We start from the raw sequence: 72,089 nt of genomic DNA, 5'->3' as shown, positions 1-72,089 counted from the left end.
CAGTCCAACGAGATCGAAGCTTACCTGGAAAGAGATGTAATCGAGAATTATACAAAAGGACTTTCTGACCAGGTGTGAATGATTTCTGTAGAATACGTTAGTCATGAAACGCCTTCATTCTGTCTTTGTAAATTCTTGAGTTCTCGTATGCATCGTTCTGGATTTCTTTAAGTTCATTTAATTGAAGTTTACGTAGCGAGCCAGCGTTGTCCAGATTGAAATTCAGATTTTTGATCACCCAGTACGCTTTATGTTCCAACTCCACAGGCAAGTGACAAGCTTTCTCATAGACAAGTCTAAAGGTAGATGTTCCAATAGGGGTTTTAAAAGCAGTACGGTATGCCCATAAGGCATCGGTCAATCGAATTGACCAATTCTTACGATCACGGTTAACCATTTTCTCTAAGATATGTTTAATTTCCCTATTAGAAATCTCAGCTTATCCACTTGTCTGTGGATGGTATGGGGTGCTTACCTTATGAGAGATATCATATTTCTTCATTAAGCTCTCGAATGATCTATTACAAAAGTGTGAGCCCCCATCACTAATGATGGCTCGAGGCGTCCCGAACCGCGAAAGGATGTTCTCTTTTAAGAATTTAATGACCGTGCGATGGTCATTATTTCGGCACGGAATTGCTTCGACCCATTTAGTGACATAATCTACGATGAGCAAAATATACAAATTTCCAAATGATTGGGGGAATGGTCCCATGAAATCGATGCCCCAGCAGTCAAATGCTTCTATGATAAGGATGGGATTCAAAGACATCATATTTCGATGGGACAATGCTCCCAATTTTTGACAACACTCACAAGCCTTGCAAAACTCATAAGTGTCCCTGAACATAGTGGGCCAATAAAAGCCACACTGCAAAATCTTGGTCGTGGTCTTTTTAGCAGAAAAGTGACCACCACAGGCCTATGAGTGACAGAAGGAGATGACACTCTGATGCTCATCGTCTGGCACACATCTCCTCAAGATTTGGTCTGGGCAATATTTAAATAAATATAGATCATCCTAGAAAAAGTTGCGTACCTTAGTAAAGAATTTCTTCTTATCTTGTGCAGTCTAATGTGTCGGTATGGAACCTGTGGCAAGATAATTGGCAATATCAGTGAACTAAGGTGAATGGGAGACTCTGAACAGTTGTTCATCAGGGAACATATCATTGATATGGGTCACCTCAGGGGAATCAGAGGTATTAAGGCGAGACAGATGATCGGCCACTACGTTCTCTACTCCCTTTTTATCTTTAATTTGCAAATCAAATTCTTGGAATAGAAGGATCCATCATATCAGGCGGGGCTTAGAATCATTCTTAGAAAGAAGGTACTTAAGTGCCGCATGATCTGTGTAGATAATGATCTTGGATCCGATCAAGTAGGACCTAAATTTATCCAGAGCGAACATTACAGCTAAGAGTTCCTTTTCCGTAGTCGAGTAGTTCACTTGGGCAAAATTTAAAATTCTTCTTGCGTAATAAATGACGTAGGGCCTCTTATCTTTTCTCTGGCCTAGAACCGCTCCAAGAGCATAATCAGAAGCGTCGCACATAAGCTCAAAAGGAAGGCTCCAATCGGGTGGTTGCATGATAGGTGTAGTAGTTAACATGCCCTTAAGCTTGATGAAAGCTTCCTGGCATTGCTCAGTCCACTCGTATGGTGCGTCCTTTTGCATAAGATTACATAAAGGACGAGAGAGGAGACTAAAGTCCTTTATGAATCGTCAATAAAACCCTGCGTGTCCTAAGAAGGATCGCACATCTATGATGTTCTTGGGTGGAGGTAGGTTAGAGATACGATCGATTTTTGCCTTATCCACATCGATTCCTTTAGACGAGATAATATGTCCAAGGACAATTCCCTTATGAACCATGAAATGACACTTCTCCCAATTAAGTACCAAGTTCTTCTCTTCACATCTTTTCAGCACACATTTAAGACTCTCTAAGCACTCGCTGAAAGATGAATCGAAAACAGAGAAATCGTCCATGAAGACCTCTAGATATTTTCCCACCATGTCAGAAAAGATACTCATCATACATCGCTCAAAGGTGGTAGGGGCATTACATAATCCGAATGACATCCTTCTGTAGGCAAAGGTGCCGTAGGGACATGTAAATGTAGTCTTTTCCTGGTCCTCAGGGGCGATTTCAATCTAATTGTAGCCCGAATACCCATCAATGAAACAATAATATGAATGACCAGCTAGCCTTTCTAAGATTTAATCAATGAAGGGCAAAGGAAAGTGGTCCTTCCTCGTGACGGTATTCAGCTTCTTGTAGTCAATGCACATTCTCCAACCAGTAGTAACTCTAGTTGGCACGAGTTCATTATTGGCATTGGCTACGATGGTGATCCCGGACTTCTTAGGAACCACCTGAGTTGGACTCACCCATTGACTATCAGATATGGGGTAAATGATACCCACATCTAATAGTTTAAGAACCTCGGCCTTAACCACTTCCCTCATGTTTAGATTTAGTCTACGTTGTGATTGCCGAGTGATCTTAGCATTATCCTTAAGATAAATGCGGTGAGTACAAATTGAGGGGTTGATTCCCTTGAGGTCCGCTATCGTCCATCCAAGGGCTCCCTTATGCTCAATAAGAGTAGATATGAGCATACTCTCCTGTTCTTTCTCTAGGTGGGCAGAGATCACCACCGGGTATGTCTCATCTTGACCTAAATAGACATATTTCAAATCAGAGGGCAAAGGTTTTAGGTCAAGCTTTGGTGGCTTGAGGTTAGACGGTAGAGGCACTACATCAGTTTGGGGCAACTCTTCAAATTGTGGCCTCCACCGGTTAACTTCAAGTACCGGTGCAGTATCAAGCAAGGCACACGTCTCCCTAATCATGTCATCATCAAAATCATGGGAGTGGGCCAGACACGTCTCTAGAGGGTCAGAGGATAAGGTCAGAGGTGTCGTATCTTCCACTAAAGAGTCAATCATGTTAATGTCGTGAAAATCGTCATCATCCTCTAAGTTTCTGGCGTTATTGAAAAAGATGTTTGACTCCAATGTCATATTCCCAAAAGATAGTCATGACACCATTCCTGCAATTGATAATTGCATTTGAAGTGGCAAGGAATGGGCGACCAAAAATGATGAGGGATCTGAGTGCTCATGTTATTGATGGGTTCGGTGTCCAGGATGATAAAATCTATAGGGTAGTAAAATCTATCAACTTGGACCAACACATACTCAATTATCCCGCTGGGTACACGAACAGAGTGATCGGCAAGTTGTAGTGTGGTTAGGGTGGGTTTTAATTCACCTAAATCTAACTATTTGTATACCGAGTAGGGAATCAGATTGACGCTCGCTCCTAAGTCAAGAAGTGCATGATCAATTCGGTGGTCCCCAATTACACATGATATGGTTGGGCTACCGGGATCTTTGAATTTCTGTAGCACGTCTTGCTTTAAGATGGCACTCACTTTCTCTGTCAAGAAAATCTTCTTTTGAATACTCTGCCGTCGTTTGGTCGTGCATATGTCTTTCAGGAATTTGGTATATGAATGTATCTGTTTTACGACATCAAGTAGAGGAATGTTGACTTTCACTTGTTTCAACACCTCTAGGATATCCTGAGAGTTAGAGAGAGGTTTTGGTGCGACTAACCGTTGGGGAAATGGAGCAACTAGCTTTTCTAAAAGTTCTGGTTCTAATTTTTGTGGGGCTTCACTAGATCCATCATTGTTGTCCTCTTCTGGTTCTTGAGGCTTTTCGGGCATAACCGGAAGGGTTTTATCAATGATCTTCCCACTCCTAAGAGTGGTAATGGATTTAGCGTGCCCCATTTGATTTGAGGAGCTGGGATCACTTATCTCATATTGCGGTTTAGGATTGGGGAGCGGTTGTGCAGGAAGCATCCCATTTTCTATAACCGTCATACGTGAATCCATTTTTTGTATAAAGTCTCGCATTGCATGGGTCAGCTCTTGCATGGAATTTTGAACCGGTTCTTTTTGAATTTTCCCCTAATTTGGATTTTGATTGAAGAAACTTTGGGGGGTAGCAGTTTGTCCATTTCTCCAACTAAAGTTTGGATAATTTTTCCAACCAGGATTGTATGTATTAGAGGTTGGTCCATTTAAAGGTCTTTGATAATTATTTACGGCATTGGATTGTTTATTCAACACTTCTCGAAAGGCGAGTATTGTAGGACAATTTTCAGTTGTATGAATGTTGCAATCACAGATGCCGCAAACACTTTCATTAACCTTATCCTTCTTTCCTCCCATGGCCTCAACTTTCCTTATGAGCATAGTCACTTTACACTTGAGATCATCCTCTTCTTTTAAGAGATACAATCCACCTTTCTCCTTTAATTGAGTCGGCCTAGAAGTGGTGTTCGATTTTGGGTAATAATCTCATGATCGTGTTTTTTCAGCAAGACTATTGAGGTAATCCCATATCTCATCGACATTTTTATTAATGAATTCTCCATTACACATTGTCTCGACCATTTGGCGCATGGAAGATGTCAGTCCATCGTAAAAAAAAAAAAAATTATAATGTGTCACGTTTCAAAGCTGTGTTGTAGGCATGAACTGACCAAATCCTTAAACCTTTCCCAACATTGGTAAAATGTTTCATCCTCCTTTTGGGTGAAGTTTATGATTGCTTTTCTAAGGCTAATCATTTTATGATGTGGAAAAAATTTCTTTATAAATTCCCTTTGCATATCATTCCATAACCACGTCTTAGCCTTCTCTTTTAAGGAAAAAGGAAAGAGTCTCAGCCTAACTGTGTCCTCAAACACATTTTAAAAATATAAAGTGGCTCTGATCTCATCAAACTCTTTCAAATGTAGATATGGTTCTTTAGATTCAAGCCCATGGAACTTATGAAGGAGTTGGATAACCTCTGGCTTGATATCCATATGTCCTGTATTTTCAGAAAAAATCATGCATGAGGGTGTACTCACCCTCGCTAGTTGTAAATAATCTTGTAAAGTACGTGGCGGGGGTGCTTGATATACCTCATTCTCATCCTGAATGTCCCCCACCCTAGGTTGGGGTAGAAGAGGTTGGTTTTCAGCCATCACTTCAATTAACTCAGGGGATTTCGAGTGGTGTCTAGTCCTGCGATGAATAGTCAACCCCTCAATCAATCCTCCTTCAGTCAAGAGATATCGAGTGTTGTCACGGGCCCACTTGGGCATGAAACACTCGCAGCCCTCAATCAAATTCGAAACCTAATCCTAAGAAAGGAAAAAAAAAATCTAGAAAGAAAGAGAGAGTTGGAAAGAAGTTACCAAATTGGAGTCCCTAAGTTAAGAACATGCAAAAGAAAACAAACAAGTCAGTTTCTGAAGAGAATGTCTAAAATTTTAAAAAAAAAAAAAAATCTTTAAAAAGAAAGATAGAAATAAACTAGTTTCTAAAAGAAGAAATTCCTAAAGGAAAGTAGAAATTTCTAAAATAAATTAGGAAAGTCCTAAACTAGAAAGTAAATTACTAAAAGAGAACTGAAAAATAAAAAGTAGAGAGAAAGCTAACCGAATTAGAAATTTCTATCTTAAAAGCCTACACAATAAGAAAGTTAGTTTCTAAACAGAAATTCTACAAGTAGAAAATTAGGAAACATAATTAGATTCTAAAAGAGTTAAAATTAGAAAGTTACTAGAAAACAAAAATAGAAGGTTAATTTCTAAAAAGGGAAATAACTAACCTAGTTTCTAAAAACAAAAGAGGAAAGTTTCTAAAAATAAACTATTTCCTACAAATAGGAAAATACTAGAGTTAGAAAATTTCTAAGATTTAAACCCTAATTTTAAAAGTAGAAAAAGTAGAGAAATTAGGAAGGAATTATCAATTTAGAAACTTATGTCAAGATCCTACAAAACAGGAAAACAAGTTAGTTCTAGAAATCAAATAAAAATTTGAGACTAAAGTTAGTCAAATTCTAATCTTAAACTAATTCTAAACCTAATTAATTTCAAAGAATCGCAACCGTCAGTCCCCGGCAACGGCGCCAAAAACTTGTTCACTCCCTAAGTATAGGGTTGTGATGTAGTAATAAACTCGGTGAGACCGAGGTCGAATCCCAAGGGACTGATACCTGTACGTTATCTGAAACTAGGTAGAAATAGAACTAGCCTAAGATGAAATCTAAATCAAATATAAATTGATGAATAATAGTGAGAGATTAATGCAAAACTTATGAGAAATCAGAGATAAGAAACTAGGGATTCAGAGGATCCACTTGTAGAGATTAGGGAGATCTTATGCCTGCTTCAAAAATCATGGAAATCAACTGGACTTCCTTTGATATAGTTTTCAAGAGATGAAAGGTATATGAATTAGAATAGATTCCATCACCAAACCATGCCCAGGAGACAAAGTAAACAACAGAATTAAACTAATTACCAACCAACCAACAATGTATAAAGGTTAGGAAGGGTACCGTCATCCGACCATGCCCATGAGACGATGGTGAACAACAGGGCTTCCTGGAGTCATAAACATCAAAAGAGAAAAGGAAATATTCAAAGCCATTGCAGACTCATTGTAATTTCAGTCACAACAGACCATTAAAGACTAAAAAACATTCCTTTAATAATCAACTAAAATCAAATTCAGTTCATAAATTTAAATTAAAAGCATAAAATAGAGTCTCCCATCTCGCTACAGGCTTCACCTCTTAGCCCTATATAAGAGGTTTTAGCCTGACATAATCAAACTAAAATCCCTTAACATAAAAAGTAATAAAAGAAAGGAGGAAAGAAAAAAACTCTGCCAGACGTAGCCAGCCCACGTTCTCTCTCTCCCTCTGCTCACGTCCAGCCCAAGCCGTCAATCCCTGTCCTTTCACTTTCCTCCCGCTATCCCTTCTATTCTCTTGCTTATATCGGCAGAGGGAGTCGGCTGGAGAGGTCGGTTGCAAGGAACCGACCTTGCTTACGCACGCCAATTCGCAGAAAAACAAACCACGCACCTCCGTTTTGCGTAACTTGCTGAGTTTAATCTGATTTTGAAGAACTGATCAACTCATTCAAGCACTTTGACTTCTTGGACAGGGTTAACACCCTCTTATCATATGTCTGGATGGTCTGGATCACTGATCCAATGTTGATCAGAAACACAAAGGGACCCACAACGGCCGAATTTCCCGGACGTCCGCGAAACAGGGACCGTGTAAGAGTTACGCTGGATCTTAATGGGGTCCTCGATCAAGCTCTGATGAGAAATCCACTCCGTCCATTTGATTCCCAGCGAAAAACAGGTCAGGAAAGGTAGGTTTTAGATTAGATTCCATGCGGCCCACTGGATTTCTCATTTCACCGTTCATCCTGCGTTTGAACGGTTGATATCTGATCTATGCTGCCTCTTGAAATTTATTCACCTAGGCGATAGTAGCATGGGCTGTGGGATTCTAATAAACGGTTCAGATTCATGATATGGACCATAATGGTGGTCCACAGAGCCCCAACCGCAAGTCCCTGTGTGGATGCTGTTGCCATGAAAACGGAAAATCCGTTTTAAAGAAGGAGAGCTCGGTCAATGGCCTACTGACCGAGCTCCTTGGTACGGTGCATGGTGGGTGCTCATGTGTTGTGCACATGCACTCACATCAATGGGCCCCAACTTGATGTTTATGAGAGATCCATTCCATTCATCTGCTTTGCCACCCCCTTTAAGTGGTTAAGGCCAAACTTGAAACATACCAGGTATCAAGTGTGCCCCAAATCGGAGATTTGGTGGGCTGATCTAACCATTGGACCACTTCCACAGGGATCTGAGGCTTGAAATTTGACGTGTACGGTTAATTTATGATCTTCAGGCCCTGTATGACGTTTCGAGTCGAACGGATGGTGAGAACCTTATGATCTTGCATTCTGGATGTCTTTCAGGCTGCTTGAGCTTCAATTTCACGATTTTCTTGGATCTCTGGCATGTAAATCTATCAATTTTGGTCCCCTGGGGTCCGTCCCTTACCTTGGTGAATTCTGATCGTTAAATCCACGCTTTTGATACTATTTTTCAATCCACGCTCTTGATTACATCCTGCAATAAAAACACAATTAAAATATGACATTACGCATTATCATGTACGTAAAATCAGGCAATAACTGGGGTCTAATATGTAATATTTGACCTTCAACATATGACATTTTAATGGCACTGTTAAAAACACATAAGTTATAATGGCAATGTCTAGCCACGTACCATTATAATGATGGTCAAATGTAGGGGTTAATAGGACCAAATGGCACATTGATGCATGTGACATTGTAATGGCATTGTCCAAATCACATTGGTCAAATCATATCGGGTCATGTGAGACTGTCGAAAGAAGATGATGTCATATTTGGATTTAACTCATAAAATTTATTTTCTTTCCATTGTAGGAAAATACATTTTTTAAAGGTAGAGGCAATAAAAAAATAAGTAAGTAATTATGTATCTCATAAGTTTTCCCAAAAAAAAAAAACACTTTAGAAGTAAAGAAAAATTAATGTAATGAGAAACAGTTTTTTCGTAACATCCCTGATTTCTGTGAACCACTTGACACCTTGACTAAAACAAATTAATATTTAGTTTTCTTTTATTAATAAAAACCAAGCACTTAACTCAGTTAGTAAAAGCACTCTTGATAGAGGGATAGGTCAGCGAATCAATCCCCAATGTCTCCAAATGTTTAATAAATGCTAAACATGTATGCAAATCATTGACATCTTTGAACCGTACATAGATGACGATAGAGGACGACCTAGTCAAGTAACAGAAAATGAGGCCATAATTGTAACTCTTAATAGTTATACAATGGATGAATTTTATGTACATTTAGAGATCCGATAGTGCACACTTTGTACCCGAAGCAATGGGCATGATATTTTTATTTCCTTCCCTATTTTATGAATCCAATGGGCCATATTTGGCATATATTTCCTAACCATGTAATTTTACGCCCTCATTGAAGGAGGCGTAGCTTTGGTGGATCCATGATTGTGGAGCCCACTATCATGTATGTGCCTTACATCAATGTTGTCTATCTGTTTTGACAGCTCCTTTTAGAACCTGATCCCAAAATTGAAGCAGATCTAGATCTTAGGTCCCAAAATTGAAGCAGATCTAGATCTTAGGTAGAGCACACCACAGAACACAGTGGTGATTTAATACCCATCACTAAAAACTTTTAAGGGCCACTGGAACGTTTAATGAAGGGACCACACAAATATCAGCTTGATCCGAAACTTCAGTGGCCCACAGGAAGTTTTTAATTGTCAGTCAATTACGAAGGTTTCCTGTGGTGTGGTCCACCTGAGATTTGGATCTGCTTCATTTTTTTTTATCTTACACTAAAATGGGCTCTCAAAATGGATGGACGGAATGGATGTAAGGCATATCCAGCACGATGGGTCTCACAGTCAGGATCCACCGAAGCCCGCTCCATTGAACGGTTGTAATCTCCCAGCCGGGAGATATCGGTACTGAGCACTATCCAAGATGGGTCCCATCAGATCAATGGTACGATGGTTTGGATGACGTAAACATGAGCCCGTGACCACGGTACACGTGGATGTACGGCTGATGAGTTTGGACTGTTCATCTGATGGGACTGGTATGGCTGGCGGACTGTAAAAACCCAATAAATTTAATGATGCTGGCCATCTGAGCAGTAACCTTCAATCAGTGCTCATGATCAAACTAGGATCCCAGCCATCCAGACCTCCAGGGTAGGATCGATCATGTGAACGGCCTCGATTAATAATAACCGTACAAAGATTTTGAAAATTGTCCATGGTGTATCATGTTGATAGTGGAGACGCACGTCTATGGTCTAACCGTTTAAGTGGTGTGCGTGCATATCACACTAGGCCCAGCTAGAATGTGGAGCCCACTATAGTTGGGAGAAAGTGAAAAGCCCATACCAATTGGATGATCCTAGCCATCTAACTAATGGACTTTTGGCCTTTTAATGGTGGACCATTGCATGTTTTTATTTTAGCCACCCATGTGATGAACGCTAGCAGGAGAATCTTTTGGGCAATAGCCCAACATTGATGAGGCCCACTTGGACGGTTGGGAACATTGCAAACGTGACCATGTCTACGCCAATGTGCCCGTCCATGGTACTGTGACAGCATGATACCCTCAAGTCTACCCATTCTCTTTTTGCGGCCCACTGACCAGGCCGTATGGTAGGTTAATACAGGACTTGTTACTCTAGCAGAGTGTGATAGATGATACACAGGCACTTGCACATGTGACAAAAAGTAATTCAAATTAAACTTTTCAGACTATGAGTCCCAGGTTAGTTTAGATGCATCAGGATGCAAAAACAGCACCTTGTTTGATTATCGGACCATGAGATTGTGGACATTTATTGGACGGTTAAAATGAAAACACCCAATGGTCCTATTTCAACAAACAAGTTTCCACCAAACAATGGTTAGGATTGGTCAACAAATCTAATTTTGGTACCGTGAGTTCGCTACAATGGTTTACATAATTACATCAAAACATAATTAAGTCAGTACAATTTGAGTAGTTTTAATGAACCTTTCCTGATTTCTATGAAGCCCATCAAATCGGTGGCTAGGATTGCCTGATGTATGGTTGTGGCACCCTGGACCGTACAACGTGAGCCCCAGCAGATGGACAGTTTAAATCCACTGACAGCATGCCACAACGATCAAGAAGTTTCATTTCATTTTATTAATCATACCTTGGCATCCGGTAGGAAGGTAAGGATTTCCCTCGAAACCGTCATAGCATTTGCAAGTATATCCAACGCCACTCGGTGAATCGTAACAGCGGCTATTATCGCCGCATACAATCGATGACTTGCTTTGAGCTTCTTCACATGTCTCTTCCCCAATTGCCCAATCCAACGCTACTGGGACGTGCCTATTTCTTTTCATGAAGTTGTGGCCTAAAAAATCCGACACGCTGAAATTGAACCGTTCATGATCAACCAAAAACGCATGAATACATGTAACAGAAACCCAGGTGCTTGCATTGAGGTTAGATGCCGCGATCATGAAACTCTTGTGACCCTTTGGAATAATCGTCTGGCAGCAGCCGATGCCGGAGCATGACCCATTCGTCATGTTCATGTTGGAACCGCAAAACGACATACACCCGCTAGTGTAGGTCTCGCCCTGTGAACCCGTTATGTAAGCAGTCGCACCGCAACCTATTGCTGTGAGTCTGTTATGATTGCTGGAGAAGGTGTATGGACCGTCTTCATCTAACTCGATCAGAGTGGTGGAATTAGTGAGCCGAATGCCTGATTCGACTGGGTCGGAAGAGTAACAAACTGAAGCAATAGGACTATTGATGTGCACTAAACCTGACAGTGATATCTCTAGCACTTCAGCATCATCATCGATTGCAGATAGGAATGGTTTCGGACGTCTAAAAAAGTCCTTACAGATCACTTCGAATTCATCATCTTTGTAACAGTCGGAACTTCCGATACTGAACGGATACGTGATACCAACATTCCCGCACCGGTCTCGATCGGCAGCAACACATGCAATATCATCTCTCTCTCTCTCTCTCTCTCTCTCTCTCTCTCTCTCTATATATATATATATATATATATATATATATATATAAGAGTTGGTTGAACGGTTGTCTGGATGAATGCTTTGTTTTTAGAGTGCGGATCCTCTGCCTCCCGGAGGCAGGAACTCCCTGCCTCCAGCGTTTTCATTGGTCAACGTCACTGTAAGTGCCATGTCATTAATTTTTTTAAATATATTAAAAATAGTACATTTAATAAGAACTATAACGGAGACGTTAAACGGAAGCAGTTTGCGCACTGGGTACCTCAATACGGTAAACGTAATGAGTAAAGTCTGTGACCCCACCGTTATTGTCATCCGTGCATTGTATCAACTCCATCCATCTCTTTTATCATATAATTTTAGGGTTTTAAAATAAAAATTAATCATATCCCACGATCAAGTGGACCACACCACCTGAAACAGTACGAATTGAATTCTACTGTTGAAAAGTTTTTGGGGCCCATAGAAGTTTTATATCAAGATGATATTTGTTTTTTCCATTCATCCATGTCTTTGTGATCTTATGAACAATTTGGATGAAAAATAAAAATAATTAGGGGCTTAGAAACACTTCAATGGTGAAAATCAATACTTTCACTATTCCTTTGGTATGATCTACTTGGGCTTTTGATATACTTCAGTTTTGGGCTCAATTCCTAAAATGATCTGAAAATATGGATGGACAGCGTGGATAAACCACATGAATTCACAATGGGTCAAATAGAGTTTACTCAATACAATAAGACTCGGTACACAAACCGATTTCATGTCTTAGAGCGGATTTCCTGCCAAAGCCTTTTGCAGTAAGATCCTGCACAAGGATTCCAGATGGGACCACTACGACGTTTGTGATAAATTCAACCTGTTCTTCCATTTTTAGATATCATTTTAGGACATCATACCAAAACTAATGAATATACAAAACTCAAATGGGCCACATGAGAGGAAACAGTGGAGATTTAGTGTCCACCGTCGAAATATTTATATGGCCACAAAAGTTTTGCATCGGTCTAATATTTTGGTGTTTTCGCTTCATCCTAGTCAAAATGATCTTATAAACAGTTTGGATGGCATATAAACATCAAGAGGCCCATGAAGGTTTCAACGGTAGGAATTTCTTTCTCTATTGTTTCATCTTGTATGGCCCAATTGAGCTTTTTATCATCCTAATTTTTTGTTACATGTCTTAAAATGAGCTCTAAAAATGGATGAATGGATTGAGATTTTTATAAACATCACGGTGGACCTCACCATACATCCAGCGCTGGAACTTCATGCAAAAGGCTTTCCCCAGTGAATCCGCGTCCATGGATTCCATTGGAAATGTATTGGCTACTCCCATGCCACTTGGTGCTATGTGGGCCCACCATGATGTATGTGTTTCATCCATGCTGTCCATCTATTTTTCTAGATCATTTTATGGTCTGAGACTAAAAATGAGGTATAACCCAAACTCAAGTGGACCACATTACATGAAACAGTGTTGAATGAACGTTGACCATTAAAAACTTTTTGGGGACCATAAAAGTTTTGGATCAAGCTAATCTTTGATTTTTCCTTTCACCTGGGTCCTTATGACCAAACCATCAGATTGGATGTCAAATACACAGTACGGTGGGCCTTAGGAGGACTTTAATGATGGATATCCAATCACCATTGTTTGCCTGTGGTATGGTCCATATGTAAAAATAGATTAACGGAATGGATGAAACACATACATCATGGTGGGGAAGTGATGTCACCCATTTATATGGGTCCCACTATGATGTATGTTTTGTATCCACACTGTCCATCCATTTGGAAGGATCATTTTAAGGCATGAGCCAAAGAATAAATCAAATCCAACACTCGAGTGGACCCCACCACAGAAAATAGTGGAGAGAGTCACGCCCACAATTTATTACGACTGAATCCAATCCAAACCTCGTCACTTTGTCTATTGAATCTCGTCACTTTGAACTGTAACCCCGTCACTTTGTCTACTGAACCCCGTCACTTTGTACTGCAACTTCGTCACTTTGTCTAGTGAACCCATCACTTTGTACTGCAGCCCCGTCACTTTGTCTACCGAACTCCGTCACTTTGTACTGCAATATCGTCACTTTGTATATTGTACCCCGTCACTTTATGCTACAATATCGTCACTTTGTCTACTGTACCTCGTCACTTTGTGCTGCAATCTTGTCACTTTGTCTAGTGAACCCCGTCATTTTGTACTGCAACCTCATCACTTTGTCTACTGAACCCCGTTACTTTATACTGCAACCTCGTCACTTTGTTTACTATACCCCGTCACTTTGTACTACAATTCTGTCACTTTGTCTATTGAACCACGTCACTTTGTTTAGTGAACCCTGTCACTTTGTACTGCAACCCCATCACTGTCTAGTGAACCTTGTCACTATCTAATGAACCCCATCACTTTGTACTGCAACCCCGTCACTTTATCTACTGAACCCCATCACTTTGTACTGCAACATCGTCACTTTGTCAACTGTACCCAGTCACTTTGTGCTGCAACCTCGTCACTTTGTGTACTGTACCCCGTCACTTTATCCAGTAACCATACTTAACCTCATTACTTTGTCCAGTAACCCTACTTAACCCCATCACTTTGTCTAGTAAAACCTCATCACAAAGTGACGGGGTACTTCACAAAGTGACAAGGTAAAGTAGACAAAGTGATGAAGTTGCAGCACAAAGTGACTGGGTACAGTAGACAAAGTGAAAATGTTGTAGTATAACGTGATGGGGTTTGGTAAACAAAGTGACAAGTACAATAGACAAAGTGATAATGTTGTAGTACAAAGTGATGGGGTTTAGTAGACAAGGTGACGGGGTTGCAGTATAAAGTGACGGAGTTCACTAGACAAAGTGACGAGGTTTGAATTCACTAGATAAAGTGACGAGATTATAGTACAAAGTGACGGGGTTCACTAGACAAAGTGACGAGGTTGTAGTACAAAGTGACGGGGTTCAGTAGACAAAGTGACGGGGTTGCAGTACAAAGTGACGGGGTACAGTAGACAAAGTGACGTGGTTGCAGTACAAAGTGACGAGGTTCAGTAGACAAAGTGACGGGGTTGCAGTACAAAGTGACGGGGTACAGTAGACAAAGTGACGAGGTTGCAGTACAAAGTAACGAGGTTCAGTAGACCAAGTGATGAGGTTGCAATATAAAGTGACGGGGTTCACTAGACAAAGTAACGAGATTACAGCACACAGTGACAGGGTACAGTAGACAAAGTGACGAGGTTGTAGCATAAAGTGACGGGGTACATTAGACAAAGTGACGATGTTGCAATACAAAGTGACGGAGTTCAGTAGATAAAGTGACGGGGTTGCAGTACAAAGTGACAGCGCTCAGTAGACAAAGTGAGAGGGTTGCAGTACAAAGTGACGAAGTTCACCAGACAAAGTGATGAGGTTGCAGTACAAAGTGACGGGGTTCATTAGACAAAGTGATGGGGTTGCAGTACAAAATGATGGGGTTTAATAGACAAAGTGACGAAGTTTGGATTGGATTCAGTTGTAATAAATGGTGGGCGTGACTCTCTCCACTGTTTTCTGTGGTGTGGTCCACTCGAGTTTTAGATCCGATTCATTCTTTGGCTCATGCCCTAAAATGATCTCTCCAAATCTATTTTTACTTGTAATTTTAGCGGTTGATCCCAAAAATGAGAGGGATATAAATCTCATATGGACCACACCACAGGAAAATAATGGTGATTGGATATCCATCGTTAAAGTCCTCCTAAGGCCCACCATACTGTTTATGTGACATCCAATCTGTTGGTTTGGTTATAAAGACCCAGGTGAAGGGAAAAATCAAAGATCAGCTTGATCCAAAACTTTTATGGTCCCCAAAAAGTTTTTAATGGTCAACGTTCAATCAACACTATTTCATGTAATGTGGTCCACTTGAGATTGGGTTATACCTTATTTTTTGTCTCAGGCCATAAAATGATCTAGAAAAATAGATGGATGGCATGGATGAAACACACACATCATGGTGGGTCTACATAACACCAAGTGGCAGGGGAGTGGCCAATACGTTTCCAATAGAAACTGTGGACGCAGATTCACTGGGGAAAGCCTTTTGCATGAAGTTCCAGCGCTGGGATGTATGGTGGGGTCCACTGTGATGTTTATAAGAATTTCAAAGATGAAAGAGTGGAGAAAGAAATTCCTACCGTTGAAACCTTCCTAGGCCTCTTGATGTTTATATGCCATCCAAACTATTTATAGGGTCATTTTTACTAAGATGAAGTGAAAACACCAAAATATTAGACTGATGCAAAACTTTTGTGGTCATATAAATATTTCAATGGTGGACACTAAATCCCCACTGTTTCCTCTCGTGTGGACCATTTGAGTTTTGTATATTCATTAGTTTTGGTATGATGTTCTAAAATGATATCTAAAAATGGATAAACGGGTTGGTTTATCACAAACGTTGCAGTGTGCCCATTCGGAATCCTTGCGCGGGATCTTACTACAAAAGGCTTTGGCAGGAAATCCCTATCTAACATGAAATTGGATTGCGCACCGAGTCTTATTGTACTGAGTAAACTCTATTGGGCCCACTGTGAATTCATGTGGTTTATCCATGCCGTCCATCCGTATTTTCAAATCATTTTAGGAGTTGAGCCCAAAACTGAAGTATATCAAAAGCTCAAGTAGACCATACCAAAGGAAATAGTGGAAGTATTGATTTTCACCATTGAAGTGTTTCTAAGCCCCCAATGATTTTTATTTTTCATCCAAACTGTTCATACCATCACAAAGACATGGATGAATGGAAAAAAACAAATATCATCTTGATATAAAACTTCCATGGGCCCCAAAAACTTTTCAACGGTAGAATTCAATCCACACTATTTCAGGTGGTGTGGTCCACTTGATCTTTGGATATGATTAATTTTTGTCGTAAAACCCTAAAATTAGATGATAAAAGAGATGGATGGAGTTGATACAATGCACGAATGACAGTGACGGTGGACTCCACAGACTTTACTCATCACGCTTACCGTACTGAGTTACTCAGCACGCAAACCGCTTCCGTTTAACGGAAGTGGATTGCGTGCTGAGTAACTCAGTACGGTAAGCGTACTGAGTAAACTCTGTGGGCCCCTATGTCATTCATGAATTCTATCCACTCCGTCCATCTCTTTTAACACATGATTTTAGGGATTTATCCCAAAAATGGAGTATATATAATCCTCAAATAGACCACACCACCAGAAACTGTGTTAATTGAACATCTACCGTTGAAAAATTCTTAGGGATAGCAGAGGTTTTAAATCAAGATGATATTTGTGTTTTCCCTTCAATCATGTCCTTCTGATCTTATGAACAGGTTGAATGACAAATAAACATCACTGTGGGGGCCTTAGAAAATTTTCAACGGTTGAAATCAATACTTCCACTTTTTCCAGTGGTATGGCCCACTTGAGTTTCGTGTATATATATATATATATATATATATATATATATATATATATATATATATATATCAATTTTGGGTTGAACCCATAAAATGATCTGGAAAAACGAATGGACGGTGTGGATAAACTACATGCATTTGTAGTAGGCCCAACTGAGTTTACTCAGTATGATAAGGGCGTACTGAGTAACTCAGTACCAATCCGATTTCCCGTTTAACGTCTCCATTATAGTTTTTATTAAATGTACTTTTTCTGATATATTTAAAAAACTGATGAGGTGGCACTTATAATGACGTTGACCAATGAAAACGCTGGAGGCAGGGAGTTCCTGCCTCCCGGAGGCAGAGGATCCGCACTCTTTTTTTTTAAGAGTAATATAGGAAGGTTCCAAAGGAGTGTCATTTGGGCTGGGCCTGTTGGGCCCATAGACCGAAATGTCCTACTCACAAAATTATATAGCTAGTCTGCGGGATTAGTAAAGTGAATTCGTAATCTGCTAGTTGAGTCATGTTTATGGATGATCTGAACGGTTTAAGGAGGGCGTAGTGCGAATATGATATGGGAAAAGCATGAGTTGATGCAGATGATCCTGAACATTCAATCCACTGATTGATAAAATCATAATGATCCAAGCGGTTGATCTGATACTCTCTACTATGTGTGGAGCATGCCCGAAATCCACATTAGAGCAACATGACTCTTGGTTCTTAAACCTACTGTCAGTTGTTTGTGAACCATTTTTTTTAAAATCTTTTCTGACTGTCTATTTCTAGGCCGTTGATTGAAAAATGGTTAGCTTTTTCTACGCCAATAGATCAATGGTCTGGATCACGAAACCAGGGAACCCATCTATGCTTCTGAAACTCATACTTTTTACCACTCACATAATCAGATGCGCAGGCTGAATGACATAGGTCTTCACCTGACTATCAATTATCGACGGTCAAGATCAACTATAGCAGAAAATTCCAATCATCAATCTGGACCGTCCATCTGTCCCCATATACGTGAGAATGTGACATGATCGTTCAAAGACTAAAAATTACGAGAGAATGGGCTGAGCCTTAAAAGCCTATATGTAACACTCATCAGTGGACCCCACAATGCCAAAGATCTTGGTTTGCCGTTGAAATTGGGGTGATTCTGTTGTCCAAAGGTCTAGCATGAATTAATATCAAAGTCCAAAGTCAACGTGAAAATGAGAATTTTGCGCCAAAAGTCCCCACACGGCTGTCACCGGCACTGGAAACCTAGGTATGGCCCACCATGATGTTTGTGAGAAATCCATTCCGTCCATCTGTCTTTTGAGATCATTTTAGGAAATGGGGTCAGAATTTAGCCAGATCCAATAATCAAGTGGATCGAAAACGTGAGGATTGGATGTTCACAGTTGAAATATTCACGAGGCTATAGAAGTTTTGAATCAGGCTAATATTTGTGTTATAAGTTCATCTCAATAAGAATTATGTTACGAGTGGTACGGATGTCATGTAAATATCACTGTCGACCCTAGGAAGGTTTCAACGGTAGGATTTTCCACTGTCGGAGCCCACTGTGATGTGTTTGCCTTACATCTACACCGTCCATCCATTTTAACAGCTCATTTCAGGGATGATCCCATAATTGAAACAGATGCAAATCTTAGCTGGACCATACCATTGGAAACAGTGGTGATTGAGCATTCAAAACTTTTGATGGGCCGCAAAGTTTTGGATCAAGCTGATATTTGTGTTGTCCTTTTTGTCTAGGTCTTTGTGACCTTATAAACAAGTTATCATTCCACTAAGGTTTTAATTGTGAGTATTCAACCACTACCAATTCTTTAGGGCCTGTTTGGACAGTGGTATTAAGTAGTATTAAATGGGATTGCATTGCTAAGCCCAAGGAGTAAGCTTGGCCAGCACCATGGGCCTTGCACAAAAAACCGAAGCCTGAGCAAGGAATTTTATTCTTTTTGTTATTATTATTATTATTATTTTTTGGCGTCTACTTAGACAACCTGGGCTACATTTGATCAAACTGTTATTTCCCGGCATGAATGTTCTAATCTATCCGTCGATCAATGGCTCGTGCATGTGCAATAAGTAAAAGTGCACAAATGAAACTACATGCAAGATCTTGCATGTGTTGCTTAACCAGGGATTGGAACGGCATATATTAAGGATAAACACAGATGCATATGAAGTTGGCCAGGTAGGGCTAAAATGCCGTAAGCTGAGGCCTGCCCAAATTGAAGCTCAAAGCCCAGTCAAAATTTGGGCCGAATTTACCTACCCGGCCCATTGCTACCCCTAATCGCTCCTATACCTTGAACTTCGACATAAAAATCTTGGACTTCACTATTTCACACCGTTAGCTGGCACCCGTTGTTGAGAGAGATAGAGAGAGAGAGAATGGATGCTAGGCTTCATGAAGCACCTCTAATGGGGGATGTTGATTCCTTGACAAGATTACTTGCAGGAAATGCTCAGTTTTTTCCCGAACCCCTTTGCACAACATAGCTGCTCTATTTGGGCACGTTGTGTTTGCAAAGGCAATCTTAAGTAGAAATTCGGAACTTGCCAGCTTATTAGACTCTGAACAATCCTCACCTTTGCACTTGGCAGCAGTGAAAGGGCATTTAAAGATGGTAAAAGAGCTCTTGAAGATCAACCCTGATATGTGCCTTGTTTGTGACCAAGATGGAAGGACTCCTCTCCATGCAGCAGCACTCAAAGGCCCGGTGGAGGTGGTGAAGGAGCTAGTTCATGCAAATGGAATAACAACTCGGGTTTTGACAGGTCACAGGGAGCCAATTTTGCACCTGTGAGTCATAACTGCTTTGAGTCCGTGAAGTCGCTGTTAGATTATGCATGGAATTGTGGAGATGATGAGTTTGTGAAAATGAAGGATGATGATGACAACACCATCCTCATCGCGCGGTTGCTAAGAAGCATTTCCCAGTATGAATCTTCTTCTCTTCTTCTTTTCTTCTTCAACATTAACAACCATCTATAATAGATTTTTTTTTTTTCATATCTATTTACTTATTGAGCTTTATCTTTGCTATAGAAGTAATAGGGAACTGAAAGTAACATCTTAGGATATACGGACTTCCAATCACTATGTATTGATTCACATAGTTTTAGAAGCGAGAACTTGTTTACCTTGACTTTTTTCCTAGTATCCCTTGTTGCATATCCTTTAAAACTTTAAAACTTCACTCTTAGATCTTTCTCACCTCTCCCTTTAGCTTGCATGCGCTGAAGCTGCAACTGTAAACTCTCATTTGTATCCAGTCTTGTAATTTGAGCACCCTAAAGCTAGTATCCAATCGTGGGCATAGTCCATTATAACACCTATACTATTTGCTTAATATAGAGTATTAACCAAATATGCATAAGACTCCGAGAAAGATATCAATTAAATTAGGGTTTTGTCTTCGTTGTTGATATTCATCTCCATGCTTATCAACTTGCAAAACAATTTATTAAAGACGTTAATATGCTTAGAGAGATCCGACCCTTCTGCCATCTTTAGAGCGTAAAGTTGTCTCTTCGGAAATAAATTATTGGAGAGTACCTTCGTCATGTAGATGCTCTTCATCTTCGACCATAATCCTTTTGTGGTCATCTTGTCGATAACATTATAAAGAATTTCGTCAGCCAAGCACAATTGAATTGCGTTAATTTCCCTCGAATTAAGTTTATCCCAATCATCTTCCTTTATAGTTTCAGGACGATGTACTTTTCCAAGGAGTGCCTGCTACAACCCATGTTGAATTAGGAGGGCTTTCATGTTCAACTTCTATAATTCAAATTTTTTATTAAGTGTGAACTTCTCAATCTCGAACTTCACATTCGATCCCTTCGAAGTCATGTCATACACCTTGGTTGAACCAAGAAAGAAATTTGCACAAAATTAAAGACACCCGATAAACACTATCCATCCCTTACTTGACCCTTTTTTTTGCTTTTTTTTTTTTTTTTGTAGCCACTCTTTTTCCAAGCAATGGATGGGATGGTTATGATTTCCTTTTTAAAAAAAAGTGACTCTTCATAAGCAATATATGATTAGATCCAAAAATAGATTTTGAAATTGTTATTTGGATGCATTTTTTGTAAATGATCTGGGCTATCCCAATTGAAGGCTAGTAATTATACAGTTAGGACTGTTGGATTAGTGAGATATTTAAAATCTGTTGAACTTACTTTAGTCTAGATCAAGGGTTGGATTATTGAAGTGTCTCAATGCAGTCTCTGAGAGCACTGGGCCATATCACCTCTTTTTTTATTTTTTATCGAAGAAATAACCATAAGAGAACTTTGCAGCTCACGAAGTTTTTGCTTACAAAAACTAAGATGAGGGATGATGTGAATGCCTTGAACGTGGACGGTCTCACAGCCTTGGATATTTTACTGGATAACTGTAGCGACTCGATGGATATGAAACTTGAAGGGATACCCCAAGGCGCTAGAGCTAGAAGAGGAGGAATGTTACATTTCACGGGAGACAATTGGGCAATTGAACGATTGCCTCCTACCAAGAATAGGTGGAAGAAGGGTGAATTAATGGTGGTTGCAACATTGATCTCTACTATCACATTCCAAGCTGGAATCAACCCTCCCTGTGAGTTTTGGCAGGATGACAATGAGAATTCGCAGGACAGTTCTAAAATCCACAGTGCAGGGGGGTCGATCATGGCCCATAAATATTCAGGCCTATACATATTATTCACAATTTTCATTGTGGTAGCGTTCATTGCATCATTGATAGTAATCTTATTGCTGGCAAGTGGATTCCCTCTCAAGCTACGTGCCTTGGTAATGATCACATGGTTGAGCATGTCTTCAATGATCGTTGCTTATGGGCTAGCCATTTTTACAATCACCACTGGAGAATCCTTTCGTTTTGGCTACATCATTCTCGGTTCATTACTTGGGTGGCTCTTATTGAATGGTCTACTCTTTGCAGCACATTCCTTTCACTCCATTATAAGGTTTTTGAGGAAACTTATATCCCTCATATATGTGTGTATATACAGAAACAAGCCACTGTTAATGAATGTGACCAATGTTAATGTTGGGCACGATGATGTTGAGATCTGCATTAAACAATACTAATGTACATGCAGATGCATATATGTGTATTTATATTAACGTGTATTGCTTTTCTTTGTTGTACCTTGGGGTTATATTACTACATGTAACATGGAGTTTGTGATCAAGTCCTCTTTTCAAATAAAGCTATGCTTCTAAAGGCTACAACATATCTTAAATGGTAAGGAAAGCCTTCAGGTGTGTGTGTGTATATATATATCATCCATCCCCCCTCTCACGCTGTGTTTGATTGTAATGAGAAATTTACCACTGTACGACCCATTTATGGCCCATTTACATTTTGAAGCCCACTTCTTTTTTCCTCACCAGAACAAGCCCCAGCTGTACGGATGAGTTGCCGAAGGACGAAAATGGCCCTGCTTTTTCCTTCAAGCGGATCGCCTGGTGCTCGAAGACGAGCGCTGACGCTCCTCGAACTCCAAGTTGTACGAACCGTTCAAAAGAGATCAAAGTTACATGGCCCCACAGTTATGTATTTATTATATCCACAACGTTCATCCATATTTCGAGATCATTTCGGAGCATTATTTTACAAAAAAAAAAAAAATCATATCCAAAGATCAACTGGACCACACCACAAAGAGCAGCGGAAAATTGATTTTCACCATTGAAAATTTTGTAGGGCCCACCATAACATTTATTTTCCATCCAATCTATTCATAAGGTCACAAAGACATGGATGAAGAGGAAAAATAAATTTCATAATGATCCAAAACTTCTGTGACCCCTAAAAGGGTTTCAATGGTAGACGTTCGATCCTCCACTACCTTTTACAATGTGGTCCACTTGTAAGCTAGATCTGTCTTATTTTTCGACTAAAGCCTTAATACGAGTTCACCAAATAGATGGACGGTTTGGATATAACACATACCTCATAATGGGGCCCATAAAAATAGGTGGGGATTACAACAGGGAAAAAAAATAAGAACCAGCGAGTTGGGGTCGACCGGGCCAACTCGATCAACCGGGTCAGAGCTGGACCTATGGCTACGGATTATACTCGTAGCCATAATGGTAGTGCTGTGCACTTTTTATCATTATTTATTTATTTATTTATTTTTATGTGGAGAACTTTATTCTACCTACATTTTTCTCTAATACATATTTATATAAATATGTATATATATGCATATTAAAAAAAATTCTCTCTTTTTTTTTTCATTTCTTTCTTTATTCATTTAACAAGAATATTTTCTACACCAAAATTAGTTACTTGGCATACCACATATGATTTTAGGGTAGGAGAAGCTACTTTAGCCAACCAACCTGGTTATTTTTCCAAGATTCCATCAAGTCGATGGTCGAAAATCCATTTCATTCACTTCACGGTTAATTTCAATTAGTTCGCGGTCTATTTCATTCATTTCATTCACTTTGCGTTCAACTCAATTCATATCACGATTAATTCCCTTCACTTCACGTTGAATTCCATGCATTTCGCGATCAATTCCCTTCACTTCATGGTCAATTCCATGCATTTCACGGTCAATTCCCTTCACTTCACGGTCATTTCCATGCATTTCACAGTCAATTCCGGCGATTCCGCTTCACTTCACGGTCATTTCCATGCATTTCACGGTCAATTCCGGCGATTCCACTTCACTTAATGGTCATTTCCATGTATTTCATGGCCAATTCCGGCGATTCCACTTCACTTAACAGTCATTTCCATGCATTTCATGGCCAATTCCCTTCACTTCACGGTCATTTCCTTGCATTTCATGGTCAAAATTCATGGAATTGACTGTGAAATGCATGGAAATGACTATGAAGTGAAGCAGAATCACCGGAATTAACTGTCGAAATTAACCATGAAATACATGGAAATGATCGTGAAGTGAAGGGAATTGACTGTGAAATGCATGGAAATGACTGTGAAGTGAAGCGGAATTGTCAGAATTGACCGTGAAATGCATGGAAATGACCGTGAAGTGAAGGGGAATCAGCGTAATTGACCGTGAAATGCATGAAAATGACCATGAAGTGAAGGAAATTAACCATGAAATGCATGGAAATAACCTTGAAGTGAAGGGAATTGACCGTGAAATACATGGAAATGACCGTGAAGTGAAGGGGAATCGCCATAATTGACCGTGAAATGCATGGAATTGACCGTGAAGTAAAAAGAGTTAACCGTGAAATGCATGGAAATGACCGTGAAGTGAAGGGGAATCGCCGTAATTGACCATGAAATGCATGGAATTGATCGTGAAGTGAAGGGAATTGACCGTGAAATACATAGAAATGACCATGAAGTGAAGGGAATTTGACGGTGAAGTGAAGGGAATTGATCGTGAAATGCATAGAATTGACCATGAAGTAAAGGGAATTGACCGTGAAATGCATGGAAATGACCGTGAAGTGAAGGGAATTGACCGTGAAATGCATGGAAATGACCACCGTAATTGATCGTGAAATGCATGGAATTGACCGTGAAATGCATCGAAATGACCGTGAAGTGAAGTGGAATCGACGGAATTGACTGTGAAGTGAAGGGAATTAACTGTGAAATGCATGGAATTGACCGTGAAGTGAAGGGAATTGACCGTGAAGTGAAGAGAATTGACCGTTAAATGCATGGAAATGACCGTGAAGTGAAGGAAATTGACCGTGAAATGCATGGAAATGACCGTGAAGTGAAGCGGAATCGCTGGTATTGACCGTGAAATGCATGGAAATGACGGTGAAGTGAAGGGAATTGACCATGAAATGCATGGAAATGACCGTGAAGTGAAGGAAATTGATCGTGAAATGCATGGAAATGACCGTGAAGTGAAGCGGAATCGCCAGAATTGACTGTGAAATGCATGAAAATGACCGTGAAGTGAAGCGAAATCGGCGGAATTGACCGTGAAATGCATGGAAATGGCCGTGAAGAAGGGAATTGACCCTGAAATGAATTGAGTTGACCGCGAAGCGAATGAAATGAATGAAATTGACTGCGAACTGATTGAAATTGACCGCGAAGTGAATGAAATGGATTTTCGACCATCGACTTGATGGAATCTTGGAAAATAACTAGGTTGATTGGCTAAAGTAGCTTCTCCTACCCCAAAATCATATGTGGTACATCAAGTAACTAATTTTGGTATAGAAAATATTCTTGTTAAATGAATAAAGTTAAAAATGGAAAAAGAGAGAGAGAGAGAGAGAGAGAGAGAGAGAGAGAGAGAGAGAGAGAGAGAGAGAGAGAGAGAGAAAATCATATGCTAAAGTGAGCTAAAAATAGTAGATGGCATGGATATACAACAAATATATGAAGGTGGCATATGCTAAAGTGAGCTAAAAATAGTAGATGGCATGGATATACAACAAATATATGAAGGTGGGCCAATGGTAAGGAAACACTCACTATCTTGTTACCCTTTGTACACCAGATCCACCACTGAACAGTGTACTCCTAGATAACAATGTTAGCCTGGCAAATTCTATGATCCCCAATATGTGTCCTATCCACACAGCCCATCTAATTTTTCGGATAATTTTAAGGCATGAGATAAAAAAGAGGCAAACCTAAAGCTTCAGTGGACCATACCATAACAAACTGCGGAATAATAAGGCCCATTGTTAAAACCTTCTTGGCCCAGCATGTTGTCTATCTACTATCTTATTAATAAGGTCACACAGACCTCGATGAAAGTAAAAACACAAATATCAGCTTGATCCAGAACTTTTGTCATCCCAGCAAGTTTTCAATGGTGGGTTTTAATTATTCCTCACTGCTTTCCATGGCATGGACCACTTAAGCTTTGGATCTGCTTCATTTTTTAGCTCATTCCCTAAAAATGCTTTGGAAAAATTGATAAATAGTGTGGATATAACACATACATCACGGTGAGGCTCACGTAGCTTTGCCAGGTTAACACAAATTTGGCTGTGTTGTCCGACCGCAACCCGAGTCTGTCTCAAAACCAATGCTCATCCTTCATCTTTTGAAGTGACCCACCGTGATGTATTCATGAGGTCCACTTTGATGATTAGATGTGTAATTTTATGTAATTGAAGTGGACTATACCAAGGAAAGAAATATGGAGCATAAGATTTTCTTATATACTATTTTTAATTGTGTGGTCCACCTTAACCATGGGTGAGGCTAATTTTCGGCCCCCAGGTCCAGCATGGGTGGACTCATCCGGTAGTTGGTGAGGATTTCACATTAACTCCACCATGGGTTCATCCAAGTCATAAATCTTCTTCATTTTTGAAACAACTTTTCCCATGACAATATTCATTAGCATTAATGAGGCAAGTAGGATGACAGTCAAACTAGCTGTGTGTCTAGTTGTGTGTGGGCATTTCTCTCTCTCTCTCTCTCTCTCTCTCTCTCTCTCTCTCTCTTCATTGTTGTGGGATTCTAGAATTAAGTGATTTAATGAAAGTAGTCAACGTTTATAGAGAGAGAGAGAGAGAGAGAGAGAGAGAGAGAGAGAGAGAGAGTATTCCCTCTGCTCCAACAGATGTCTGGTAGAATTCTACATGACCATCATCAAAAGAGATTGGCATGCATATACTTGCCTAAGGTTGTTTGGGGATACAGAACAACAATGCAAAGAACCCCATGCTACAAGAAAAAAAGGCTTTACCGGCTGCCAAACCCGCCCCTAAAAGCCCTAAAAACCGCCGACATAAGAATTAGCGGCGGTCGGATACGTGCCACTAAATGGGGGCGTCCTTGTGTGTTTTACCGGCGGTCGTACCTTTTTACCGGCAAAAAGCCATTAAAAGCTATGATAAACGCAGATAAAATTGTAACAAACGCTGCTAAAAGTTGCAACAAACGCCACGAAAGGTGTAACAAGTGCGGATAAAGCAATTGCTATATTGTTTTTAAATATTTAAAACCTAAAAAATGTTGCCCAACACAATTAAAAATGAATACTAAATAAATTGTATTATTTTACAATGAAAAACATATAATATTTACAATAATATGTTGAAAATATTCTAAGTACATATAAAAGAAATCCCTCCATCTAACCATCATCTATCTAGGTCCATAACCTGCAAGACAAAATAATAAAAAAATATATTAAGTACATTTCAACAATTTCATGTGATTTGGATAGCATATCATATGCCAATCAATGCCCTAGTAAGAACGCGTTCCTTCCCATACAAGTCAATGAAAGGAGGCGTCCATTCACTAGAAGCAACATGGTCAAATTCCAACCCATTTGATGTGTAACCCATTTTGGGATAACAGCCAAAAAGTAGGCTGATCTGTGATTTGGGATCAAAGCCAAGTGTGACTTTTGATAACTAAAAAAGAAAAGAAAAGATAAAAAAAAGAAAGAGGATCTGTTGCCTGCTAATAATGACACAAGAAAAGGAGATGTACCTGTGTCTTCTCAAGGGGACGGAATACAACAACCTCATATCCAATCATATCATGGCTGCCTCCTACAACAATGTTAACAAAAAAAATGAAATTAGCTATTTGCCACTAGCTACCCAAGATTTATAACAATGGGCATGTACACATGACTTCATGCCAGGTATGGCTAAATTGAAGCATTAGACACCATGTCCGTCTTTGACACCAACACAACAATATCTAAGAAGTCTTAAAATGAATGTTAGCTTCAGAAACAATTTTTGGCCCATTAAAAACCAATTTTATAAGAGGGGAAGGGAAGCTCGTTGAATGAATCAGTCTCTTCGGTCGTAGCTCAATCCATTGCTCCAGATGTTTGTTTATTGGAAAATGGGCTAGAGTCAAGAGCTGAAGTTGCAGAAGCGCACATTTCAGCGCCTGAGATTGAGAAAGCCGAAGAAGCTGAAGTTATAGATTCACCCATCTCTCTTGTAGTTGTAGCTGAGAAGCAGGATACTGTGGGCGATGCTTCAAATGTAGGCATTACTGTGTTACATGAGAAACAACAGATAGTGCCAGAACTGGTAGCTGGTGAAGGAGGAGCAGTTGCAGCTAAGGGAAACGGGTTTCAGGAAGATGGTGTTCTCATTCACAAGAATCCAAGTGCTAGAACTGAGGTTGGTGAATCAATTTTAGCTAAATTTATTGCTATGGATGTTTGTTTGGCAGAAAATGGGCAAAATCAGGGGACTGAAGTCATGGAGATGCATGTAGAAGCAGATGTCTCTTTGCTCGATGAGAAGCAGAAATCTGTGGGCAACGCTACGGATGCAGGCACTGCTTTGTTAGAGCAGAAGCAACGTATAGGACCAAAATTAGTAGCTGGTGAAGGAGAGTAAGTTGTGGCTGAGGAGAATGAAATTCATGAAGATGTTGTTGCATGCCACAAGAATCTGAGTGCTGTAATTGAGGATACGAAATCACAAGAATTTGAGGTAGTGGAAACACATGCATTGGTGCTTGAGACGACAAAAATTGAGGAAGCTGAAGTTGTAAAGATGTAGGGACTGCTTTTTCAGATGAGATGCAACAAACAGTTTCAAAGTTAGTAGCTGGTGAAGGGGAGGAAGTTGCAGCAGATCGGCATCAATTTACAGAAGATGGTCTTCCATGTAGCGAGAGTCCAAGTGCTGGCATTGAGGTAGGGAAATTAAATTCAGCTCAAGTTATTGACATGGATGTTTGTTTGCCAGAAAATGGGCAAAACCCAGATTCTGAAGTTCAGGAAATGCATGTAGAAGAACCCAGAATCTGAAGTTTTGGAAATTCAACTCAAGTTATTGATAGGTGAGAAGCTTTTTTAAACATGGTCCATCCATCAATGATGATAGACACTGGTTCAATGGTCTGGATCATGAGACAATTGGGTTCCTATAAACTCCATGCATAAGAGAGAAGTTTCCTTCCAGACACGAACAAATCGAGACTTACTTTAAAAAACAAACACACACACACACACACACACACACATACACACACACACACACACACATATATATATACATATATAATATTTGTTACCTTAATGTGAAGGTTGATTATCGTGATTGAGTCAGTAATAATGGCCTCTTTTTCCGTAATTGGATGATTTGGGATCAAATCCATGACCTCAACCAAGGATCGTCTTTGGGTCCCATGTTTGTGGCCCATTCCTGAAAGACCATTACTCAAATGATAAACAATTCATAGAAGAAAAAAAAAACAAAACAAATTCATGAATTAGATACATTACGTGAAAAACTCAGGCTATTTTTAAAGTTGGCCATGACCTGCAAAATATATGGAAGGCTAAAAAATATATGATTTTGTATCACCTTTCCCAATCCAAACATGCATGCTTAGTTGGATCTATGAGACAGCCCAATTATGAAACATAAAATTAGCACGGAAATGGGTTTATGAAGTAGTTCATCAAACTAATCCTAAATTGTACAATGGAGTGTAGTAGGTGGACTCATCGATTCTAGTTCATGAATACCCCGAACAACGAACTCGAAGCGAATGCCATCCAATGAAAATGGACAAACTACAACACCAGACAATCCTTATCATCTGAGAAAGCAATCTTGACTTATCTCACATACCCTTTGAAGCTTTTGTGTTTGGGACCAAGCTTCTTGAAGACAGAATACCAACTTCAATACATGCTTCTTCAGCTCCTAATCAGCTCTCCGGTGTTTCTCCAACTGTTTGATAAACAGGGGAGATTTGGTTACATAAAAGATGGAACAAACATTCAAAACTCTAGTATTCACGATCTCATAAGATGGGCCTCATGTACAATTGTTGTCCAAGCAGCTTAATCAAATGTTGCACATTTCCAAACCAAATCACAAAACTCAAGCAATATTATGCAAGACCCAAAGACAATTACCACTTCATGCATTGCCTGAACAACTCTAATTTCTTGCCAATATTCATTTGGTGACTTTAAAAGTAGAAATATTAAAAGTTATTAAATAGATAAAAATTATAAAGAAAAGGCTACCTGGCTAGGCTCGTTTATCAACACAGGCTGGAATCGTCGAGCTAATGCTTTATCCTTTTCAAAATGCATCCTGTATTCATAAATAGAACCTGAAGGTTCCTGGTGTGTGCCGCCCTGCAATTGGATGAGCTCCAGTGTATTGTGCAAATTTCAAAACAGAGTAATGGGTGTCTATAACTATGGACCCACCTCTCATAGTTGTTGCATGAGGGGGAAGCACCAGTATATGACTACTAGTTAGAGTAAACGCTTACAGGAATCCTCTTTGGATATTTCCCCCTAATTCTAGCAGCCTCAGTACACCTTTTCTCTGCATACATTCTGCTTTAAAAGGGATGTTTCTAGGGACAATGTGCAGCTTGGTTGCTGCTCCAAGGTAGCTACATCCTGGTGTATCAACATAAAAAACAATAAATACTCCTTAATAAATAGCTTAGCAAATAATTCACCACTAAGAATCCATACCAAAACTATTTGTGAGGGTGCATCCGTATCTGGACAAGAGTAAGGGAATTGGATACAGAGAGGTTCAGAATTAGAATCAAAATGGCTTTGGATACAGAGAGGTTCAGAGTTAGAATCCCACACCTGAAGATTGCCTTTATATGATTTAAATGATAAATATAATCAAATAAAGGAAAAGACTACAAATTCATTTATCTGATCTAGGCATGATTTATTGTCAGTTCAGGTTTCATGGGCCTGAATCCAACCCCAATTAGTAAATCCGATTAAATTGGGTCAGTCAGTTTGGGTGCACATGCTCCCACATATTCATATAGTAAAATCTCCTTGACACGAGTGGTGAAAACAATTGAAAACTTTATATATTTAACAGGACCACCGCATGAATGAAGATCAACGGTTCTAAATTCCATACAACTCAGGCCCAGATTTGGTTATGCAGGTTGTTGGCCTCATAGGCCCAACCATACACATGCCAAAAATCTTCCTGGTTGAATGATCCTAGCTTTTCAGTCAGTGGCCTGCAAATAGTTAATGAGAAGAATACATCCACTGTCTACATTGAATGAAAGGTTATATCAAAATGAGGAAAAACTGAGAAATGACTGGATGGAATTTTATGCTTGCCAAGAAAGACAACAACAACAACAACTATGGCATTTGAACTAGATTTGAAGCTCTAAAATCACATGACTATTAGGTCTCAAAACCAGCTATAATGTACTAAACAACCATCAATTCATCATATGATATCATCAACTGCACAAATATCTGCTACCATCTTCAGAATCTCTCTTCTCAGTGGCTGCAACGTCTAAGAGTGCTTTAAACTCAAGCGCAATCATTACATCCATTTCAAAACCTGCCAACATGTAAGAAGCTATGTGAAGCATATAAAGTAAGAAAGTTATAGAGAATTAGAGTAGTAAATATAAATGAGCCCTTGAGATGAGATTGAGCAAGATCTCACTGTTGAATTAACTCTTTTATTTCTTTCTACATCTTCACAACAAAAGGTCAGGTCATCCATGTTTAGGCCATAGAAACTTTGGCTCTCTAAATGCCAAATAATTTTGAATCCAAAAATCCAAAAAATGGATTTGAATTTTGAATTTCTGCAGTTGAGGCCTTAGGAATTTAAAAACCCAAAATGAAAGTTACTGTTTTCTAGCATTGGAGAGCCAAATTCAAAGAAATAAAAACAACCAAATGCCATTTCAGAGTAGTCTTCTAGAAAGAAAGGAAAAAAGGAAAAGAAAAGAAAAACCCACTTGAGTTCTTTGAAATATGTCAAAATAATAATCTAAAAAGAAAAAAGAAAACTGTCAATATCCAAATAGAAGAAACAAAAGAAAACAGTCCTACAAACTAAAAACAGTCCTGGCATTGCATGATAAATTGTATGATACATGAAGATGTAAGGGATGGAAAAAAAAATCAGGCCATATTAAGAAGCATAAAAACAAAAAGAAATCCTAGGAGCCCTTGGGCTCTAATATGTTGATGGAGCATAACTGAGAAATTGCACTAAGAAGATAGCATTAACCATCTTATTTTTCCCTTCAAATTTGGACTGCTGATTATTTTACTTTCAACAATCCATACATCATACCCCAGTGACTTGACGAAATGCTCAACATCATACACACCTCGAAAACCACTGATTAAAGGATAAGACATTATCACTCTAGTTAGTCTAGCAATATAATCAAATTGGGTCATATGGATACAAGAAAGATAACTCAGAATTGAAAAATAAAAATAAAATTAGTAGGCACAAGTTTCTGCAAGATGTACGAGACAGGAACATGTAAAATTGTATCTATGTAAACAAAGGTAGCATGAATCCACTATTTTTCAGTTGTAGCAGGAAAACTGTAATTCAAATAGTGATTTCAAATGCAGATGAACATTATGTGCAGCATCCACCCAAGATTTCTATATCAGCCCAAACTAAAGAATCTGATGGACAACAAGTTTGGAGTTCTCTAAATGACTTTTTTTCCTATATTATTGTGTCACAGTTCATCATAACATGAATGATGTTCCAATGCACCTCTTTGTACATGTAGGGCATACTGTTGAGGTTCTAGCTGCTGATTTGAAGAAACCCACACTAGGTGGGTGGTCCTAAAAATTGTTCAGATCAGAAGACTCTCAAGTCTGAGATCGGTAGAACCATCAGAAGAAAACAACATCAATCCAAACTAGAGTCACGGCTAGAATGGTTTAGAATTCCAATCTTGAAATCTTTTGAGACAACCCATCCATAGTGGGAACCATCACACCAATAGTCTAGATTTGCCACAAAAAAGGGCCTCCATTTTGCAAATGAGATGCATCAGGATAATATTCAAGTTCCGATGCATCAGGACCTTACAGTTCATTCCATGCTTCTAAGCATCCCATGCTAACCAAGTTCATTCAAGCCATAGATCAAACCCTCTTCTAGCATATTGGATGTCCCTTGGTTGGAGGAACTGAGCAGGCATCATTTGTTTCCACCCTAATTATCCATCCATTTTAATTTTCAAGTCCTACCGAAAAGGAACCTCGAAACAGAGGCGAACATGAAATGGTTCCTGTTTCTCTCAATGCCTTGAACAATGGGTAGTTAGATGCTTCTGGATGCGGTTCCATATACTCTGTCAAATCAAATGAAACCTGTTCAAAAGATAAAACACAACATTTAATCCAAGGCCCAAGATTATAGCTACACATGTACTTACATTCATAGGGAAATAAAACTCCTTGATTTTAATCAAGAAACCTAATAACAACGATTGTGCATAACTCAGAGGGAACTAGCATAAAGCACTCAACGTCCAATGGTGCAGATTAGCTATAAACCTTAGAAGTCAAACCAAATTTGGACGAATACACAAGTGAAGAAAAGAAAATTTGCATAGACTATGGTTTGTCACTTCCTTTCACTTAACATGGAAGGAACTGTTGGATTAGCTATAAACTGTAAATGATTCAAATTTGCATGAATGCATAAGAGACAAAAATAGATAAAACTCCTTGATCTCTAATACATATGAACAAGACCGATAAAAAGTCTATTCAACAAACAAAACAAGAATGAAATGAAAGACATGTAACAAATCAACCACCTGTAAACATGAACCACTTAACTCTTTACTATTGCTTCCATAAGTCATCCAGGCAATAATGCTCAGCTGATGAATCCAAGATACTCCAACATTTATGTATCCAGCCATTAGTAGATCAGCAGTTACTCCCACATACGAAGTAAAAACAGAAAATATCAAATTCTCACCTTGCACAAAAAGAAAAGAAAATATCAGATTCTTGCCCTACACAAAAAGATGAGACCTGGATATGTGGAGCCATAGGAAACTATGTAAAGAACAAAACAGTGAAATTCAAGTAAGCTAACATGTTCAAGGTCTGCAAGATCTAGAAATCTGCCTCACGAAAGTGGAAAAAAAGAAGAAGAAGAAGAAGAAGAAGAAGAGAAGCTAAAATACAGTGAGAATCAGCAAACAAAATGAAGAGGAGCTAAAAGACCCTGGTTACAAGTTCCAAAACCCAATATCAGGTTCAAGATGATGACACTGAACCATGCACCAAAAAAATCTACATCTAAGAGATGATTGTCTATAAAGATGAATTGGATCTAGGGACTCTCACTTCATGCCAAGGAACTACCCCATACGAGCTTCCCATTGGCCGCATTTGTGCAGTTAAATAATGATGGAAATCTGGACAAAAAAAATATTCACTAGTATTAAAGAAAGCATCAAAAGACCTTGCTTTTGTCAGATAAATAATGTTGGCTACGGTCTCTAAAGTTGTTGCCATCGGATATACTCCAACGGTCATGACCATTATAACAGTCATCCCGTCGTAAATTGCCAGAAAACCATGACAAATCAATTTCATCTGTAGGCACCTCATCCATAACTTCAGCTGACAAACAATACTATGATTAGAAGATCATTGGATTGTAGAGATGAGGATCTCATGTCAAATGGACTGAATAGAAAGGCTCTAGAGTAAATATAACCAACCTACCTACTTGACAACACTCTCAAGCCTAACTGTGTGTGCCTGCGATATGAATGAAATCTACATTCAGACAACGAAAAAGTCCAAGCAATGTGAGAGAGGCAGAACACAAACCTGTTGTTCAGGCCCAGTAATTTGAAACTCTTCATCCATCATTAAGTTTTTATTGGCAACATTTATTTCATCCATAGATGGGCCAGGCAGAACTGTAGGCTCCTATGATTTCTGATCCTTCTTGGAAGGATCAAAATTTGAAGTCATATTGACCATCACTGAGATCCTTGGAACTGGATGGTTTCCATCTGTTTGGGAGAACAATTCCTGCAACCCTGTTACAGTACAAAGCAACAGGCATTGATTAATTACGGAAGAAATACCAATATTGGGTCATGAAAATAACTCTTGCAACAAAATGAGAGGTAAGACGAGCAAAATTTCAAGACCACCATAAGTTCTTAGAGGTATCCATGTTAAACATACCCCTCATGTATCCATGTATCCTACTCGCATATCAACCAAGACGTGCTTTACAATATCCATGTAACTTATGAAAGAATACCAATAATTTGTCTAATCATCATCTGAACCACCAGTTACTATCTTTTAGAATAAAAACTTGCTCATGATCTACATCCAATATCCACGTGTGGATTGCTTAATGAGTAGACTATCCTGATTTTTGTATGGACATTTTGATGGTGAGCCTCTCTACCTAGTGTTCAAATGTCCCACAAGCTTGCCACATTAGAATTTGCATTACATGTGAAGATGCAAATAGAGAAGGGCGTGTTAAGGGTTATAAATACTAAAATGTGATAAATTGTTGACATACTCATAAATTATAATGTACATTGCATTGTGGCTTAGATTGTGCCATGATTTTATTTTTTTTAAAATGTTGGCCTCACATGTGGAAGTATATATCATAAAATGCACTGGTTCCACGGCTCAGTTTAAACAGATTGTGTTTCAACTATAAGATCATGTGTTTGAGTGCCCATGTGGTGTGATGTGGGCGTGTGACTGTGTAAAAAAGGTATATTGTGTAAGTGCAGGGTTTATGAGTCCAAGAGTCACTATGTTACGAACCCCAATGGTTTATGAGTTCTATTGCTTTTGGTAAGTTGGTTAGGCTCTTAGCAATTGGTAAAAGAGCCAACACCACATACTGTGTTTGGGTCACGGAATAAGCCAGTTGCAGCTGCACAAAGTAACTGAGGACTAGACTAAAAGTAGCTCTGGTCTCGTGACTATTTGAAAACCAGTAGATTCAACATGTTGTGTGAGTCTCTAGAGGACAGGCAGTACAAAAAAAGGGGCCATGCCACACCTAGCTAAATGTAAACATATACAACACTGAAAAGCCAAAACCTGTAAAAGGCCTATACCTGAACAGAGGATAGATAGTTAAACTCACTTGGCCACTCAGAACAGTGGCAACCGCTGCACAAGAGCCAGAACCACGACTAAAGATCTGCAGCAACTTCAGCGGATTGGAAATTCTTCCCCCATGCGCCCCTCCAGTGCAAGGAGCAGGCAAGCGGATAATAAGCAGACACTGTACCATTGTTCCAGCAACCACAAGATTTTCAGCAGCTAACAGCTCAAACAAGAAATGCACAGCTCAAACAAAAAAAAAAAAGAGTTAAAAACATGCTTCAATATAAAAAATTTTAAGATTCAACAATATAAAAAAAATGTATAGAAACAATAACAAGGAAACATTTTCATGCATTATATACGGGGTTGTTTGCTAGACACTTAAAAATGAGTTCATCTCATTTTATTTACTCATAATATGTATTAGAGATAATGAATGTTGGTTATCGAGATTCTTTTTAATCCTGAAATGTGATCTCTAATACATGATAAAGATTGATGAATATGAGATGAACTCAATTTAGGCGTCTACCAAACAGTCCCTGAATGTGGACAACTTCTACATTAAATAGAGCACCACTAACAAACCCGTATTTGTTTAATGCTTTGTAGCTCTTCAGCCCCGTATTGTTGAGTCTCAGCCTATAGAAATTGAACAATAATAAAATCAGGACAAGATATACTGGTGTAGCATCAAAATACTAAATTCATGAAAGAGCCAAAACCTATGAGACACGACATGGATAGAGTAACATAGGCTAAACAAGTGCTATTCTAAACACTTGAGTGTCTTCCTTTGCCTTCCTAAGCTTCAACAAACCCTTGATCAGCCCATGGTAAACACTCACATCAAGCTATCTTATCCCCTCCATAAACCAAAGCAGCTAATGTTGCATTAGCAGCACTTATCCCTCTCTTACGCATTTCGTCAAACACCATTTATGCTTCATTCAGCTTCCCCTTTCTACACAACCAAGTGATCAACAGATTTCCATAAAAAAATCCTCAACCATAAAAATGCTATTAATAAATCATAAAATCAACAGATTTCCAACAGAAAAGGGGGGAAAAGTGAAGTTCGAAGGGATGGATCTGACTTTCTCTGTCCTTCTAAAAAATGCCAAATGCCTCCTTGAACTCAGAGATCTGATCATCCCCAAACTCACCTCTATCAGCGTCGATGTCGGCATGGACGGCAAACCGACCATCTTCAACGAAAGAGATAGAGAGAGGGAGAGAGAGGAAAATCGAGACTGAGAGCAAGAGAGGAACAATCGATTGAGGGGTGGAGGGACGTTGGAAAGAGAGAGACTTTCGGGATTTGTGGATGGGGCGCGCAATTTGGGGATGGGGCGATTTGGGAGAGAAGAGGGAAGAAGGGTTTTGGGAAAGAAATATTGGCGCGTGCACGATTTGGGGATGAGATGATCTGGGGAGAGAAGAGGGAAGATGGTTTTGGGAGATAAATTTTGCCTCTTGGATTTGGGGATGCTGGAGGTGAAAAGCCCTTTTTGTTTTTGCAGCGGTAGTGGCTTATTCATGTAGGGGCGGCCACATAAAAACGCCCCTCATTTTCCGTTTACATGGGTGGTTCGTTGTGGTCGCCTGTGGACGTGCGCCGCTGATGTGTAGATTTCTTGTAGTTTCCTTGGGGTATGGATGTGAAACGGTTCCTCCATGCACAATTGCTAGATAATCAATACTTATTAAGAGGAAAACAACAATAATAACAACAAACTATTTCACTAGGACAAACACATTTAAGGCATCTGCCCCTGAACAGTACATTAGTTCAAGAAGTAAACATTAATACATGATATATAGGATAAGCTGTTCACACCGATGTATTACCTAATCACCAATTACAATGGAACCGTAACATGAGAGGAAGAAAGATGACATATGAGATAACCGGAAGGATTTCAGTACAATCTAAGATATGCTTATAGCCCCCTGGAACAGCTATTACTGGAAGAAGAAATATGATGTTATTCAGATTAGCTTTGAAGTATCGTTAACTCACATCCTGAGAGAGGTCAACAGAGTGGCAGACAGTCTGGCCCGCCTAGGGAGCACCAATCAATCAATCTAGGTCTTCACATCCATCATAGACCTTCCGATCACTTCTCAAGGGGAAATTGTCCTAGATAGGACGGGGCTGGGTATGGTTAAGGAAAGCTCCCCCTCCCCCTTTCAGCAAGGCCAATACAATATGCTTCCCTTGGAATTTTTTCCCCCAAGTGGCAACTTAAATGCATGTATCATCCTTCATATATGTGAATAAAAGGTTTAATTTTTATATTTTTTAAATTAAATATATTAATAAAACAAACTCCACGGTACATGTAATATTAAAACCCTAAGTTGCTACAAAGAAAAGCAATCCACATGAATACATATACACATACCTGCATAGGCACATATATTAGTTGTGTTCAATGCAGGATTCAACATCAACATTCCCAACATTAATGTTGCTCGCATCCATTGAAAGTGATTTGATTCTATATATATATATATATATACATACATACATACATATATATATATATATATATATATATATATATATATATATATATATATATATATATATATATATATATATATATATATATATAAGTTTCCTAGCCAACCATCTAATGAAGCGGAAGAAATGTGCTATAAAGAGTAGATCATTCAATCCAAACCACATAAGGATTGAATAGAAAAGTATATAAGTGTAATTAGCAATCTGAGTCTCATCATAGGAGACACGTTGTCAGAAGCCTTCAATCTGACTCTTTTGGGTCTCTCGACCGGTCGAGGGCCTGACTCAACCAGTCGAGTGAGCATCTCGACTGGTCAAGGATTGCTCGACTCAAAGTCCAGTGTCTTATGATCTTTGGTGTCCTGGCCGTTCGACTAGTTGAGGGGATGGCTCGACTAGTCGATGGGGTCCCTCAACCAATCGAGGTTATGCAGATCCTGCACGAACTGCGTAAATTTGAGGCGATTTCTGGACTTTTCCAAAGGAAGTGCGTAAGTGAAGTTTCCTAAACTATAAATAGGGGTCCCTAGGGCTATTCTAAAGTATTCTAAGGCTTCCTAAAGGTATTCTAAAGGGTTCTAGGGTTATCAAAGGGTGTAGCAAGGGTGGGATTCGAGGTTGTTCGAATCAGGTAAGTCCTCTCTCTTTGTAATTGATACTTTTATAGTGGAATTCTGTCGCTTTGTGCCGTGGTTTTTTTCCCGCAAGGGTTTTTTACATTAAATCTGTGTGTTCTCTTGTATGTGCTTAGTGCCATTGAATTGTTATCCTAGATCTGGATCTGTGTGATTCCGCAAGCCAAAATCCCCAACAAGTGGTATCAAAGCAATCGTTGGGGCATAGATCTTAATCCGAGGGATTAGTAATAATGGCAAGCACTAGGTATGATATTGAGAAGTACTCTAGGAAAAATAATTTTGAGTTATGGAAGATCAAGATAATCAGTTCCTTAATCAAGCAAGGCGAAGATATGGTGCTCTTGAGGAGCGAAAGTCTACTATGACTGATGATGAATAGAATATTCTTGATAAGAAGGCTTTATCATTGATCCGTTTATGTCTTACGGATAAGGTTCTCTACAACATCATGAGGGAGAAAACTGCGACTAAGTTATGGACGAAGTTAGAGGATGTCTATGCGAAAAAATCCTCTGAAAATCACCTACACTTGAAGCGACGGTGGTATAACTTCAATATGGCAAAGGGTGGAGATCTGAAGGCTCACATCAGTAACTTTAATAAACTGATTTGTAAATTTCTAGATATGGAGGAAGTGATGAAAGATGAAGAACAAGCATGTATGTTGCCGAATTCTCTTCTTGCGTTGTATAAGTCATTCAAGGACACTATGTGCAGTACGAATAAAACTCTGAGTGTCAACACCGTTATCTCAGCCCTTCAATGGAAGGCCATGAGAAAGCTTAACGTCGATATTGGGATATCTTCTGAGGTACTGATTACGAGAGGTAGGAATTCTGAATAAGGTACAGGTTCTTCAGGTTCTAGATCCAAATCTAGGGGCAAGGACAAAGAAAGGTAAAGTGCTGGAATTGTGGGATGGAAGAATATGTGAAGAAGGATTGTGAAAATCCTAAATTTAAGAGAGAAGATTTTGAGGTTACGTACAGGGAGGCCAATGCTGCCACGTCAGATGGATCGAGTGGATGTGATGGTAATATTTTACATTTGTCTACGATCAGACGATCATACGATGATCGTAAGGATGAGTGGATTCTAGATACAGGAGCATATTTTCACATGACTCCTCATCGAAGTTGGTTCACCATCTACATGGAGTGCGATGGTGGACATGTATTTATGGGTAATGACAGTGCCTGTAATGTTGTGGCTGTTCGTTCGGTGTGCATTAGGATGTTTGATGGGGTGAAGCATACCTTGACTGATGTCAGGCACGTTCCTGATTTGAAGCAGAATCTGATTTCTCCGGGTATACTTGAGGTAAAAGGATGCAAGTACACAGGTATTGATGATGCTCTTAAGGTATCTAAGGAGGCACGAGTAATGAAAGCGCAACGACTTGGTAATATGTACAGGTTGATCGAGAACACTTCAAAAGGTGGAGCTGCAGTGGATGTAGCGGGTTCCACCTTTGCACGTGTATGGCATGTTAGGCATGGCCACATGAGCGGGCAGGGCAGGGAGGCTAAGACGCGCAGACAGGGATACAGAGCAGGTAAAGCAGCCACCCGTGGAAAGAATCACATGGCATAAATCGCAGGATATCAGCGAGGTACATGGACGACTCCAATATCACAAGAGATTCATCTTATATTCAGATGGCTCTAGGTGAGCCTACTTCTGAGAAGTGAAAGGTAACTATGGGCGATGTGATGAACTCGTTGTACCAGACCGACATATAGGAGCCGGTGGAGCTTCCAGTGGGCCGAAAAGCGGTTGGATGCAGATGGATCTTCACGAGGATACAACATAGATACAGGGCGAGGTCGGTGGTGAAGGTTATGCTCAGAGAGAAGGGATCGACTTCTCAGAGATATTCGCGCTGACAGTATAGCAGGTGTCTATTAGATCCATGATTGGCACTAGTTGGCCAATGTAATCTCGAGTTGAGAGGATAGATGTGGAGTCTACACTTCTGTAAGGGAAAGTGAAGAGTAGATCTACAAGAAGCAACCAGAGCGGTTCGAAGTTAAAGGGGCTGAGAAAAACTTTGTAGGAGGTCGTGGTTCGACCTGTCGCCTAGGCAGTGGTTTGATTCCTTCATGGCGAGTAAGGAATTGATGACATGTAGATCACCAATTATAACATGTCTGAAATCAATGTACTGAAGACTTGGTTAAGTGGGACATTCAGGATGAAGGATCGGGGGCTACAAAGATGGTTCTTGGCGTTGAGACTGAAAGAGGAGTAAGCTTTGGTAATCACAGGAGGAATACCTTGTGTGTAGGTATTAATCAAGGAAGTGATGGGCCAGGTAAAGCTGGAGAGCGTTCTCTACATGTCTCTCCTCAAGTTTTCCTCAGGACATGCCCAAAACAGATGAGTAAAAGCAGGATATCTTATGAGCCTTATTCAAATGTGGTTGGGATTGCATGTCATAGTATGGAATGGACCAATTATTTTACAGGCTATCAGTATTGTGAACAAATACCCCAGTAAGCAATATTGGGTAATGGTGAGATGGTAAGAAGACTACGTCTTTCCTTTGAGAAGACAGGAGCAAAGTGTGGATGGACATGTGGATTCTGATTCGATAGACATGCTCTCCTAAACCGTTCTTGTAAAGAAGTTCATGTTCTGTGCAGCTTCTCTGGGCTTGGCGATGGCGTAAAAGAAGGATGGAGTGTGCACGAGAAGCTATAATGTGATGCAGAGATAAGAAAAGATGACAGAAAGATACACAGTTGAAGATTGAAGACTTGGTGGAGATTGTTGTCAGAAGCCTTCAATCTGACTCTTTTGGGTCTCTCGACCGGTCGAGGGCCTGCCTCGATCAGTTAAGAGTGCATCTCGACTAGTCGAGGATTGCTCGACTCAAAGTCCAGCGTCTTATGATCTTTGGTGTCCGGGCCGCTCGACCAGTCGAGGTTACGCAAATCCTGCGCGAACTGTGTAAATTTGAAGCGATTTCTGGACTTTTCCAAAGGAGGTGCGTAAGTGGAGTTTCCTAAAGTATAAATAGGGGTCCCTATGGCTATTCTAAAGTATTCTAAGGCTTCCTAAAGGTATTCTAAAGGGTTCTAGGGTTATCAAAGGGTATAACAAGGGTTGGATTCGAGGTTGTTCAAATCGAGTAAGTCCTCTCTTTTTGTAATTGATGCTTTAATAGTGGAATTCTGTCACTTTGTGCTGTGGTTTTTTTCCCACAAGGGTTTTCCACGTTAAATCTGTGTGTTCTCTTGTATTTGCTTAGTGCCATTGAATTGTTATCCTAGATCTATATCTGTGTGATTCCGCAGGCCAAAATCCCCAACAAGACAACCATATAGGTTATCCAATGAGTAAGGATCATGGAAGACACGGCCACCCATGTGACAATCATCAAGATCCACATAAAAATCCGTCGCTTGAGTTGGAATCCACTTCCCGGCAATAAGATTATGCTCAAAGATGCCATGAATGCTATCGAATTGAAAATTGAGAATGATGTGTATGCATATGGATATTTAATAGCCATGATTGACTGCCCTGCTGTGTGAATATGAGCTTCGAGGTTGGCTGGAGTGGGGCTTATAGGATACCCCAGTTGAAGCGCAGCCGACTTATCCTCCTGCAAAAGCCCACCGGGAGGGGTGAATCCAGCTTGGAATGTTACCATAGCAATCAATACTGCCACCACCATTAGACCACTCCTTATCTTGTTCAACCAGTCACTGTGCTTCTTCCACTTGTCCTTGCCAGGAGACAATGGTTTAATTGTCCAATCGTCTCTCGTGGGATGCATGGCTCCAGCTCTTTTAGCTCCAGCAGCTCAGAGGATCCCTTTAAGTTTCATATCCTTCAATTTTCTACAGTTTTGCAGTAAAACATCAAGGCTGTGAAACCGTGTGCATTCAAGGCATTCACCTCAACCTTCATCGTACGTGGTCATTTGGACCAAAAGCTTCGTGAGTTGCACAGTTATTATTGTGGTTATGTCTTCCTTGTAAAAAAAAACAATAAAAGAAATGCCCCACTGCTCTCAGAGATTGCATTGGGACTAAAAAAAATTAAATTTTTTTTTTTTTTTTAAGAAAAAAAGGTAGAAGAAGAAATGTCCCAGTGCTCTCAGAGATTACATTGGGACACTGACAGTCACGCATGATCTAGACTTTAAAGTAAGTTCAACATAGATTCTTTGGGATACTATATATGTAAATATTTCGCCATTCCAACAATCATATATAACTGTATAATCATTAGTCTTTATTTGAGAGGGTCCAGATCATTTTCAAAAAAGTAAGTCCAAAATAATTTCAAATTTTATTTTTAAAATCTCTTCATATATTCTTTCATGGAAAGAGTCATTTTTTAAAAGAAATCTTAACAATCCCTTGGTTCTCAGTAATAGGGTGGCTACATAAGTAAGGATAAATCAGAGATGGATTGGATCATGCAATCAGTGTGATTATTGCTCACTGATTATTGCCTAGTAGACTATAAAATAGTCTCTGGTATTAATAGACCGTTCAAATAGTTCAATGGGACAAGGGGAGCTACGACTGGGGCACTTTATCTTACCTCGCTTTGAGAGTAAAGGATCATTCTCTTAAAAAAACAAAAATGCAGAGTACTAGGCAGCATTTATCACAATTGTTAGATTAGTGGTAAGAACTATAATGGAGGAAGATCCAGTCCATTGATTTGATGGCCCCCACCATGGATCTATCATGCCTTAAAACTAGGAAATGGAAAGATCCTAGCCAACCAATTTTTTGCCAATTGGGGATGGTTGGCGTATTTAACTGTTCATTGCCGGCAGCTGATTGAAAGGTTGGAACCATCCAACTTAGAAATCAAGGTCTTCACCGCATGGGCCATCTAATGTGGGCCTACTGGTTACCATGGGTTCTAGTCGTTTAGAGACGGGCTGTGGAAATCGGAAGAAGCTGTCGATAGTCCAATGTCACAAGCATATGCATTTAGTTGTTTATGGCTTGCGTGTGTCTAATATGTACAATATCAATGCCAATAACCAGTTTTGTCCTACCTTGTTGATTTTCTTGACCAAGATATCAAGGAGCGACGATTTTAACACGTGGACAGCTCAGAAGATTTTAACCAGATTTTATTCCACAATACATCTTTTTCATCAATTGTAACCACCTTGATTACTGGACTGATCTAATTCTTGGGACAAAACATCTACATTGCTGGAACCCTGAAGGATGGATTAGATCTAATACCTACGTGGCATACTCGTACATATGGCCGCATGTACATGAACTGCCTTTGCATGTGTGTGTGCAAACAGCATCCAAAAGGACTTCGGTTATTGAAGATGAAGCACATATACATCAATCTAACAATGATGGGCCACTTTATGTTGAGTGTGTAGGGAATTAAATTCACCATCATTTGATCTTTAACATTTAGGGTCTATTTAGACAGCTTATTTGGTCTCTAACATTTAGGGCCTTATTAGCCAACTCATTATGGACCTACTTATAGATTATAAAAATAGTGTTTACTATAATATATTATGCAAATGAAAGGTATTTGAAATACCCATTATTATAATTTTGATACATTTCTTAAATTGAGAGAACCTAATTTACTATCAAGTCATTCTACATCTTTCACCCTCTCCACTCATCTCCTTCTGTCCTTCATTTCAACTCGTAGTTATAAGTGTACCTATGTCAGGTATACTCCAATCAATGACCAGACCCATATAATCAATATGCACCCTTAATCTTAATATGTACGATTGATCTTCTTAGATTTTGGACCACATGGGCCGGTATCTAGTGGTAGGCATTTATATTTTCATATATATTTTTTTGGACTTGATTAGTGGTTTGGATTAAAATTTGATTGTTTACTATTCTTATTTTTTTAGTTTTCACTTCATTTCAAGGGGCAAAAGGTATTTTTTAAGTTTTCATTCTTCTTCCTTGTCTTCGTCCAAATAAGGAAAAAACCCTGGAAACCTTCATTTCTTCAATCCTCTTCTTCCTTCATCCCGACCGCCGAGAATCCATCAAAACAACCTCTCCCAGGGTCGTACGCATGTGCGCACACTCGCATGCACGTGTGAGGATGCACACGTGGCAACCCTTGTGCTATTCTTTTCTTTACTCCTTTTTTTTTTCCCTCACAAAAACCCCTTTCATGAATCCCTAACCCATCCCATATCCTAAGCCTAATCTAAGTTTCTCCAATTTTTTAACTCTAAGTTTCTAATTTTGAACCTTAGCCCTTATAGGGTTAATAAACCTGAAATCTGAATTTTATTGGTATGCTGGAATTCTTTTTCCTATGATAGAATCAGATTCCTACATCTCATAGAGCCTTTTCTTTCATGATTTTATATTGATTATTTATTGTGGGATGATGACTTTTCGTTGGAAACCAAATAGTTAAATATGATTTATTTATTTATTTATTATTATTATTTTTTGTGATTTTGTGTAAGAATGATTGATTTTTATACCTGATTTATTTTGTAAAAAATTGAAGTTTGATATTTGCTTGTAAATCTCATCATAAAACATTCATCCTGCATCAATTTTGGTATCAGAGCCTATGTCTACCGTAGGATAGGTGTTTGATGAAATTCTTAACATATTGTAGAGCATATATGTTGCATATAACTTGCTGAATTCTTTGATTTTCTTGCTAAGTTTTCTGTTTTGGTATCCTAAAAGTTCTATAGTGCTGGAATTTCTAGATTTAGTGATTTTTAAGGCACCTAGTTGCTAGATTTTCAGTTTTAGCCAAATTTGGAGCATCCTAGGGTTGTCCTAGGGTTAAAATACTTATAGTCATCATACATAAAGTATAGGTGCATCATATTGTAGTGCCTAGGTATAGATATTATCTTTTGTCATCTCATAGCCCTCGTCTTTGTCTAGCAGTCATTAGGGCTGTGTATAGTAGGGTTCTTAGTATATGCACACTCACACAGGTCATGGCTTTGGCTTTTCTCCCATGATGAACATGAAACAACTTGTCGAGGCTATTGAAAATATCAACTGCTGCCTCACAAATATTGAGAACAACCAATGGACCACTGTGACCCAGATAATCACTAGTGCCTAATGCAGAGCTCAGTTGGAAGCGTCCTGTATGGCTGACCCCACCATTAGGGATGATCGTCATTCTCAAGCTAAGGAATAAGTTGAAGTTGGGTATGATAAGGAAGAGCCTGTTAGGGGGCATGTGAGGTACCAATGTCAGGGAATAGGTCGTGGAGAGGGGAGTGCCTACCCAGCTACTTCGTTCAGAGTTTTAAGATCACTATGATCCTAAGGATAGTGTGATGAAGAGTGTTAAGGTTGACGCCCCTGGTTTTGGTGGTTGTCATGCCCCAAACCCAGGGATAGACAGCTTCCGTGATGCCCCGAATCCGGCACTCGACTTCCATACAACAAGTCCCGAGTTCGGCGCACCACAAGGAAGATTTTTTACTGATTTTTTTTTGTATATACATGTAATAATACCTGAGCATGAAGATCCATGATCAAAATACCAAGCAAAACTCTCCATTATAAATCCTGATGGTTACAAGTACTATGCTTTCCAAGGGTACACGACGTTAACATTGCCAAATCGAAAAATAGATACAATGTATCAAGAAAGCTAAGTCTTCCAAGCTACTTCTGCTCTGGAAAAAAAAAGGGAAATAGGAAGCTTAGGCAAAAAGCCTAGTGAGTACATACGTGTGTGCAGTGTATCCTACATGCAGGCAAGATAAATATGCTACAGGAAAATCATACCACAGCAATAACCATACTACATGCATCCGTAATCACATCATCATCATCATATTGTCATGCCATAATTATACAATATTGAAAATACTGAGAAGTCTATAAGTCATACAATATCAGAGTACGCAATATAAATCAGCATGTAAATGAGGAGTGATAAAGAGCTAAATATCAGATGTCAAGGATGCAATGCAATATACAGTTCCTGATGAGTTCACGAATACCATCAGCCATATCTAAATACTGAAACATAGTAACCTGAAATGCTAAATGTTACTAATGCAATGCAACATGTGATGTGAATGAAATGACTATGCTGGAGTGAAGTCGGGATGGTAGTACGTAGTATCGCAGACTATGGGGTCTATCACAAAGGACTTCTATTCAAACTAGTCCCATATCTAATTTGGATAGTCAGACTCAATGTGGTAAACTCCTGATCTCAGGTTAGTCGCGCGCCCTAATCGAAATCCTGGCTATTGCGAAGGTACACGTAACAAATAGTTGAGCACCACCAGCCCGAGTGGATGGTGAATGAATGAATGAATGAGTATGCAACTCCTGCTCAATAAGTCCACATATCAGTACAGTTTATCTCTGGGATCATCACCAGGTCTATTACACTACGCCAGCTTGCCGCCCCTATCTGAGCGCACAACTGGGTAAGTGGAAGAGACTTCACTATCCGCCTGCCAATATCGGGCCCGGCTCGTCGATAGCGGACCCATTCCTCAAGCTGGTCAAACTCAACCTAGATATTGCCCCCTCACTCAAGCGAGTAAGGTCACACCCCCTCCCAACCGACCATGACACAGTGGGAGATGCGGCCTCCTAGTATTCGGCCCTCAGGCGCTCATGTATCCACTCAGTCTCGACGTTGGGGCGTCTCCTGGCCTCGGAGGTTTAGGAATTTTCACCCAAGGACATCTATGGCGCCCGTATGCTAGAACTAAACATTTTCAGTGTCCCATCTGGCCATCCACGATATGCCTGTGGAGGTTACGGCCCTGATGTCTCTAGGGCACACAATGCAAGATGCATGAGTCATACAATACAGTCATGCATCAATCCTGCGCATACCGTGCACTCATGTGAGATAACCTCCGCCTATCAGGGAGTCTCATAACAATCTGCCCAACGACATATGCAATGGTCAACCATATCTCATAACAAACATGCAGATGATGCGTATGGGCATGTATAATGATGCTATGTTGTCACATACTCATAATCAGTATCAATAACCGGCCTCAACAATCGGCTTCAACAATGTGGACATTTAACCAACATTGCCCCCAAGGAATGACCCACATAAACATCAATATATACATCATGGTGAAATCACAAATCACATCGGTCCTCAGATACATTGCTTTGGGTCTCATACAAGGGCCGCACATTCATCACATTGGGCCTCACTCATGGGCCGCATATACATCACATTGGGCCGTATCATATGGGCCTTACACATCACAATGGACCTCGTCACACGGGCCATGAATACACCATATCAGGCTTCATGACCCATGGGCTTCAAACACACAAGTGGTGAGCACTACACATGGGCCTCAAATACATCACAATGAGCCACAACCCATGGGCCTAAAATACATCTCAATGAGCCACGCCCATGGGTCTCAAATACATTGCAAGTGGCCTTAAATCTATTTCACAAGTAGGCCAAATACCTGGGCCTAATTCACATCACCATGGACCATATCACATGGGTAGAAAATACATCACAATGAGCCTCATCATTTGGGCTGAAAATATATCTCAATGGGCCTATGATCAATCTGTCACAAGTCTTAAGTTCATGTACCCAGGAAGTTACACCATCGGCATAGTCCATGAGTCTAAGTAATCACACAATTTCTCATATGCCCACATGGTCTTATGGCCACTCTATTATCAGAAGTCCGTATGGTTGAATGGCCACACAAATGTCACTCTACTTGTCATAATAAGGGACTTAAGGTGAGATGGTTACTTATTATTATTATTATTATACCATATTTCGTATAATGGGGCAACCGCTTTACTAAATTTTCACGTAGCCGGGCGGCCAGTACCACAATTTCACATAGTTTAGTAGTCACCAAAGCACTACTTGATCATATGGTTGGGCTACACATTCCCCACATACCCACATGATTTATGGCTATCCACGTCACACATGATCACAAGATTTATGAGCTACATATTTAGCACCATTTTATCAAATCTAGTTATCACTCATCCCCTCAGTGATCATATGGTTAATGGCCAAAACAATCATAAATCTACTTAAACAAGTAGTCACACGATTGCCCCAATTTTCATACAGTTAGGTGGGCTATAAAAAATCAAGCACTCACATGTGGTGGTCCACATAACTTCCACCAATCCACACTACTAGTTCGGCCACCCAAGATCCCAAATTCCTATAGTGTAGTGATCAACATGATTCCTACCAACTGGCGGACTAAATGAGAAATAACTATTACAATAGGCACCATGAAAACGACTTAGATTGCCGTAAATATATAGGGAGCCCCACACTCTAAAATGATCTAATCAAAATAGATGAATGGCTAGTAAAACATGTATATTAGGTGGTCCATTATCGATTAAAAGGAATAGATGGATAGATTTCTCACAAACATTACTGTAACTCTAGGAAATATTTAACGGTGGACAGGTGATCAATATTGCTCCCGTGGCATGAGATTTGGATCTGACTAGTCTATGGAAGCATACCCTAAAATGATGAGGATAAACCGATGAAAGGCATAGATCTACATCATACTACAAAGTGGAGTCCATGACCAAGGAAGCATCCCAGCATATAAGGGCATACTAGAGCCTAAGAATTTCTAATGGTTATTACACTTTCTACTTGTAGCATGGCCTGACCCACCTAAAATTGAGTTTTACTTCATCTTGTGTCTACGGGCAAGAGGTGGGCTCACTTCCTAAGTGACTGAAAAATACATAGGCAGTGTCGGGTATACAACACATGCACCTAGGTGGGCTTCACATGCATCACATTTTGTCTAGGGAAGCTTTCATTGGTAAGCATGCAATTCCCTTTCCTTATTATTATATTATTATTATTATTATTTTGTATAATTGTGGGTCTCATTGACATGGTGGGGTTCACCCCATGCACAGTTCATATAACAAACAACATCATAGCTGATACCACCCACCAGATGAATGACATGGATATAAGGTACATACGTCGAGTGAGACTTATGACACATGGATGGTCTAAATGATGAATGACTGGGATGTAAAATACATGTAACGAGTTGGCTCCATGATTTAATGGCTAACTCAACTTTGGTGGCAGTCACACGTCACAGTAGAACTCAAATGATTTAATAGTAGGGAATTTTATTCCTACTGTTTCTTATAGTGTGGTCCACCTAAGTTGTGGATCTGCCTCATTCTTTTACTCATGACTTAAAATGGTCTAAAGGAGTGAATGAATGGCCCAGATATACCATTCATCACCAAGGTGGGCCCCAGAAAAAAAATCTAAGTATTTTGTATACAATTTCCACTGTCCAAGTGGCATGGCCTACATGGACTTCTAATCGGCCTGATTTTTAGGACCATACAATAAATGGTACTAGTAAGATGGATGAATGGTGTGGATTTAGCACATACATTGTGGTGTGGCTATGATCGGCCTACAAAATTTTACCCCAAATGTGGACGTCACTTCCTCACACTATTATTTTATTTTGATATTATTATTATTATTATTATTATTTGTATATTTTCTCATCAAGGTGGGTCACTTGAGAGATCCAGTCCATCCATTGTGTGTGTCTCACTTGGTGGAGGGGTGAGTCCAAGTTTTAGATGCATCAAAGTTTCAGGTGGGCCCCATCAAGTACTTTTGTATATTTTAGCATGTCTTTACATGATTTTTGATGGTGTGGGCCACCTGAGTTCCGTGTATAGCTAAAATTTGGGGGTGGCCCATTTTTAAACGGGACTCATCAAGTGCATGCGACTGATGTTTGACACACATCATAGTGGGGCCTATGGTGGGGGCCACCTCTTTCCAGCGTCAGACGCTGAAGCTGCAGCAAGCAGTGTCAGTGTTGTTTTACTTTTTTCTTTGTTTTTCATATTTGGGGCCCACAACGGGACGATCCAGTCTGTCTATTGCGTGTGTCCCACTAGGTTAAGGGGTCATTCCAAGTTTCAGTTACATCAAAATTTCAGGTGGGCCTCCAGAAAGTACTTTTATATGTTTTAGCATGTTTTCACATGAATTATGATGGTGTGGCCTACCAGAGAACTAGATTAGCTTCATTTTTTGGCTCAACGCCTAAAATGATCTGAAGAATTGAATGGACGGCGTGGATTTGATACATACATTATGGGTGAGGCGCGTTGTGGACCCACGGCCCCTGCCCCTTTATAGAGTAGCTGGGACGCTGCTTGCTGCAGCATCCGCTGGACGCTGGCAGTAACGTCTCACTCCCTCTGTATATATATTTTTTAAAATTTATTTATTTATTTATTTTCTTTTATATATATATATATGTATATATATATATTTGTGCACATGTGTGCATGGGGGTGTGTGTGTGAGAGTGTGTGGCCAGCCTAATGGGCCACACTTGGATGATTTGAATGTCATACAAACATTTTTGTGGGGCCCACTATTAATGGGTCCCACATGAACTCTATAATAAATTTATTTTATTTTATTTTTATATGTTTTCTCCTATCCATCTACACCATCAATAACATCTTATCATTATTACAATTTTCTTTACCATCAATCATACTATTTTCATCATCCACACCATTCCTAACATTTATTGCAATTATCATCACCATCAATCATACTATCTTCATCATCCACACCATTAATCACATCATTATGATCAACATCATCTCCACCATACAAAAACACAACAAAAACAAAATAAGAATGAGTAGGGTGGGTGTACTCACCTTGATGAATTAGATGGATGGTTGAGATGGATGGAAGGGATGGGATTGATGGAGTTGATGGCCCACCAAGATCACTCCTCTCTCTCTCTCTCTCTCTCTCTCTCTCTCTCTTTCTTATGGAAAAATGGTGAAATGCTAAGGGATGGAAGGGTATTTATAAAGAAATGGATAAAATTTGGTTAAGCTAATGTGATTAATATTATCTTAGACTGGGATTATGGTACTTAATTCATGCTTTGTAATTAATGGTAGATTAAAGGAGCATGGGATGGCATGGTGTGGTGATGTCATGCATAGTGTATGGCATGGAGAAAGGTTGACTTTCATGCACATGAGAGAGAAGAGGTATGGGTATGTGACATCACACACATGGGTAGAGATTCTCTCACCCATGTGTGGCATGTACATGTGTGCATGACATGTGTTGTGCACATGTGTGGAATGAAATACATGGTGCCATGCACACATGATACACTTATTATTCTTCACGGCGTATCTCACTAACGGAGTATCATACCGACGCACGGGTGGTACCGCCACGATCGCGGCAATGGGGCGGTTGATATGAGATAGGTTTCAAAGTCTTGAGGTCTCGGTCAATTGGGTGTGTACTATGAACAACTAATCTAGGTCTAGCTAAGGGTATCGATCATCGTGCATATATGCATAGAAACTGGTACGGAATGGACTAGGTATTACAGTGGTTGCTTAGACCCTAATGTTTTTCTGGATTGGTTAACAGACATGGACCATTTCTTCGAGTGGTATGATATGTCTGAATAATGTCGAGTCAAATTCTATAAGATGAAATTAGTGGGTTAGCGAAGCTGTTCTGGACTAACGTTGAGTGTACCATGGAAAGACGTGGAAAAGAGCATGTTGCATTCTAGGCTAAGATGAAGGAGGTCCTGAAGGAGAAGTACCTCCCACTTTCCTACTACTAGAAGATGTTGGATCGATGGCAATCCCTTAGATAGGGAACTATGCCCATGACAGAATGCATTGCCAAGTTTAATGAGTATATGATGCGATGTCATGTTTAGGAGGACCCCGTCGTGATCTTATCTCGATTTAGAACCGGCCTCTGATCCAAGCTTCGGCGTGAGCTCATTCTTCACAATGTAAGCACCTTAGAGCATGCCTATTAGATATTGCAGGAACTGGAGCAGTACGTTAAACCCCAGTTCGTGAAGCGGGTTCATGTGAATGTTAAGCCCACTCCTTTTGGAGCTAAGCCATGCATTAGTAATGAAACCAAGGCCTTCACTAGTACACAATCTAGTCACATATATGCCAAAGGAAAAGGGTAGCCTATAACACATATCTTCATGTTCATGTCATATAGGCCATTTGAGTCAGCAATTGCATTTGTACAACATATCCATGATTTACATGCCGAGATCAAAAGAAGGATTGATGAACAATATAAAAGTCATGCTGATTCTCACTAAAGGTCAACTAATTTTGAATAGGTGACTATATTATGGTTCGTATGCGACTAGAGCAGTTTTCCTAGGGATCCGTTAAAAAGTTATATGCTCGTTGTGCAGGTCCCTATAAAATCTTGCAAAGAATGGGCCCTAACATGCATGTGGTGGATCTTCCATCTAACAATTTTTATTTTTATTTTTTAATAACTTGGGTAACACCTTTTTTTTAATTTGAAATAAAGAATCAATTGGCCTCTCATAACCCCAAAACACGAACTTCCCAAGCGAAACTTCTCCTGAGGCAACCTGAAAACCAACACTACACTACTTCACCGCAAACAACCGCATATCATCATGCCGCTAGCCATAGAAAACTATGACACATAGCAAGCACCAGACACAACCAGCAGCCTTCAAACACCAGCCCTGAGATAACCTCCGGCATGTCCCTAATTTTTTTTTTATCTCACAAGAGCCAGAGAATATAAGGATCAGGGATCAAGGCGGCAAGCGGACAAGAAGCAGGCACTGCACCATTGTTTCATCAGCCACCAGATTTTCAACAGCCAACAGCTCAAAAAAGAAATGCACAGCCCACTCCAAATTGTGGGGAAGGCTGAAATGAAGAAGAGATCTAGAATCCAGCTGCTCATAGCATCATTTGGATTATGCCCATAAGCTGAAAGAGCATCTGGATACTCAATCAGGGATTATAAGGATCACCAACCATAGGAGAAGCAGGAAAATCCTCCTGCTTTGACTCTACAATTTGGCTGAGAGCACACAAGGGGCCTCCCACCAGGATGGAGCTCAATCCTCATCAAAGACTTTGATACTGCGGAATCTGCACCCCTAGACGAAGGATTCTGAGCTTCTTTAAAAGAAAAGCTAGCTACCAGAACATATCCTCCCACTCCTCCATAGACCTTGCTGTATACAGAGGATCCGAATTCTATGGACTAAGCCTTCGCACACCTCCTAAAAATCTGCACTTGATTCTTCCTGCATCTCAACACTGACCTCTGCTGAAAATCAGCTATGGTTATAGCTAATGGAAAGCTTAGCTGTTACTACATGGGTTAGAAATAAAAGAACTAAGAATTAACAAAATCCCCAGATAGAGTCAACCCACTCCTTTAAAAAAAAATAAAAAAATTTGTCATTCTAATCAAGCCTATGCCCGCATTGTTTAGAACTAGGGAGCCCCTGATTCTGTTTGGAAGGGGAGTTCTGGAGCGATATAGGATGTCCGGATTGCCGCTGCTAGCCATTTTTACAAGGCTTTCTGCTACCGAGTTTCCTTCTCGAAAGGTGTGAGTAAAAAGGAGGTTGAACCTATTATGGGCATTAGTTCTACAATCAATATAGATGATCTGATTTCTTGTGATGAACCTATTATTGCACCCATTAGGCCTCCTACAAACCCTAGTGTACCAGATTTGTCCCCGAGTCCTTGACCTTTGCCTAGCCACTTATCTCATCCTTTACCTTCTCTACCATCATTACCTGAGAAAAGAGAGAAGATTGAGGATGTGTTGGATCACCACGTGGTTTCCACAAGATAGGGAGATTTCAGAAATTTCTTATCAAATGGAAGAATAGACCAAGTACTTCAAACTGCACGTGGATCATAGAGGAGGAGTTCCAAAGACTGGACCCTGATCTTCTCAAGCGGTTTCGTTGTTTTTCTTCGCTAGAGTTGAATCTTTCATAGCCCGAGAGGATTGATGAGGACATCGGATCATCATATAGGGTCTACCAGAGGACGAGGGCCCCAGTTCCATTGTGGATGGATGATTCGTACTTTGGGGCCGACCAACGGGTCATTTTGAAGACCCCACATGCGTTGTACATGCATATGGAAGATCCCACATTGGGATTATGCATATGAGCTATGATCATAGGAGTATTGGACTATTGGATTGTGCCCATTGGCCCATCTGATCACCAAATCATCATCTGTGAGCCATTAGACTGTCGATCTTCTTAAAATTTGGACCACATGGGTACCTAGTAGTAGGCATTTATGTTTTCATATTTTTTTTCGAACTTGATTAGTGGTTTGGATTAGGATTTGGTAGTTTAGAATTCTTATTTTTGAGTATATACTTTATTTCAAGAGACAATGGATATTTTTGTAAATTTCAACATCTAAAAATATAAATAATGGGGGGACGTCTAGCGCGGGCCCATGTTTTTTAAGAAAATACAGGAGAGAACTCTCTCTTTTATTTCTTCTACATGTGATTTGCAGGTAAATATATTCTTGAAGATCTCCAGGGTTTAGAGAGGGTGTGAAGCTTGAGGGTGATACTCCCTTCTTATCTTTTCTTCTTCTCCAAGGTAAGCCTCCAAGTTTCATTCTTCTTCTTTCTATTCATTCAAAAAAAGGAAAAAAAAATCTAGAAATATTCATTTTCTTCGATCATCTTCTTCCTTTAACCTAAAAAACCCAAGAGAACCCATCCATACGACCTTTCCTAAGGCCGTACACACGCGTGCACACATGTGAAGGTGCATACGTGGTAGCCCTTCTGCTATTCTTTTTTTCCCCCCCTTTTGTTTCCTCACAAAAAACCTCTTTTATGAAACCCTAACTCATCCCAAATCCAAAGGCTAATCTAATTTTTCTCAATTTATAAACCATGAGTTTCTAATTTTGAACCTAAGCCCGAATTGGGTTCCAAAACCTGAAATATGGAATCTATTTGTATGTTGGGATTCTTTTTCATATGCTCCAACAAGATTCGTGCATCTCATATGGCATTTTCTCTGATGATTTTATATCTATTATGTAGTGTGGGATGATGACTTTTGCTTGGAACCTGAATTATTAAATCTGAAATTTTCTGATTTTGTGGAAGAATGATTGATTTTTGTAATTTATTTATTTTGTGAAAATCTAAACTTTAATATCTGCTAGTAAATCTCATCATAAAGTATTCATCATGCATCATGACAAGTGTTAGTTGTTGCTCCCACTATAGAAGGGGCTTGCCAATTTGAAGAAAACAAAGTTATCGAGCTTTCATTTGGGAGATGTCGCTAAGAAATATATTTACTGGGGGGTTAGGACTCTCATCTTTTATACAAGATTCTTGGTCTCCGGTCTATCTCCACCACTGCAACAATCCCATTCTCCCCTTTAAAACTATGTTAGGAGGATCCAAGAGTAAAGTTTAAAGCTTTAATATGATGCAATAGTGTACATAACAACAGAAAATCAAGGTACACAGTTCTCGCCTTCTAAACTAAGTGATTCAAATAGTGAAAGTAAGATGGATACTTTCAATTCCTGATTACACTACTAGAAAACGTATCTTTGCTGACGGAATTTTTACCGGCGGCCATCTATAACTGCCGGTGATGATGAAAATCACCGGCAGCCATCCAAAAATGCCCCTGATTTTGGCATGTGGCTGCTCGTAAATGTTAGCTATTTAAAAAAAAAAAGAGCGGAAAGGGTTTTTCATTTCCCTCTCTATGTTTCCTCTTTTGACGTGCGCGCGCCCTCCCTTTCTCATCTCTCTCTTCTTGTGCGCTTCTCCCATCTTGGATTCGGATATTCAATCTCCCATCTTACCTCCAAATCTCATTCTCTCTTTTATTTCTCTTCCTTTCTTCTGATTATCGGGTTCTTAGATCAGATCTAGTGCTACAGATCGAGTAGGGCCGGCAACCTGCGGAGGTGGTCATCAACGGTGAGCAATCAAGGACCCTAATCAACAGTCAGTGGTTAATGGCGAAGAAAATTGATGTCCAGCATCTTTTTTTTTTTAGATGTCCAGCATCTGATCCGAGGATCATTCCAACGGATTGAGGGTACTCTTTGTTTCTCAACGGTGAGCATCAAGGACCATAGCTCGTTCTCTTCGAGGCACTCGAAGATACTCTCTCTTTCTCTTTATTTTCCTCTTTTAATGGCCATAAATTGGGCAGCAGCCATGTCCACCGCTATCCATGGCCCCCTACATGTTTGAAGAAATGCTTCAACCAGACCTAGATTATAAACATCTCCTCTTCATCATGGACCCCATCATCATCAATATAGGTAAGGATGCCATGTCCAAAGAATAACCTCTTGGGTCTCAAAAATCAGTCCACTGACCTGCTGGACTTAGCCATATTTCACCTCTAATGGTGCTTCCCCCATTAGAGGTGAAACAGTGGTACTGTGTACTTCACTTAGGAAGGACATATAACAATGGTGAAGCTTAAGTCACAAGTTTAACTAGCCTTGATATATGAAATTATTGGAAACCCAAGGTATCAGTTAGGAGTCCTTTTAACTGTGAAAATCAGTTTATTCTTGGTTTATTGTAAGAAAAAAGAGAGATTGTTTTGGCAGTCCTTTCAAGAGTTGAGATTAGATATCCTTAATAAAAAAGAGTTGTGATTAGATTAGATGGTTTGGAAAAATTGTGTTAGAACCATAGAAGATGGAGATGTGTTTTGGGTCTATGTCAACTGTAACTTACGAATGCTGTTGATGAGAAAGGGAACTTTATTTTTCTCTTGAGAGTGGTTTTCAAGATGTTTGCCTAGTCTTGTTTGATGCCTTTCTCATCTTTTTAACCATCATCTTACAATCCCACCTAACATTTAAATTGCATGGGCTGAGATCTGGTTGATCATTGTGGCTGAACTATCACAGCATGCACCAAAGTGCATTTGGATTCAGATGAGAACTCGGGAATCAAATTAATTATCGGGAATTTTTTTTTCTTTATTTGACATAGCCGAAGTTAATAAGGAATGAAAGTTTCCAATCTGTAAACATACTTCTGTTGAGTGACTGATGACTTGTATGCCATTGATGGTCTGTAGGAAACACTAGATCCTAGTCCATTGACTTTGACATACAATTTTTGTAAAGTGCCATTGACTTGAATGTTTTTAATATATGTTTTTATCATATTTGTTGTCAATGAAAGAGTTAGCACTCACACAAGCTACTAGCCTTACCCCTAGATAACTAAAACCATAGCATGGGGTCTTTTTGTTCCATCATCAGGACAAAAGCTGTTGGAATTACTCCTAGTTGGTAGAATAGAAATACTCTAGCTACCAGAAAGGCTACATGCCAACTTATCTTTGCTTTCTGGTTTTGTAACTGATCTAAATGCTTGTTGATACTTTTTGAATTGCAGTACGTCTATGGTTTCTGGACAATATATATTGATTGGGTGACTAGGTGTTGTTGTTCTGATTATATATTTCTTATCCAAAGCTTAAAACACAACCCAAATGGGAGGTTTATTGTGGTTTGTGGGATGGAGAATACATTATATATACAGCTTTGGCCTGGAGAAATAGATCCTTTGGTTCAGCATTGGAATTTGTTTGGTCATCAGATGGAGAATATGCAGTTAGGGAAAGTTTATCAAGGATTAAGATTTTTGAGATCACATATAACAATGGTGAAGGCTGTTGCTGTTCTTAATAGCAAGGAGGGAGTTAGTGGCACTGTGTACTTCACTTAGGAAGGACATGGCCCAACTACAGTGACCGGAAGCCTTTATGGTCTTAAACCTGGGCTCCATGGCTTTCATGTCCATGCTTTTGGTGACACAACAAATGGTTGTTTGTCCATACTCTTTTACATTTAGTCTCTATATTATTTTTTTTTCTTTTTGTTTGATTGTCCTATTGATGATTGATTGCAAGTAATATATAGCCAATGGTCCTGTGTGCAATGGGAAGAAGTCTGATGTTATTTTTTAATGGAGAAGAGCAGTAATATTGGTCTTCATTTTTTTTAATGGTAAAAGTTACATGCATTTTGAGGTTTTAGGAATTTAAACTGACACCCTTTTGTTTTCTTTTGTATTGATATTTGGGGATGGATTTGCCATTGCAGCTGGAGGTAATTAACCAAAATTTACATCTTCTTCTTTTTTGGTTATACACAGGTTTGGGTATATATATATATATATATATATATATAGATATATATAAACAATTCTTTAAGTGGAACTTTTGATAGGGTGATACTAAAGGACCTGCCAAGGCTGGCGATGGATTTGGCAAAAAGGATGTGTTGCAGTGCAGCCAGGCCTTAGCAACCAGGTAGAATTTAATAGACCCTTATGATTTATTATTATTATTTATTTTTTATGATGTTTACATCACATAGTTATAGTAGATTTGAGTGTTATTTACATGATCTTATCATAATGTCTTCTGATTGTTTTGATCGTAAATGAATTTGCGAGATTGCTCATCAGGGTTCTTTTACTCAAGGAATGAGCTATATGCATTCTCAGGTAAGATTTCTTCTCAATATCACTTGCTTACTGAAAATATAAATCTTGAAATTTGATATTGTATATACTATCCAGTGGTATTTTTGTATGGATACAAAACTTTTTCCTTCAAAGGGCATAAAGACTTCATTTTGTAGGAAGCCAAATCCTTGGAGAAAGATTCTATTTGTCACATTTAGGCATGGGAAATGTGATGTTGTTGAATCCATAAAATTTGTTTGGATACTGGGAAAGAATTGAAAGGAATTCTATGGTGCAGGTACTTATTTATAAAAAAAATTCAAAGAAGTGACAGTTGGGAAGGAATCCATTTGCTTGGAATTTCTGATTGAACTTGTAGCTAGGAATTTTAAAAAAAAAAAAAACAATGCAAAATGCTGGAATTTCTAACTGGAAATCGTTTCTAGGCTTTCCCAATCCCAATCACAGGAATTTACCCCTACTTAGATTCTATTTTGAGGTGGGTACTTTTCCAAGGAGCCAAATGACCCCTTACGATCTTTGATTTTCTTGGGTTTTTTTTTTTTTAATCCATTTTTTATGAAGAAGGGAAGTAGGTCGCAATTTATGATATTGATTTCTAATGGGCTTATGTAATTTTATTTATTTTATTTTATTTTTTTATAGTTTTGGTCTCTTCTTGTACCCTTGAAGTTTCTGACCATAAAGGATTGATTTCTGTTGGACTTGTTGATTGAAAGGAAAGCAGAGGTCTTGTTCTGTTGTTCATGCAAAGACATGCAAATTTTTCTCTATTAGTTTTGCTCTTCAGCCTCTTCTTGAACTCGTAAAGCTACTGGTAAGAATCAACATCATAAATTGCTACCTACTGCTCTACCTACTGGGAATGGTTGGCGAATGACAGATGGTTTAAAATAAATGAGCAATCGCCAAACTTTAAAGTCAACCTCAGAGGGGATCCTCAGATGAACTGTCAAGATGACCATGTGCATGTGCTGCATGTATGTTCTTGATAGCCCTACACACAATCTGTGGGCCCAAAAAATCATATAATTCCACCCTTTTGAAAAGGGTTTGTTTCCTATCTGCATGGATAGAAAACATTCACTGTGGAATGTGTGATGATGTAGACTGTCCATCTAGTGGCCTACAAATGTACAGGAGATGACCCAAGGTTTTCACTGATTGCACAATCCTAACCATCCAAAGACCCTACTGGTGCTTGGACTCTGATATCTTACTTTTGGATATTGGGTATTGCTGGTTTTTTCGATGAACTAGAAATTGAGAGAGTCCAAATGGGTCTTGGGTCGAGTGTTTTTCTTGTTCATTTTGGTTTTGATTAAGTCATGATTTTTCTTCACAAGTTCCACACTCTCTTCCTGTGTGTTGCATTGCAGAACTTGTTCGGGGGAAAGGCCATCAAGTACTCCTGTAGGAAGCTCTCTGAACCAGGCCTTAATTAGACCTGCTATGCAATGAACATCAATGTCATCAGGTACAATGCCCTTGTTCCACTGGTCCCTCACATTTTCTTCCTTGCTGTTCTCGGGATTAATCACATAACAATGCTTTGTATACGGATTGGCAAGTTATTGCATTGTGTCTTTGTTTCTGGTTGAGATAGTTTATGTTATTTTTTGTGCATGTTGATATCATCGAGTTGGTAATAATACCATAGTGTATCCTGCAAGACCTTCATGAATTGTCTTGCAAATGTTGTTCATATGTTATTCTAATGTTAATGTGCATGCAGAGTCACAGACAGCGTATCTCCATTTATTCAAGGTGAAGCTTTTCCAATATCCCAATTGTCATGTTTTGTTGGCAAGCATAGGAAAGATCACCAAGAGATACAGTACCCTGCTGGTTTTGTTTTGTTTTTTTTTCAATAATTCATTTGCAGGCTCATGTACTGGACTAATGAGTCATAACTTACCTCATATTCCATGGTGACACAGAACATTGATCATCCTGATGTGTTCATTGAAGTTATATTCTGACGAAACTGTGCGAGTTCACTAATTTGCCTCATATAACATCTTGTAGCCCCTTTTAGCCATAATTTGCCTCATATAACATCTTGTAGCCCCTTTTAGCCAAGTCAGATGACTGTCAGAGAACTGTGATTTCAACATAAATTGTCCTGGTAAATTTTCTTGAGACTTTCTTCTCTTGTTCCTTTGAGGCAGGCAGTGCATCTCTATCCGTAAAGATCTTATATCTGAATTCGTCCTCTCTCCTTAATTGCTAAAACTTCAATTTTTTTTTCATTTTTTTTCCAGGGCACTGACTTTGAATAGTTCACACATGCATTGGATTACTTCCATATCTTGGTCTAGTCCTGCATCAATATAAAAGGTAAGTGATCCGTTTGTTGAATATCTGTATTTGATTATAAATAATATTTTTCTTTTTGGAAATGCTCCAATTGGCTATGTACATGGGAACCTTCCTATACACATAATTGCAGTTTGGACACATCAGTAGTTCATATCATTGATCTAAACTGCCCATGTGGTCTAGCTTACTCTTCATTGGCCATCTTGAAAAATCCATTCATCTTAATGGTTCTTACCATCCGATCCATAGCATGAAAAATGGATGGCCATGTTCATTTATAATAATAATAAAAAAAGGTAAAATTATCAATTTCAATCATCAATTGGTGGTGTCATCCTCTATTTGAGTTTTGCTTGTGGTTTTGAAACAATTGCTCTGGTTAGGTGATAGTAACCATCTCATCCATGGGTTGGAAAGTGGACGTTAATATTAAAAGGGTTGATGTTATCCAGTTTGTTTGATTTTCTGAAAGGGGCCTAAGAAAGGAGCATTGGATAAAACCGAATGTCCAGATTAATGTTATCAATACCTCATGTCTGACTGCAGCTATCTACAAGGACGTTCCCATATGTACAGCCCACCCGAGCATTTCTCCATTTGTTTTTTTTTTTTTTTTTTTTTGTAGCCTTCTGTAGTTTAGTGTATGGGTTTCCAAAGATGTATGTTCCAAGACCATGAATACATTCAACTTCTATATATTTGCCAAGAAGTGATATTATGTACTTTGCCATGTCCAAAAACTTAGTTAGAAGTGATATTATGTACTTTGCTATGTCCAGAAACTTAGTTCTTATGCATATTTGAATTGGTTGAAATGTATGGAAAATTCAACTCCTAAAAATTTGCCACAAAGGACTTGAATTGGACTTGCAGTCTATGAACTCTTCATGAAGGTCAGGAAAAAAATTAATATAACCTACCTTTTCCTTGTTCTTTATACCTGGTTCTCTCTATATGTTGTACTTTGCCATGTTTAGAAACTTAGTTCTTATGCATATTTGAATTGGTTGAAATGTATGGAAAATTCAACTCCCAAAAATTTGCCACAAAGGACTTGTATTGGACTTGCAGTCTATGAACTCTTTCTGAAGGTCAGGAAAAAAATAATATAACCTACCTTTTCCTTGTTCTTTATACCTGGTTCTCTCTATATGTTATCAATGTGCTTTTATGAAGCTGGTTGTATTCTTTGCATTAATATATAATTCTATAAAAAACTGATCATCTACAACCACTTGTATGCAACGACCCTTTCTTCTTCTTCCTCTTGCCCTGTCAGTCCTGTATTATAATATGGGAAAGTATCCAGTGCTTAATGCTTACATTAAAGTTGGTTGTCAAGTACTCTTATCTTGATACACAGCATACGTGGACGCCAAGGCATTCATCTATCCCTAGTGCAGGTGGGCCATTCTCCAACACTTGTAATGGTTTGGATAATCCTAACCACTAATTTTAGGGTTTTCTTTTTTCATCAAACTAAAGACTATTTTTCAGTTTTTTTTTTCTAATCGTCCATTTGTAATCATCAAAAGCCTTCCAATCAGTGCCTAGGATCCAACCAGTGTAATTTGTAACACATTGCCCATCATCTTTAGGGGCTAGCAGATGAACAGTCTTGATTTCTCAAGTGTTTGCCACATGTAAAGAGATACAAGTGCTTGATTATTAACTTAGATTAAAATAAGAGACACCACTAGCTATAGATGAGAAATTTGTGCAACTGGTTGCGTGTGGGACCTGTTATGGCGTGTGATATCCAACTGACAGTGTTGCCCAACCATGAAGATCTGTGCATGCATGCTTACGTGAGTACAGCTTACCTCCTGTTAAAGAGGCATTTGTAGGATGACCTATCTAGGAATGCTTTCTATTCTTTAGGTTGTCATAGTAATGATTATCAGTTGTGCTGTTGGCATTTTATTAGTTTTGTATTTTATATACCTAAGATACCTGACTTTGGTTTAGCAAAGCTTGTAGGATGGCCTTTGATGGTTGCTGTCCCGATTGCAAATTCCCAAGCAATGACTGCCCGCTAAGTGAGTTCATGATTTGAGTGCAGCTTACCTATTATATATGTATGTATGTATGTATGTATGTATGCGTATGAAATGTAGGGATGTAAGTTGTCATGGTCATGAATAAAATCATTTTTGACTCATTTCTTCTTGGAAATGAAGTGGAAATGAATAAATCCTCTCTCTACATGTGAAACTGTGGTCCTGTTCTCATCCAAACAATCTGGATATGCTTTGCATTAGCAATATTTCTACCTGTAAAAGCCTGGTTTGGGTTGTACCAAAGGTCCAAAACATGTTGTTCCTGAGTTTCACAAACAATCCAATTACCCTTAATTTTGCAGCTAACCAAACTTCAAGGTGAAAAATTAGGCTGATTTCATAGAGCACAAACTGCTACAGTTTTGTTCTGGTCTAGTAGGTGGTCAATACTCAACTGCTATTATATCCTTAGTTCTGTGATTTTGCCTATGCTCTTGACTACCATAAGACACCAATGCCCTTGAATTTCAAAGATGACCACCATTCCCTTTCTTCTCAGCTCTTGGTGTGAGCCAATGGGCTGCACATTTTGTAAAAGTTTGCATGCAACTCTAACATTTGTTCTTTATGCTACATGATATTCTGCTAGTTGAGATCCACAACTTACTGATTGTAAATGGATCTAACTCGCAAAATGGAAAAAGGAGACGTTGCAAGATTGAGTTAACTGAAGAAGAGAAACTAATCTCATCTTTTATATTAAATTCAATAGGAATTAAAAATGCTAGAGTTATTTATCCATTGAAGTAAACCTAGGCCCTGTTTGGATATGAGGAATCTGTGGAAAAGAATTCTTTTTGCAGAAAACTACTGCTGTTTTTTGTTTACACTGTTTGGATTGTAAAAGAGTTTATGTGTAGGTGTGATTGTGGATGTTCTCTGTCAAGTAGCATAATTTTGATATTTACAACCAATGTGGATGTTTCCAACACAATGAAAATGGCCATTTGGTAATATTCTGCAGATCCAATGCAGTTTGGCTATATTCCCATCATCTTTGTATTTGACAGTATTTCCTTGGTTTCATTTGTTGAACCTCTTCTTTTACAGGAGAGGCTTATCTAAATTAGAAATACATTTTCTTGAGGAACTATTCAGCTTACTTTTTGGCTGCGAGTTCCTTTATACTTTTTTTTTGTAGCATCTTTTTAAGTTTAGAGTCATGAATTCATTATTAGAATATGAGATAACTGTTTTAGTTTTCCAGAATTCTGATGAAAACTTTCTGTATGTTGATTAATTTGTGCCATATCTTCAGATTAACCTAGAGACAAAATTGTATAATTCTTTTATAGCAAAAATTAAATTTCTCAGATTCCTAACCTTGTCATCTTTTTGGCTGCCACATGAGTGATAAATTGAGTGGAAGTTTTCTCGAGTATAATTCTTTTACAAGAAAAATTAAATTTCTCAGATTCCTAAGCTAGTCATCATTATTAACTGACGCATGACTGAAAAATATGAGCAGAAGTTTTCTCGAGGTGTTTTTCTTGACCCCATCTTTTCTTTCATTCTCCTACCTTTGGACGGTGGCCTCCACACTCCACAGTATTTGGAAAGCACCAATCCATATTAAGCTATCTGCGTTTAATGGGAACAGTGAGGTAGTGGATAGTAACTCATTAGGTGGGAATTTTCATTCCGTACCTAATCTAATTACCTCCGCCGACATACCTTTTAAGGATTTTAGATTCTGGTACCTTCCATTAGATTGCTGTAATGAATGCTAGTTGAAATGGTTTTTATTTATTTATTTATTATTTTTTTTAATGACAAAAATGCTTCTCTCTACAAGGACAAACTTGAGTAATTCGATACGCTGCATATCCATTAATCGAGTAGTTAATGGGTGCCTATTTATCACACTATGCCACAACTATTCCAGGGCCTGGGAATAAAAAAATGTCGACTTGCTTCAATAACATAACCTATTCTCAATCTCTCTCATGGCTATCAACTAGTTCCAACTTGTAAGAGGTTGTACAGAAAAACTGTACTTGATTGACTTCATTTAGCAGTCTTTTTAGTTACAGCATAATGTGGTTGCTTGTGAACCTACATCAACTCCCTCATACAGCTTAGCTACCATGACATTTTTGCAACCAATTAATTTTTTTTTATCTTTTATTTTGCATGCTCCAATGAAATCTATGTAAAAATGTAGAGGCAATGAGAACTCTGCTGCTTACTCTGTGATTAAATTAAATATCTAGAGATTCTGTTCTTCAATCTCTTAGGGAGTTGGCTAGAAAACCAGCTGAACAATTATTTGTAAATAGTCCTATGGTGTTTCTGCATCTTTTTTCAGCATGCATAAATTGGTTCAGATTAGTTGGTACAAACAATAAGGTTCTAGTCCTCATGTAGATCCTCAATTTACTTGCATTTCTAGATGCTTCATTCAGATGACTGCTTTCACACTATACTTATTTGTATGCATGTTGCATTAAATATTCATGAAAGTGCGCGTGGATGCAAATGCATGATATATAGGTGTGAGCAAAATGCACATGTTGCAGGAATTAGTGCATATATTGGTACAGATTCACTGTTGGCAAATCCTTGCATATGCACAATCACACCTACACATAGACGCATATTGACCTACCTTAATTTGCATATGTGAAAATTGTTTGTTTACATGTATGTAATGCACATTGACAACTATCCTGTAAGTACCATAATTCCACCAATGCCAGCTTTAATTTCTCTAGCTACTGTGTGGAATTCTGCTCAATACATATGACGTCCTGATCTCATTTGTTTGATTGTTTTTCAGTCCCGCTTCAATATCTTGAAAATACACTTGAGGAAGATGAACTTGATGCGTGGGATTGATCTGAAGAAGATCGCAGAGAAGATGAATGGTGCATCTGGTGCAGAACTCAAGGTACCTATCATCCTTGATCCCTACTCTGATTAATTGTCTTTTTGCTAAGTTTGGAGTTCCCAAAACACCAATTCACACAGGGAACAATGTAGTAAACAGTTTTACTGGAATTCTTATTGAAATTGCGGTAATGACCGCTTTAGTTGAAGTGAAAATATGCCCATACGTCCTAGAGGGGGGTGAATAGGACTTTTTAATGTTTTATGATTATTTAAAATCCTATCAATCTAATCCTGACTAAATGTGCATGCATCAGGATTTCTTCAAAGTAACTCTAATGGCTTCCAAGCCAAATAGAGGATCCAATCATAAAACTAATTAAAAGATAAATGATATGCAAATCATAGTTTATGATGGATGTGACTGTGTGTGAGGTGTGATCTCAGATAATCAAATATGAAAGCATGTAAGGAAATCACATAAGTAATGGAAGACAAATATCAATCTCAAACACAATCATTTTTATAGTGGTTCGACTACTTGTCTACTCCACTTCCGGCGGACGCACTCAACCCTTGAGTGTACTGGATCTCACTAAGGAGGTTTCACAACAGGTTCACCTCAAACCAGAGGTTTTAAATTAGGTTTACCTCAAACCAGTACAACCTACACTTAGGCTGACACAGCGTGTCTATACGACACAGTTTATGATCTCATGAGCAAGGGTCAACACATAGCACCCAACTTTTAGGCCCACTGGCCAAGGATCCACACAAGGAACCTAATGGAGGTTTCACAACAAGTTCACTTCTAACCGAATGTTTTAAACAGGTTCACCTCTAACCAGTTTATGCTCTTCACAAAGCAGGGGTCAACACAAAGCACCCAACTTTTAGGCCCACTGGCCAAGGATCCACATAAGGAACCTAACGGAGGTTTCACAATAGGTTCACCTCTAACCGGAGGTTTTAAACAGGTTCACCTTTAATCAGTTTATGCTCTCCACAGAGCAAGGGTCAACACAAAGCACCCCCACGTACACTCCTGCCGGAGGCCTCCTATGAGAACTTTCAAGGGGTGAGAAACACCTTAGACCCAAACCTAAGAAGGAATGATCACAAGGGTCCTCTGGACTCTAATGACTTACATATAAGTAGATGAGCCCTGTTTAGCGTGTTGTCGAAGATCTCCTCCTTTGTTGATGAAGAATCTTCTGCTTCCTCGATCCGTAACTCAGAAGATGTACTAATACATGGGATGGGTTGGGTCAAGGTTATGATGGAATCTTACTCTATTAAATGTTTTCCTATAAGGGAGAAAGAGCGATTCAAATCATCTATGCATTAAAGGAATCTCGGCTTAATGTTTTGCCATTAAGGTGGTGGCTGAAGGATCCTTGAATCCGGAAGTTCATTCCCTAATCCACTCTATTGAATGTCAATGATGAGGGTGGATTGGAGGATGAACTTCCATGAGAGAAAAGGCTTATGGTATATGATGTAAGGTTAAACACTCAAAAGCTCTCTTTATTTTCTCTATCCAACAACCAAGGGCAAGCTCTCATTAAATAGGCAAAAGGTTCCAACGGATATAAAACGGTCACATTTTTGACAGAGTTCGATATCATCGAGCGTATACTCTCGATAGCATCGACTGGCCGCTCGATGACATGAACTCAAATGTCAAACGCTTTTGAAACCTTTTGCCAGCTGGTTGAGGGAATCGAACGTGCGTCGATGTCATCAGATTTTGAACTCCGATTTCATCGACACGAGGTTCTATTTCTTGACATTTGAAAACGTGAGAGCAATTTGCCTTTGAAATATTTCAGGTATAAGATATGATCGAGCATCACTTGATATTATCGGAATTTGAATATCGATGATATCGAGGGCAGTGTCGATTCATCGATAATTCTAAGGAATTTTTCTATAAGCTTACTGGACAGATTGTGTCCACATTCGATGACATCGATCGACCACGCCTCAATATGATCAATATTTCAATATCGATTTTATCGAGTGACCCTCAATCAAAGAAAAATAACCTGAAAAACTTGCTAGATAGATTTGTGTCCCAGACCGATATCATCGAAGGGCTTCTGATATCATCGAAATTTGAATTCCAAGGATATCGAGGAGCTCTTCGATATATCGAAGATTACATGATTTGCCTTAGCAGCACTTTGGACACAACAGATCTGATGTCGATTTTATCGAGTCTATTCGATGGACTCAAGATTCAAATTTTGATGATATCGAACCCTCTATCAATACATTGATAATTTTGTCCAGAGATTTTTGTGGTTGCTGGACATCTTATGTCCTCAATCCGATAATATCGAGTGAGATTCGAGGACATCGATAACAAGGTTCGATGTTATCGAACCATGTATTGATAAATCGACAAAGGTAAAAAACTTAAAGATTTTCCTAAAGTTTTGAAAAAGTTTTCTAACAAAAAACTTAAGACGTTCTTTCCAATTTTTAAGGGTTTTAATTACCTGGTGTTTTGGGACATGGGATGTGAGGCTAAGATTTACCTGTGGCGAGTTTGGGCACACATCCTGTTGAGAAAGTCGCTTGATCAATCTTCTTATGGGGCTCCTCTGTCTAGCTGACTCAACGCTCACGCTAATTGACAAACCAGGGCACTCTTAATCTCCCCCTTTGTCAAGTACGTGACAAAATACCAAAACACCCTAGAACATCTTCTAGATGAACACCCTAAATTGTGTGTACATGAACTTTACACAATTTTACAAAGTTATCTAGTTTGCACACACACACACACACACATCAGTAGCTGCTCCCACTAACATCAATCTCCCCTTGTCGCTTTGCAGCTGCTCCCCCTAACACCTGCACCATCCACAAACAGATACACATAATTTCCTTTGGGGTGGATTTGTTCTCCCCCTTTTTTTCAGTCATTGACAAAGGATAACATAACATGTGATATTGACTGAAGTTAGAGAATATGGGAGAACCAAAATTCAGGGAGCACAATAGATAGATGTAAAAGAAACAGCTCAAAACAGAAACTATGTATGCATAGGAGATTAAGTAGAGCAGTAAAATAAGCAGATAATATGGAGATAAAGAGCAAGCATCACACGCATCAGATTCCATTGTCTATATGAACCAGAGAAAACAGGGGATTGCAAAATATGGCAGTACAAATGTATGAGATATAAATGGTCATAGCCCAAAATATCATATATATATATATATATTGTCCAAGATTAGCAGTAGTATAACATTCATCCCAAAAAAATATCAAGCCCATCCATGGGTACCCAAAAACAGCGTATATTCCTCATGCAGAGGATATCATAACCCAAAAAAAAAAAAAAAACTTGTCATACTCTGCAAGTTAGTAATTCATCACACACCCATATATGAGCATAAGGCATCCAAAAAGATATTTATGCTCTAAGCATTCCAAGGAGACTCCAGGTATGTGAGGAAGGGAAGGACGCACTACAGAAAACGAAAGCCTGGGTATGCTTATTGCGCAGGTAGGGAATCCAAAATTTATTTTGTAGCACGTTGCAGAGCCGCCAACATGTGTTTGATCTCTGAAAGACAGGCTTCACAGTTATCAAGTTGTTCCATCATGTGAGATTGTCCATCCAGAAGGTTTTGTACAATGTCTTGTTCTGTGATAGCCTCAATGATATTAACAGAGTCGGGGCTGCGCACAGGATTGCCCTTGCCGAAGGTTGGGTCGATTTTTCCCCCACGAAACACGTTGTCAATGATATTCAGGTTGCAAATGTCTTCGTAGTTGAACCAGGCACATGGGTGCGGGAGATCATTAGTCGGAGGTAGCCCAATTTGTCGGGAAAGTTTGGACATAAGGCACGGGAATTGACATGTAATGATGTATTCTTTTATAGACACACGGATTAATTGGTGTAGAAGGAGAGTGGGTAGACACACTTGAATACCTTGATGAACGTCATACAGAATATTGAGAATGTATGGAGAAAGTTTGTTGCCCAAAACTTCACAAGGATAGACATTTGTGCTGAAGATGCTGTGAAGAATTTTATAGGTAGGATTGAGATGCTTAACATGAAGAACATTCTTAGCATTTCTGGGAATTGTAGCACCGTTACATAATGCTCGAGTAACTTCACCCCATACTCCAAGACCATTTATATTCCGTTCTGATACAGGTATTCTAGTGACTTCTACACCAACTAGATGACTTATCAATCTAGGGGTGATGTGCTCGGTCCGATTTATGACAGCGACTAAAATGAGTGAAGGATTATTTTCAACATTGTAGATTAAGTTCAGAAACTGATGCACAAGATCAGACTGAAATCCTTCTCCAAAATTCACGATATTGCCCCACCCAATCAGTTCTAAGAGATTGATGATCCCAAAGGGTTCAATGCACTTCCTATGAATGGCTCGTTCTGCCACAATTTCTAAGTCTGAAAATGAAGATGAGGCAGTTGTATTCTTCTTACCTTTCTTACTCTCAGTTGAGACACTTTGTGGAAGAACCAGACCTTTGTCTTTGGACATTGCTGCTTGGGATGAAAGAAGATTTGGATTTGAAAACTGTTCCGACGTTTCGGCTGCTCGAGAGGTCATCGATTGTATCGATTCTTAGTCGATGTAATCGAAAAGTCCACATAATGTATTGACAGACATATCGAAGGTGAATATTTTTCAGTTTTTCAGCATTTCGACAAACTTTTGTGTATAATTAGTATATCTTTGAATCAACCAGTATACACAACAAAAAATATTTTATACAAGCATTGTACAATCCAAAATTATAAACCTCAGGATGTTTATATACAAAAAGATTGAGGTGAGAACCCTTAAATGTATCATTAGGAGTTCAGCAAAAATCGCATCTTTTCAGCGACTATCCAGATCTAGATGCATGACCTGGACTTGTTTTTCCATGCTCAATTTTCTAGGCATATGGATCAGTTCTTCCTTTGCCATTAATGACATAGTAGTGGTTATTTGTGCGACAACCCTTCATCACTGATTTACCTGATAGGTTAAGGATTTTGCATTCTTGTTTGTTGAAGGTAACCACATGCTTATTGTCACATATTTGAGAAATGCTCAGAAGATTATGCGTTAATCCTTTTATGCAAAAGGCACTCTCATTTTTGAGCGAATTTATTCCCTTGATAATTCCCTGTCCAATTACCTCAGCGGTGCTTCCGTCTCCATAGGTGACTATCCCATCATTAAGATCTGAATAATTTGAAAGGAGGGATTTGTCACCTGTGACATGTCTTGAGCATCTGCTATCCAGATACCACTTAATATCATTGCCTGTTATATGATTTGAGTGAGTAACAAGGCAATGTTTCTTTTCTTTCACTACCCATTTTGTGACAGGATTTTTAACCGTGGTAGATTTAGTTTCTTTAATCAAGTTAGGCAACTGAATAGTGTTTTCTTGTCTTACTTCAGCCACTTGATTCAATAACTCCTCCATTCTATTAGTCAT

The 72,089-nt window shown here is 39.1% G+C and overlaps 2 protein-coding genes, 3 long non-coding RNA genes, 1 other non-coding gene and 1 pseudogene across 14 annotated transcripts; 3 read left to right on the top strand and 4 right to left on the bottom strand.

The window, feature by feature from the left end:
- The window catches only part of LOC131255024 (putative wall-associated receptor kinase-like 16), a 44,636-nt pseudogene extending 27,429 nt beyond the window's left edge, over positions 1-17,207 (bottom strand).
- LOC131257142 (small nucleolar RNA R71) lies at positions 4,543-4,649 on the top strand. Its single transcript, XR_009177158.1, has one exon. It is a non-coding gene; the product is annotated as a small nucleolar RNA R71 (small nucleolar RNA).
- A 1,978-nt stretch (positions 17,208-19,185) lies between the features above and the next one.
- LOC131255023 (ankyrin repeat-containing protein BDA1-like) lies at positions 19,186-22,231 on the top strand. The gene is made up of 3 exons (XM_058255721.1): positions 19,186-19,190; positions 19,442-19,786; positions 21,267-22,231. The coding sequence occupies exons 1-3, from the start codon at positions 19,186-19,188 to the stop codon at positions 22,081-22,083; spliced, it is 1,167 nt and encodes a 388-aa protein (XP_058111704.1). The 3' UTR covers positions 22,084-22,231.
- Positions 22,232-27,011: 4,780 nt separating this feature from the next.
- Positions 27,012-29,225, bottom strand: LOC131256354 (uncharacterized). The gene is made up of 4 exons (XR_009176766.1): positions 29,187-29,225; positions 28,976-29,106; positions 27,419-27,480; positions 27,012-27,081 (listed from the first exon to the last, which is right to left on the bottom strand). It is a non-coding gene; the product is annotated as an uncharacterized LOC131256354 (long non-coding RNA).
- Positions 29,226-30,888: 1,663 nt separating this feature from the next.
- On the bottom strand, positions 30,889-37,271 carry LOC131255517 (uncharacterized). 9 transcript variants are annotated; one of them, XM_058256261.1, is made up of 4 exons: positions 36,989-37,271; positions 36,411-36,464; positions 35,831-36,000; positions 32,632-33,071 (listed from the first exon to the last, which is right to left on the bottom strand). In XM_058256261.1, the coding sequence occupies exons 1-4, from the start codon at positions 37,028-37,030 to the stop codon at positions 33,056-33,058; spliced, it is 282 nt and encodes a 93-aa protein (XP_058112244.1). In that variant the 5' UTR covers positions 37,031-37,271; the 3' UTR covers positions 32,632-33,055. The 9 variants fall into 9 exon arrangements, 2 of the variants coding, with proteins under 2 accessions (XP_058112244.1, XP_058112243.1); XR_009176119.1 differs by lacking the exons at positions 32,632-33,071; positions 36,989-37,271 and adding an exon at positions 36,671-36,978 and having other exon boundaries at positions 35,053-36,000; XR_009176116.1 differs by lacking the exons at positions 32,632-33,071; positions 36,989-37,271 and adding an exon at positions 36,548-36,960 and having other exon boundaries at positions 35,053-36,000.
- Positions 34,148-35,015, bottom strand: LOC131255518 (uncharacterized). Its single transcript, XR_009176121.1, has 3 exons — positions 34,557-35,015; positions 34,445-34,484; positions 34,148-34,343 (listed from the first exon to the last, which is right to left on the bottom strand). It is a non-coding gene; the product is annotated as an uncharacterized LOC131255518 (long non-coding RNA).
- A 21,859-nt stretch (positions 37,272-59,130) lies between the features above and the next one.
- On the top strand, positions 59,131-66,153 carry LOC131255516 (uncharacterized). The gene is made up of 6 exons (XR_009176113.1): positions 59,131-59,205; positions 59,352-59,402; positions 60,764-60,861; positions 61,453-61,724; positions 62,684-63,784; positions 63,824-66,153. It is a non-coding gene; the product is annotated as an uncharacterized LOC131255516 (long non-coding RNA).
- Positions 66,154-72,089: the final 5,936 nt, after the last annotated feature.

This window comes from Magnolia sinica, chromosome 9, assembly GCF_029962835.1.
Source record: "Magnolia sinica isolate HGM2019 chromosome 9, MsV1, whole genome shotgun sequence".
Taxonomy (NCBI): Eukaryota; Viridiplantae; Streptophyta; class Magnoliopsida; order Magnoliales; family Magnoliaceae; genus Magnolia; species Magnolia sinica.
The sequence above is the reverse complement of the archived record's forward strand: the minus strand, read 5'-3'. Positions and strand labels throughout refer to the sequence as shown.

Bases quoted from the DNA above. Each gene is read 5' to 3' on its own strand.
- LOC131255517 (XM_058256260.1), bottom strand. From the start codon at position 37,030: ATGGTCGGTTTGCCGTCCATGCCGACATCGACGCTGATAGAG. The intron at 36,465-36,988 runs GTGAGTTTGGGG...CAATTTCTATAG, and splicing joins CGACATCGACGCTGATAGAG to GCTGAGACTCAACAATACGG. The intron at 36,001-36,410 runs GTTTGTTAGTGG...ACAATGGTACAG, and splicing joins AAAGCATTAAACAAATACGG to TGTCTGCTTATTATCCGCTT.
- LOC131255023 (XM_058255721.1), top strand. The intron at 19,787-21,266 runs GTGAGTCATAAC...TTTTTATCGAAG, and splicing joins AGGGAGCCAATTTTGCACCT to AAATAACCATAAGAGAACTT.